At 45.2% G+C, this 69626-nt stretch overlaps 6 protein-coding genes and 1 long non-coding RNA gene across 37 annotated transcripts in view; 3 read left to right on the forward strand and 4 right to left on the reverse strand.

Annotated features, from left to right (window-relative positions):
• Positions 1–511: 511 nt before the first annotated feature.
• lyl1 (LYL1 basic helix-loop-helix family member) lies at positions 512–9354 on the forward strand. 2 transcript variants are annotated; one of them, XM_071389349.1, is made up of 4 exons: positions 512–1309; positions 3184–4695; positions 7446–7495; positions 7895–9354. In XM_071389349.1, the coding sequence occupies exons 2-4, from the start codon at positions 3926–3928 to the stop codon at positions 8413–8415; spliced, it is 1341 nt and encodes a 446-aa protein (XP_071245450.1). In that variant the 5' UTR covers positions 512–1309; positions 3184–3925; the 3' UTR covers positions 8416–9354. The 2 variants fall into 2 exon arrangements, with proteins under 2 accessions (XP_071245450.1, XP_071245449.1); XM_071389348.1 differs by having other exon boundaries at positions 517–1309; positions 7401–7495.
• Positions 9355–15597: 6243 nt separating this feature from the next.
• Positions 15598–22289, reverse strand: LOC139567843 (zinc finger CCCH domain-containing protein 13). 2 transcript variants are annotated; one of them, XM_071389400.1, is made up of 7 exons: positions 22000–22289; positions 20418–20764; positions 19982–20215; positions 18156–19740; positions 17913–17978; positions 17564–17799; positions 15598–17193 (listed from the first exon to the last, which is right to left on the reverse strand). In XM_071389400.1, the coding sequence occupies exons 2-7, from the start codon at positions 20760–20762 to the stop codon at positions 16207–16209; spliced, it is 3453 nt and encodes a 1150-aa protein (XP_071245501.1). In that variant the 5' UTR covers positions 20763–20764; positions 22000–22289; the 3' UTR covers positions 15598–16206. The 2 variants fall into 2 exon arrangements, with proteins under 2 accessions (XP_071245501.1, XP_071245502.1); XM_071389401.1 differs by lacking the exon at positions 22000–22289 and having other exon boundaries at positions 20418–20904.
• A 2491-nt stretch (positions 22290–24780) lies between these two features.
• Positions 24781–27542, reverse strand: LOC139567846 (HMG domain-containing protein 4-like). 8 transcript variants are annotated; one of them, XM_071389409.1, is made up of 6 exons: positions 27378–27542; positions 26525–26714; positions 26198–26334; positions 25558–25782; positions 25239–25367; positions 24781–25102 (listed from the first exon to the last, which is right to left on the reverse strand). In XM_071389409.1, the coding sequence occupies exons 2-6, from the start codon at positions 26703–26705 to the stop codon at positions 25058–25060; spliced, it is 717 nt and encodes a 238-aa protein (XP_071245510.1). In that variant the 5' UTR covers positions 26706–26714; positions 27378–27542; the 3' UTR covers positions 24781–25057. The 8 variants fall into 8 exon arrangements, with proteins under 8 accessions (XP_071245510.1, XP_071245506.1, XP_071245505.1 ...); XM_071389405.1 differs by having other exon boundaries at positions 26513–26714; positions 27378–27503; XM_071389404.1 differs by having other exon boundaries at positions 26513–26714; positions 27301–27398.
• Positions 27543–29447: 1905 nt separating this feature from the next.
• Positions 29448–34391, forward strand: LOC139567844 (heme oxygenase-like). The gene is made up of 7 exons (XM_071389402.1): positions 29448–29642; positions 29903–29951; positions 31559–31670; positions 31985–32200; positions 32685–32957; positions 33362–33479; positions 33653–34391. Exons 2-7 carry the CDS (start codon positions 29905–29907, stop codon positions 33778–33780), a joined length of 894 nt encoding a protein of 297 aa, XP_071245503.1. The 5' UTR covers positions 29448–29642; positions 29903–29904; the 3' UTR covers positions 33781–34391.
• A 7636-nt stretch (positions 34392–42027) lies between these two features.
• Positions 42028–44714, reverse strand: rnf11a (ring finger protein 11a). Its single transcript, XM_071389433.1, has 3 exons — positions 44226–44714; positions 43683–43852; positions 42028–43425 (listed from the first exon to the last, which is right to left on the reverse strand). The coding sequence occupies exons 1-3, from the start codon at positions 44322–44324 to the stop codon at positions 43254–43256; spliced, it is 441 nt and encodes a 146-aa protein (XP_071245534.1). The 5' UTR covers positions 44325–44714; the 3' UTR covers positions 42028–43253.
• Positions 44715–46072: 1358 nt separating this feature from the next.
• On the forward strand, positions 46073–46829 carry LOC139567853 (uncharacterized). The gene is made up of 2 exons (XR_011673473.1): positions 46073–46229; positions 46339–46829. It is a non-coding gene; the product is annotated as an uncharacterized lncRNA (long non-coding RNA).
• Positions 46830–48469: 1640 nt separating this feature from the next.
• Positions 48470–69626, reverse strand: part of nfixa (nuclear factor I/Xa) — a 163759-nt gene continuing 142602 nt past the window's right edge. For 10 of the 22 annotated variants that reach the window (XM_071389422.1, XM_071389417.1, XM_071389418.1 and 7 more), the window contains 5 exons: positions 63396–63524; positions 57143–57312; positions 56463–56619; positions 53796–53884; positions 48470–51117 (listed from right to left, as the gene is read on the reverse strand). In XM_071389422.1, the coding sequence (XP_071245523.1) occupies positions 51103–51117; positions 53796–53884; positions 56463–56619; positions 57143–57312; positions 63396–63524 (560 nt within the window). In that variant the 3' untranslated portion in view covers positions 48470–51102. Of the gene's footprint in view, positions 51118–53795; positions 53885–56462; positions 56620–57135; positions 57313–63395; positions 63525–69626 lie in introns of all 22 variants that reach the window. The other 12 variants (XM_071389432.1, XM_071389427.1, XM_071389426.1 and 9 more) reach the window with 6 other exon arrangements.

A 69626-nucleotide genomic window follows, 5' to 3' on the forward strand; every position in this document is an offset into this window, starting at 1 on the left:
TATCCTTTTCTTTCTCTCTATCTGTCTACCTTTTCCCACCTCTATTGATCCTATGGTAAACACTTGTCAGAGCCATGAGGCTGCAAGTGCTGCAGACAGGGAAGTTGTTTAAATAGGAAATGGATCTATTAGGTTTTCCCAATAATATCTATTGTCTGTACGTGTCTGCATGTCTTCCTTTGGGGTGTTATTCTATTGTGATACAAACACATTCCCTCCATTATGGTTACCATCCAAGTCCCTTCATATTTTAGGATTGGCCACCCTGGAGGAACGACGCGTGCCTGTGTGTGTGTGAACACATGAGTGTATGTCTATACAGAGTGAGTTTGTATGCGCATGCGTACGTGTGCATGCGCATGTATGCGCAAGCATGTGTTGGTATTGGGGTTGGGGGGAGGGGGAGGGGGAGAGGAGAGGAGGGGGGTACATTTCCTTATCTGCGGGCCACAGGCGGCTTTGAGAGCGTTATCAGTAGCCACCACATTGTACTAGCACATCCTCTTGTCCAGTGGGGAGCGGAAAAACTCTCCTTGCAACGAAGTTCTCTCTCTCTGTCTCTCTCTCTTTCTCTCTTCTGTCTCTCAGTCTATCCCTTCGCTCTCGCTCTCGCTCTCTCTCTCTCTCTCTGTCTGTCTCTCTCTCTTTCTCTCTCTCTTTCTCTCTTTCTCTGTCTCTCTTCTGTCTCTGTCTATCCATTCGCTCTCTCTCTCTCTCTCTCTCTCTCCCTCTCTCTCCCTCTCTCACTCTCTCTTTCTCTCTCTCTCTCTTCCTCTCTTTCTCTCTCTCTCTTTCTCTCTCTCTCTTTCTCTGTCTCTCTTCTGTCTCTGTCTATCCCTTTGCTCTCTCTCACCTCTCCCTCTTTCTCTCTCTCTCTCTCTCGCTCTCTCTCTCACCTCTCTCTCTCGCCATCCAACTAGAGCTCTGTCTCTTCCTAGCATGGAGGGAGAGGAGGGAAGAAAGTAAAGAAAGAGAGATTGGGAACTAGAGAATGACATAAGAACACGAGTACGACATGGTCAGCATCACCTTGTCAGCTTGTGCGCCTTCGTTCAACAGAATCACCACAAAGGATTCAAAAGGGCATTTTGTTCATTTTGTTATTCCTTGACCAATTTCTGACTTCATCTCTTGGTCTTTTGGATGTTTGATATTACATCTTTTTTTAAACATTACTGGAGTTCCCAATTTATTTAAGGAGGACGGAAAGTAAAGTAGATGTGCCATGTGCTACCTTACCTATGGTACTGTAGGGTCCTGTGGGTAAACAACTGTACTGACAGAGCACGCTGGTTTTCATGCTGCGTAGGTGAGTAGGTCTACACTGGTCAATTTAAATATTACTGTATAGGGTCAATGCTATTGAGTTCAAAGCCATTTCTCAATTTATGTTAAGTTATTATTGTTCATTTATTGCATGAAGTTATAGTTCATTTTTCTTTGTGCAACATTTTTTTATGGAGGAAAACCTGTTATGTGTTTTTGCCTGTTCTTTGATCAAATAAATAATATAGAAAACATTGCAGACAATAAAATACATGTTCGTGTATTTACCACTGCTATAATAAACATAACATCATATACATAAAACATATAGATCTTTGCAGCCATACAGATATAAGACCACCAAATTATATTCCTAATTCATGACTTGAAATGAACAACAAATGAGTGCATTGAGTTTACACAAAAATACAATATGATTTTTGTCTCATGTCAAAGGAAACAAGGAATAACAAAACAAATTCTGAAACGTTAAGAACATTAATTAAAATGTATTCAAGTTCAAATTGAATTGTAGGCACAAATGCAGCTGAACATCGAAGCTAGCGTACTCTTCATGACACAAATAGTGAATCAATTAAGCAACATTATCATTTGATTGCAAATAATAGAATATTACAAAAAAACGTGTAACATAAAGAAAGACTTCAACACGTCTTTGGGAGTGTATTTGTTCCATTGTCATTTTTGGGATTAAACTTTTCTATGAATCAAATGTTTATATTGAAAGCTCACCTTGCCTGTTCTCTCTCTCAAAAATGTGTAGATTTATATGTCATTTCTTATCAATGATCTACACAAAATACTCTGGAATGTTAGTGGAAGAAAAAAGCATTTCTTTTTTAGATGAATGAAAAATGAAACACTAATATTTCTTGATTAGATAAGTATTCACCGCCCTGAGTCACTACATGCTAGTAACACCTTTAGCAGCGATTACAGCTGTGAGACTTCTTGGGTATGTTTCTAAGAGCTTTACACACCTGTATTGTGCAATATTCGCCCATTATTATAAAAAACATTCTTCAAGCTCTGTCAAGGTGTTGGGGATCGAGGCCAGACAGCAATTGTCATGCAGATTTAAGTCAAAACTGTAGCTTCACCACTCAGGAACATTCACCGTCTTCCTGACAAGCAACTCCAGTGTAGATTTGGCCTTGTGTTTTAGATTACTGTCCTAATGAAAGGTGAATTTGTCTCCTAGTGTCTGTTGGAAAGGAGACTGAACCAGGTTTTCGTCTAGGATTTTGCCTCTCCTTAGCTCAATTCCGTTTCTTTTTATCCTGAAAAACTCCCCCAGTCTTTGTTGATGCCAAGCATACCGTTGCCATGATGCAGCCACCACCATGCTTGAAAATACAGAGGGAGGTACTCAGTGATGTGTTGGATTTGCCCCAAACATAAGGCTATGCATAAGGAGAAGAGACAGTTGCAAAATCCAGCCATGAATAATGAATCATCCAAGTCTTGCAGAAGCAGAACGTATGACAACTGTGAACTTCCTTGAAATTAGGAAAACACACACGCAGTATGATACCAAACAATGGACACCCATGACAACCATGTTGAGCCTGTCATCAGCTCGTGAGAATGCCAGGGATACTAGATTTTGCTTTGATGTAGATTGTATATGGAAAAATGTATCATTTTAATTTCCTAATTAATTCCAAATTCTAAATCTAGCTTTATTTTTTATTCACCACTTCCAGAAGAAGAATTATCACTGAATTACCAAAGTGAATTATTGTAATGTTTGTTTATGTGTCAATTAATCCATTAAGGGATGGGTTGCCAACTGGTGATTTGACACGAAAATTAAATGTAATTCATTCATTCATTCCAGTATTTGACCCACTAAATCATGTAAAGCAAATGTGTCTTATCTCTTTTGTTCGACAGGTTTGAAAACCGTCCAATCTTTATGCACCTGGGACAATGTGGATTGTATGGACAGTTTGATTCATATCCGAAAAGACAGACAGACAGACTGGGGGACTAATCAACAGTGTCGGCCGATGGTGACTCATTCAAAGACAACGTACTTGGCTATTCTTCAGGATGTACTATGGGAAAAAGACGTCTAGACTACTAAACTTAAAGCCAGACCAACCAGTCTGCTGTGGAGCTCCAAGAAGACCCAGAGACACCTCAGTCACACCACTAGTAAACACTGGCACATGATTATTGATGTGAGCATCGTCTGCCCAGCCACTGTAGATTGGACACAGTCTCTTGAGTGGGGCCATGAATGCAAGATCACACTCACACCCTCTCTCCTTTTGTCCTTCTCTCTCTCTCACACACACACAAACTCACACACACACTCGCTCTCACACACGCAACAGCCCTCAGAATGAGAGGTGACAATAAGACTGGACTGAGCCAGACCCGAGGGCATCAGCCTTAGCTTCAACACCACCCCCTGACTCCTGACCCCTGAAGACCCAGGACCCAGACAGCCCATCACAGACATCCCTGGACTGATTAATAACAGCAATAGACAACCCGTCGTTCAGGAGGACCAGGGGACTAACAGCATAATAAGGGGATATTATCTGGAGTAGCAGCTGAGGCCCAGGGCTGAGAGAGGTCTGTGGAGGTCTATAGGGGTCTAGCAGCAGCAGCTAGTGGCCTAGACACCATGCTGGGTGAGAGAGACAGAACAGCGGAAGGGGTGAGGGGTGCAGTGGTGGGGTGCCTTCCCACAGGTACCATGATGGAGAAACTGAACCCCCCCTCTGCCTCCCCTCCCTCTGACCCCCTATCGGAGTCTGAACGACTGGGCCCTCAGCAGGCCCCCTCACCGGCTTCACTTGACGCTAGCAGCCCACCGCCGGTTAATGAACCAGGGAGTTTGGAAGACAGGTTTGTCCCACCTAGCCCCCCTGCCTCCCCTCCTCCACCTCCAGAGTCCCCTACCAAGTTGCTTGACCAACCTGCCGCCACCAACATCGCACCTGAACCACCGGTTGCCATGGAAACAAACAACACCAAGGGAGGAGGTTTCATTCGCTCCTCTCCGAAAGCCCCCTCCTCCTCTCCGCCTCCCCTCCTCCCAGCCCCAGTGTCTACATCCACTACCCCTGCCGTCCTCCCCCAATCCTCCTCCTCCTCTTCTTCCTCCTTTTCCTCTATTGCCCCCCTCCCTCCCCACATCCCTGTTATTAGTCTGGGACACAGTAAACCCCCCCACCCCCTCTCCCTCCCCAGTAACACCCCTCTAACTACCCTGCACCCCATCCCCAACCACCCCCACCACCATGACCCTTACCACCACACCCACCACCACGGGGGCATCCGCCTCACCCAGCTCACCTCCCTGTCAGGGACCAGACCAGGGGCCCCACCGATCTCCTCACAGGGCCCCCTGCTGCCCCACCAGTACCTGCCATCACACCACTTCTTCAACAGGTGATAGGGAAATGTTTCATATTCACGTTATATTCCATTATCCAGTGGAGGCTGCTGAGGGGAGGACAGCTCATAATAACGGCTGGAATGAAGTCAATGGAATGGAATCACAGACATCAAACATGTGGTTTCCATGTGGTTGATGTCATTTCAATGACTCCATTCCAGCCATTATTATGAGCCGTCTTTCCCTCAGCAGCCTCCACTTGCATGATCATATTTCATGTTATGACTGGCTTTCTGATACTGTATGGCAAACTGTTTCACTATAACTGACAGTTTCACTACTACAACTGACAGTTTATATCGTAGATTTCTCTTTCTGCTTTTCCTAACCCTTAATCCTAACCAATTACTAAACTAGAACTGCTACTTCCCCATAGAGCCCCATTTCTTGGAATCACTATGATGAAATATCCTTCTTCTTCTTCATTCTCAGCAGGAACATTGTTCTATTTTAGCAGCATGTCTCTGCCAGTGTCAGCCCTAATGAGAGACAGCCTGTTGACAGCATGCACACTCCATCAACATCCCAAACATAATCACCATACAGATAGCTTTGCTCGCTTTCTCTCCCTCAGTCAATTTGAAATGTTTTTGCCATTTCAAATCCATTTAACAATTTGAAAACCATTTAAAACATGATTACTCCCCTGAATAGCATCATTTGTACTTTTACAGTTGTATTCTATCATTGTTTGGATACTTTTATTTGTTATCTTTTGTTTCCAATGAAAACTCTCTCACGTTCCTCCCTCTTTGGACGTCACTTTAATATTGTTTAATAATGTTTACATACTGTTTTACCCACTTTCATATGGTTATACTGTAGTCTAGTCAAGGTCATTATATTTAACTATTGCTGTACATATACAAGTCTATTCTAGGTATTCTTCAGATATACTACATATTCTTTCCACATACTGTCCATAATGTCTATACATCCCACCACATACTGTATATACACAGTTGGAAGTCGGAAGTTTACATACACCTTAGGCAAATACATTTAAAATCAGTTTTCCCCGTCTTAGGTCAGTTAGGATCACCACTTTATTTTAAGAATGTGAAATGTCAGAATAATAGTAGAGAGAATGATTTATTTCAGCTTTTATTTCTTTCATCACATTCCCAGTGGGTCAGAAGTATAGTATTTGGTAGCATTGCCTTTAAATTGTTTAACTTGGGTCAAATGCCTTCCACAAGCTTCCCACAATAAGTTGGTGAATTTTGGCCCATTCCTCCTGACAGAGCTGGTGTAACCGAGTCAGGTTTGTAGGCCTCCTTGCTCGCACGCGCGTTTTCAGTTCTGCCCACAAATTTTCTATGGAATTGAGGTCAGGGCTTTGTGATGGCCACTCCAATACCTTGACTTTGTTGTCCTTAAGCCATTTTGCCACAACTTTGGAAGTATGCTTGGGGTCATTGTCCATTTGGAAGACCCATTTGCGACCAAGCTTTAACTTCCTGACTGATGTCTTGAGATGTTGCTTCAATATATCCACATAATTTCCCTTCCTCATGATGACATCTATTTTGTGAAGTGCACCAGTCCATCTTGCAGCAAAGCACCCCACAACATGATGCTGCCACCCCCGTGCTTCATGGTTGGGATGGTGTTCTTCGTCTTGCAAGCATACCCCTTTTTCCTCCAAACATAACGATGGTCATTATGGCCAAACAGTTCCATTTTTGTTTCATCAGACCAGAGGACATTTCTCCAAAAAGTACGATCTTTGTCCCAATGTGCAGTTGCAAACCGTAGTCTGTTTTTTTATGGCAGTTTTGGAGCAGTGGCTTCTTCCTTGCTGAGCGGCCTTTCAGGTTATGTCGATACAGGACTCGTTTTACTGTGGATATAGATACTTTTGTACCTGTTTCTTCCAGCATTTTCACAAGGTCCTTTGCTGTTGTTCAGGGATTGATTTGCAGTTTTCGCACCAAAGTACGTTCATCTCTAGGAGACAGAACGCGTCTCTTTCCTGAGCGGTATGACGGCTGTGTGGTCCCATGGTGTTTATACTTGCGTACTATTGTTTGTACAGAACGTGGTACCTTCAGGCGTTTGGAAATTGCTCCCAAAGATGAACCAGACTTGTCGAGGTCTACACATTTTTTTCTGAGGTCTTGGCTGATTTCTTTTGATTTTCCCATGATGTCAAGCAAAGAGGCACTGAGTTTGAAGGTAGGCCTTGAAATACATCCACAGGTACACCTCCAATTGACTCAAATGATGTCATTGAGCCTATCAGAAGCTTCTAAAGCCATGACATCATTTTCTGGAATTTTCCAATCTGTTTAGAGGCACAGTCAACTTAGTGTATGTAAACTTCTGACCCACTGGAATTGTGTCATGCACAAAGTAGATGTCCTAACCGACTTGCTAAACTATAGTTTGTTAACAAGACATTTGTGGAATGGTTGAAAAACTAGTTTTAATAACTCCAACCTAAGTGTATGTAAACTTCCGACATCAACTGTATATATACATTTGTACTCCGGACTCCAACATTGCTTGTCCTAATGTTTCTATATTTCTTAATTCCAAGATTCATGTGTATTGTTGTGTATGTTAGATATTACTGCACTGTTGGAGCTAGGAACACAAGCATTTCGCTACACCTGCAATAACATCTGTTAAATATTTGTAAATGACCGTTAAAATGAGATTTGATTTGATTTGATTCTCTCCTTCTCTCTCTCAGTTCTCATCTCTGTCCCTCTGGTAACTATGGAATCTTTTCCAGTAGAAGCATCAAGAGACGGCCCTCCTCACACTATGAGTTGGATCTCAGTGATGGTAAATAGAAGATAAACTGATGTGACTGTCCATGGACTACTGACCAATACCAGCATATGATAAATCAATGAGATACAGTTTATGTAGTGTATGTATGTACACATACACCACAGGAGGCTGCTGAGGGGAGGACAGCTCATGATAATGGTCGGAACGGAGTGAATGGAATGGCATCCTGGAAACTATGTATGTGATGGATTTGATACCTGTCCTCTGATTCCGCTCCAGTCATTACCACGAGCCCGTCCTCCCCAATTAAGGTGCCACCAACCTCCTGTGATATACACTGAATATACCAAATATTAGGAACACCTTCCTGATATTCAGTTGCGTGTATGTACATGTGCATACTAGTACGCATGTGTATTTAATGCACTGTGCCTGTGTATCCTCATCCAGTGGGCCCTCCTCAGAAGCTGGCGAGGCGTGTGTTCACCAACAGCCGGGAGCGCTGGCGCCAGCAGAACGTCAACGGGGCCTTCTCAGACCTCCGCAGGCTCATCCCCACCCACCCTCCGGACAAGAAGCTCTCCAAGAATGAGATCCTCCGCCTGGCCATGAAGTACATCGACTTCCTTGTCACCCTGCTCAACGACCAGTCTCAAGACAAAGCCAGGGGCTCGCCTGAGGAGGAGACCCATGATGAGAGGGCCCAAGCGGGGCTGAACAACAAGGATATGCACCCACTTTTCCAGGGTGACACTCCCTCTTCAACTATGGTCCACCACGACAGAGGAGACTCCACAGACTCATCGATCGCCTTGGCAACCTCCCCGACCTCCAGTTGCTATAGCAACACAGACAGCGAGGAGAACCTGGGGGGCGGGGCTAAGAGCTCGATGGTGGTGCCCCGGGGCATTCCGGGAAAGGTCAAAGGTCAGATTCGGACTGTGGTGACACTTGCCAGTGACCAGCGGTGACATGACATGTGACGTCACAAAGAGGACAAAATTGAATACCTGGTAGTAAATAATATCCGACAAACTGACGGAAAGGACAAAAATGTACAGTATACTTACTACTCTACCAGCAATCTTTGAAACTTGTGGAATCGATGTAGTTTTTTCAATGACATGGTATATCTACAAAGTCAGCTCTGAGATCTTGTAGTAGTTTGTGGTAGTGTTTGACTGTCCCTCTGTCTGGATTTTGTGTCCTGCAGTGTGGGACTGAGGCTTTCTGGGTAACGTAAGCTGTTTCATCAGAACTGAGGCTTCTATAGGGCTACCTGGGAAATGTAGGCTTGACAGTTTGTACATCCAGTCAGCACAGTGTCAGTTGCCCTAAAACCTCTGAAGGAGCCATGTTGACCTCATGGCTTTGCTTCCTGCAGTTTGAGACATCAAAAAACATCAATGACGGTAACCTTCAGCCAGTAGTTTATGTGGCCGTTTTTGAAGTTTCCTATTTTCTTTCTTTAGTCAGATGAAGAAGATGGTCCCACCCTCCCTCCCTTAGAGGTCAAAATTGTGACACAGTTGTCCCAAATGGCACCCTATTTCCTTTTAAGTGCACTACTGGTCAAAAGTAGTGCACTGTGTAGGGAATAGGGTGCCATTTGGGACATTGACCGTGCTAGCTGACTGAAATAAAGAGTGTTTTAGTTCTCTCTTCCTTATTCAACATCCTCTTATTGCACTCCAGAATACATGCAGCCCTGTTATCAGCACAATTTCTCAACCCATACAATTGTTTTGCTGCTGTGTCCAGTTTGAGAAACAGACAGTGTAGTCGCTGGCAAAAGTATTGTTGTGTGAAGGGCTGAAGATGTGCTTTTGTGTTCAGAAAATCAACCTGGCTTATTGTATGGCTGTAAGTTGGTTTGTGATCCTATAAAAAGTGTGTTATGAGAAAGTGCACATAAGAACATTTTGTATTTTTATTTATCTAATACGAATTAATTAATATGAACCCTAGCTTCATGTCCACATCCCAGTTCAACTCTAACCCTAACTTCCTGTCCACATCCCAGCTCAACCCTTAATCCTAACTTCATGTCCACATCCCAGCTCAACCCTTACCCTAACTTCATGTCCACATCCCAGTTCAACCCTAACCCTAACTTCCTGTCCACATCCCAGCTCAACCCTAACTTCCTGTCCACATCCCAGTTCAACCCTAACCCTAACTTCCTGTCCACATCCCAGTTCAACCCTAACCCTAACTTCCTGTCCACATCCCAGCTCAACCCTAACTTCCTGTCCACATCCCAGTTCAACCCTAACCCTAACTTCCTGTCCACATCCCAGTTCAACCCTAACCCTAACTTCCTGTCCACATCCCAGCTCAACCCTAACCCTAACTTCATGTCCACATCCCAGCTCAACCCTAACCCTAACTTCATGTCCACATCCCAGCTCAACCCTAACTTCCTGTCCACATCCCAGCTCAACCCTAACCTCAACTTCCTGTCCACGTCCCAGCTCAACCTTAACCCTAACTTCCTGTCCACATCCCAGCTCAACCCTAACCCTAACTTCATGTCTACATCCCAGCTAAACCCTAACTTCCTGTCCACATCCCAACTCAACCCTAACCTCAACTGTCTGTCCACGTCCCAGCTCAACCCTAACCCTAACTTCCTGTCCACATCCCAGCTCAACCCTAACCCTAACTTCATGTACACATCCCGCTCAACCCTTAACCCTAACTTCCTGTCCGCATCCCAGCTCAACCCTAACCCTAACTTCATGTCCACATCCCAGTTCAAACCTAACCCTAACATCCTGTCCACATCCCATTTCAACTCTAACCCTAACTTCCTTTCCACATCCCAGCTCAACCCTAACCCTAACTTCCTTTCCACATCCCAACTCAAACCTAACCCTAACTTCCTGTACACATCCCAGCTCAACCCTAACCCAAACTTCATGTCCACATCCCAGCTCAACCCTAACCCTAACTTCCTGTCCACATCCCAGCTCAACCCTAACCCTAACTTCATGTCCACATCCCAGCTCAACCCTAACCCTAACTTCATGTCCACATCCCAGCTCAACCCTAACTTCCTGTCCACATCCCAGCTCAACCCTAACCTCAACTTCCTGTCCACGTCCCAGCTCAACCTTAACCCTAACTTCCTGTCCACATCCCAGCTCAACCCTAACCCTAACTTCATGTCCACATCCCAGCTCAACCCTAACTTCCTGTCCACATCCCAACTCAACCCTAACCTCAACTGTCTGTCCACGTCCCAGCTCAACCCTAACCCTAACTTCCTGTCCACATCCCAGCTCAACCCTAACCCTAACTTCATGTACACAACCCGCTCAACCCTTAACCCTAACTTCATGTCCACATCCCAGTTCAAACCTAACCCTAACGTCCTGTCCACATCCCATTTCAACTCTAACCCTAACTTCCTTTCCACATCCCAGCTCAACCCTAACCCTAACTTCCTTTCCACATCCCAACTCAAACCTAACCCTAACTTCCTGTACACATCCCAGCTCAACCCTAACCCAAACTTCATGTCCACATCCCAGCTCAACCCTAACCCTAACTTCCTGTCCACATCCCAGCTCAACCCTAAACCTAACTTCCTGTCCACATCCCATTTCAACTCTAACCCTAACTTCCTTTCCACATCCCAGCTCAAACATAACCCTAACTTCCTGTCCACATCCCATTTCAACCCTAACCCTAACTTCCTGTCCACATCCCAGCTCAACCCTAACCCTAACTTCCTTTCCACATCCCAGCTCAACCCTAACCCTAACTTCCTTTCCACATCCCAGCTCAACCCTAACCCTAACTTCCTGTCCACATCCCAGCTCAACCCTAACCCTAACTTCCTGTCCACATCCCAGCTCAACCCTAACCCTAACTTCATGTCCACATCCCAGCTCAACCCTAACCCTAACTTCATGTCCACATCCCAGCTCAACCCTAACTTCCTGTCCACATCCCAGCTCAACCCTAACCTCAACTTCCTGTCCACGTCCCAGCTCAACCTTAACCCTAACTTCCTGTCCACATCCCAGCTCAACCCTAACCCTAACTTCATGTCCACATCCCAGCTCAACCCTAACTTCCTGTCCACATCCCAACTCAACCCTAACCTCAACTGTCTGTCCACGTCCCAGCTCAACCCTAACCCTAACTTCATGTACATAACCCGCTCAACCCTTAACCCTAACTTTCTGTCCGCATCCCAGCTCAACCCTAACCCTAACTTCATGTCCACATCCCAGTTCAACCCTAACCCTAACGTCCTGTCCACATCCCATTTCAACTCTAACCCTAACTTCCTTTCCACATCCCAGCTCAACCCTAACCCTAACTTCCTGTCCACATCCCAGCTCAACCCTAACCCTACCTTCCTGTCCACATCCCAGCTCAACCCTAACCCTAACTTCCTGTCCACATCCCAGCTCAACCCTAACCCTACCTTCCTGTCCACATCCCAGCTCAACCCTAACCCTACCTTCCTGTCCACATCCCAGCTCAACCCTAACCCTACTCCCTGTCCACATCCCAGCTCAACCCTAACCCAAGCCATAGCCCATAACCCTAACCCTACCCACTGTGCACAGATTCAAAGTCTATTCCATGTTGGTTCAACATGATTTCATTGTAATGACGTGGAACCAACGCTGATTCAACCAGTGTGTGCCAGTTGGTAGCTTCATGTCCACATCCAAGCTCAACCCTAACCCTAACTTCCTGTCCACATCCCAGCTCAACCCTAACCCTAACTTCCTGTCCACATCCCAGCTCAACCCTAACCCTAACTTTATGTCCACATCCCAGCTCAACCCTAACCCTAACTTCATGTCCACATCCCAGCTCAACCCTAACACTACCCCTAGCCCTATAATACTACTCTGAGAGAATGCCTTGTCTGCACTTAATCAGTCATCCATTACATTTAGGAAATGAGCTTCGTTCAATACATGGTTTCAAACCTTCTGTTTATGGTTGTTTGTTTGCGTTGGTTAGTTACATGACAGATTTATAACCACAGGAGAGAGAGAGAGTACCGGTTCGAAAAAAGAAAGGTGGAAAAATGCTCCCTGCTGATGTCCCCAAGCCGGACATAGCTGACCCATGACAGTACCGTGAGAATCCCGGACGTGGAAAAAACGGGTGGCGGTAGTGTTGCTTTAACCTCCAGTCCACGTTGGACAACGTGTCCGTTCTTTCCCTTCAGTACAGCTGCAAACAGGTGTGGAAATGGAGGCGTGGGTGGAGGGTAAGGGGTTGTGGTGGGGGGGGGGGGGGGGGGGGTTGGTGGTGGGGGTGTTGGTGTTGGTGGTGAGGGGGGGGTAAGGGGTGGTGGTGGTGGTGGTGTTGGTGGTGGTGGTGGTGGTAGGGGGGCAGAGGGTAAGGGGTGGTAAAATCATGACAGCTGTGAAACAGGACGTTTAGGTACAATTTTGTAAATGCTGACATAATTTGTAAGTTCGAAATGGTGGGATCTATTTGTGTCAGTAAAATTCATTATGCGTGAAATGGCGGTGGAAATGCCTTGCGCAAAATATTGATATAATAACCATCATATCGAAGTAAACTTGGAGTCATACGATGAAATGATGTGTGGTCCTCCCCGCTAGGACTCGGGAAACCATGCAGTTTCTTAGTCTTCAGATGAAATAAGTTATGATGAACTTCACAGGGTGGTGAAAGTGCACGTTGTCGAACTTCACAGGGTGGTGAAAGTGCACGTTGTCGAACTTCACAGGGTGGTGAAAGTGCACGTTGATGAACTTCACAGGGTGGTGAAAGTGCACGTTGATGAACTTCACAGGGTGGTGAAAGTGCACGTTGATGAACTTGATGCTCCTTTCCAAAAAAACGTTGTCTTATTCTGGTGACATGATGATTGATGCTTGACTGCTGTTTGACAAAATATTCTCTCTCTTAGCCATAATAATCTCATCATGTAGACTAGCCTACCTGCTCAGCCTACATTACCTGCACTGTATAGCTGTTGTTGGCTAGAGTGCAAGAACCAGAGGAGCACATTTGCTATTTAATGCAACAGTTTTTGTGTTACAACTATCGGTAGAGTTGAAAATGCGATGGAAACAGATTGAACTTTCAATTTTTATTCAGTACATGAAACCTTAAGCGAAAAATACATGTTTTTTTTTCACTGCGTCATCACGCACTGATTTCTATCCTCAACAAGTCAGTTTGGTGGAAACACACCACTGGTGGGAAAATGTGCATATTGGATGGAAACCTAGTTAGAATAGTTATTCTTTTTTTTTCTTTTTTTACCCCTTTTCTCCCCAAATTTCGTGGTATCCAATCGCTAGTAATTACTATCTTGTCTCATCGCTACAACTCCCGTACGGGCTCGGGAGAGACGAAGGTCGAAAGTCATGCGTCCTCCGAAGCACAACCCAACCAAGCCGCACTGCTTCTTAACACAGCGCGCCTCCAACCCGGAAGCCAGCCGCACCAATGTGTCGGAGGAAACACCGTGCACCCGCCCCCCTCGGTTAGCGCGCACTGCGCCCGGCCCGCCACAGGAGTCGCTGGAGCGCGATGAGACAAGGATATCCCTACCGGCCAAACCCTCCCTAACCCGGACGACGCTAAGCCAATTGTGCGTCGCCCCACGGACCTCCCGGTCGCGGCCGGCTGCGACAGAGCCTGGGCGCGAACCCAGACTCTGGTGGCGCAGCATAGCACTGCGATGCGGTGCTCTAGACCACTGCGCCACCCGGAATAGTTATTCTGATAAAGAAAACATTTATTTTCACAACATAGAGTCATACAAAGACAAAACAAAGGTGGTACAGTGAGGAGAGATGATAACACGAGTGAAGAAAATGCAGAAATGGATGAAAATGCTGAAAATAATGTTAAGATTAAGTTTGATTGAACAGTATAAAGCAATCAGAAGAGAAATCCCCATTGAAACCACCTAGAATGTATTTGTTGCCACCCTACCTGCGGTCCTGCACTACTCATGAAGCATATTTAGAACTTTAATTATTAAAAAAACATAAAATACTTTCAAATACCATAATACCGTCAAAAATGTTAACGATATCGCCCAGCCCTAGTTGGTGTCCCCTTCAACCCTTTCCCCCAGGTTGGCTGCGTCTCCAGCTATCAGGTGGCCAGGAAATGGCTCTACAGTTAGTGCTGTCTCATCTACAGCCATTAAGTTGCCTGATGGGGATACTGTGGTGCAATCAACCGCTACATGCATGGAAGAGGGGAGAGAGGGAAGGGCAAAAAAAGAGCCGGAAATAAGAGAAAATCAGCCACAAGGGCCCTCGTTCCCTCTCCCTTTCTCTCTCTCAGACCCCCCACCACACCCGGTGGTTCTGACACAACAGGAAGGACTGGTTACATAACCCTATTGCCTCTGCCTCTAGCCTCCATCTCTGACGTGCCAACCTGGCCCTGGCTCCCTCCGTGCAGGCCAACAGTGGTGCGCTCCACGGCTCCAGGGCCGGCTCCCTCCCTGCCGCCCAACAGCTGTTACCATCAAGTAGGTTTGGGCTTTTCTAGGGCATTGTAGATGGGGATGGGCGTAAGCATCTGCCTGTGGTTCCAAAGGGCCAAAGGTTGCATGTTCGAATCCAGTGATATAATAGTTGGTTTTTATATTTTGTTTTAAGCCTATGCCAAACCTTAATCGTTGCATTAACCATTCAGACTTAATGCCTAACCTTAAGAATTTGGAGTTAACGCCTAAACTCAGCCTCAAACACTTTGAAATTTGACGTTTGAGAAACATGGATGAACGTCTAATTCTGACGTGAGACTGTGAGAACTTGTAGGGTGAACTACGAAGGCCCCTGAGGATCAGATCACACAGAGGAGTGGTGGTTGGTGTGGTAGGGGTTGGTGTCCTAGACCAGTCCTACTGATACAAGAGGCCTGGAGGGTGAGGCAAAGCAGTCTGGGACATGCAGATAATACCCCCTTGCCTCTGCCTCCCCTCTGGGGTTTATTACATATTGCAGGACCAACTTTACATATTGTAACCATGAAGCCATGTTCCATCTGATAGGAGCAAATGAGGCCTTCAAACCCAACTGAATGATATTATCATGCAATGTGTGTTATTAGCATTAATAAAAGCATTAACTCTATGCACAATAGTAGTAGTAGTAGTTAAAGTTAAAGAAACCCTGTTGAATGTCATTTGTCATTTGTATAATAATGACGAGTTATTTAACAAGTCATAATTGTAACAGCTGGAAATGAAATACAACAAAACATTAAAGTAGTCAATGAGAACCGGTATTTGCCACAAAACAACTTATACACATCAGTATATGTTGTACAATGTTACCAACATTATGTTCACAGATATACAATATACAATGTTACCAACATTATGTTTAAGCAATAAGGCCCGAGGTGGTGTGGTATATGGCAAATATACCACGGCTAAGGGCTGTCCTTAGGCGTGACGCAACGTGGTATATAGCCGTGGTATATTGGCCATATATCACAAACCCCCGAGGTGCCTTATTGCTATTATAAACTGGTTACCAATGTAATTAGTACAGTAAAAATAAATGTTTGTCATACCCGTGGTATACTGTCTGATATACCGCGGCTGTCAGCCAATCAGCATTCAGGGCTCGACCCACCCAGCTTATAATCACAGATATATACAATGTCTGCACAGTCACAGGCAATCACCTGTGGATATATCGTTGGTAGAAACCTATCACATAATCTCTCATAAAATGCTGTACTGTACATCCATATCAACTTGTGTGGATCTGACTCTCTCACTCAGTTTTCAACACTTTGTCCAAGATTTCTCCCTCTACTCTCCCTGTGGCGTCTGTCTCTTCTGCTGCGTTCTTTGTCTTGCTAAACCTCCTTCTCCCCACCTCAGTGACCACAGATCCAGCAGTGGCCCCTATAGCGCCCCCTATGGGCCCTCCAAAGAACACGCCCACCACCCCACCCAGCAGCGCACCTCCAGCCGTCAGCTTGGGGACCTTACTCGCTACCTTACTCGCTCCCGCCCCCACCTTCTCCCACACCGAGCGAAGGAGCGACGAAGACCATGCAGAGGAGGACGAGAGCGAGGGAAGATTTTCCAATTCCAGGGCGCTCACGCTCTTCTCCGCCTCCTCTCTCGTTCTCTCTATCTCCTCCTCATCCACCTCTTCCTCTGTCTCTCTCAAGGGCTGCATGGAGTAGGAATGAAGCGCTTGTCTCTTCACCTCCTCTCCTCTTCCTCTCCTCTCCCTCACTATCTCCTTCTGTCTCTGTCTCACCCTATCCTCCGCCTCCTGGAAGAGCGGACAGGAGAAACACTCTCCTCCTCCCTCTCTCACCGTCTGCTCCACCTTCTCCAATAACTCCCCCACACTCCTCCTCTTCCTCTCCTCCTCCTCTTCTCCTCCGCTCCCTCTCTCCATCACATGATACCGATCCCCACATCGTTTAACCAACTCCAACAAATCTCTCCTCTGGCTGGAAATATACTTCTCCACTCCTTCCACTCCCACTTTCCCGCTCTCCTTCAACCGATCGGAGTGAGTGAAGAGGACCAGGGTGTGGGTCTGGACCGCTCCGGGACCAAAGACTTTCTCTAGGGCCCCTAGAGCCTGTAGCTCTGCCTGGGCTGGTTGGTCCACGGGGACACAGAGGATGAAGGCGTGGGGGCCAGGGGCCGAGAGGGCCACACAGGACGATAGCTGGGAACGGACCACGTCTGGAGGGTGCTCGGAGCGGAACCAGTCTGGAGTGTCCACCACTGCCACCTGGAGGGGGAGGGAGGATAAAGAAGAGGAGAAGAGGATTTGTTGAGGTCTGAAATTACTGGCATGTAGCTGGTCATTTGAGGTCACTACTATATTGATTTTACTGACGCAAAAGTTCAACTTGACCCCCCCCCCCATTTACTGTGAAAGTGTTTACAGTCATTAACACTATAACATTCTTAGACACAATACTTGATGGTTTTCAGTTTGAAACAAGTCAAACTGCAGACCTCAATAGAACTCAATAGACCTCAATAGAACTCAATAGAACTCAATAGAACTCAATAGAACTTAATAGAACTCATATTATTCAATGATTAAGAAAATAGAAACCCAATAAAGCTGTAATAACGATTAATCAATCACTAACCCGTCTCCCGAGGACGAGGGCCCTGCTCTTCTGACAGTCCTGAGTGACGGCTGTGGTAATGTCTGGTCGAGACACAAACTCCTCCCGACCCAGTATGGTATTACCTGCTGCACTCTTCCCTGACCCTGACCTACCCAGCAGAACCACACGCAACTCTGACTGGGAGGAGGAGGAGGAGGAGGAGGGTAAAGAGGAGGAGGTTGTCTTCTCTCCAATGCTGTTGATTCTGTGGCAGACTGAAAAGGACAGACAGTATGTTTAGATCACTCTCACATTTAGATGAAATGGGGAAAGTTAAATAACACCACAATTGATATTGTTGTGTTACACTGAGAAGTATGTGACTTACAGGTATTAACAACTTTCTGGGCTGGTTTTGCTTCGAGTTCGGACAGCTGTGAGAGTATAGCGCCCTCTAGAGACAGAAATATAGAATTACAACAGAGGAACACAGTCTAGTGAACAACCCTTCATTACCACACATTACTTTCAGTGTCATAGTAGTTTGTTTGAGCTTGGTTTGAGTAATGGACATATATATCCATACCGAAGTGTGACTAGCGGACAGTTTCCATACAAAATGGGTCTTTACCTTCAGTCAGATGGAAACTAGGGATCCTCGTGAACAGTGCTGGACCACCATTCTGGGGCTCTGTTGGCTGCTGCTGTGGTGTTGGTGTTGGTGTTGATTGAAGACAGTTAACCAAGGGTTTCACAGTCACTTTCTCTTCCATATCTTCCCCCTCTTCCCTTCTTTTCCTCTCCATCTCTTCCCTTCTCCTCTTGATCTCTTCCCTCTCTTCCTCTCTTCTTCTCTCTATAGCAGAGTTAGGTGTAACCTCTCTTTTCCTGTTTCCCCAATATCTGCGTGTCTCTGTGTTGGTGACATGTCTAGATTCCAGTTCCCTCTCTCTCTCCCTCGCTTGTTCTTCCACCTTCTCCTTCAGTTCCCTCTCTCTCCCCCTCGCTTGTTCTTCCACCTTCTCCTTCAGTTCCCTCTCTCTCTCCCTCGCTTGTTCTTCCACCTTCTCCTTCAGTTCCCTCTCTCTCCCCCTCGCTTGTTCTTCCACCTTCTCCTTCAGTTCCCTCTCTCTCTCCCTCGCTTGTTCTTCCACCTTCTCCTTCAGTTCCCTCTCTCTCCCCCTCGCTTGTTCGTCCACCTTCTCCTTCAGTTCCCTCTCTCTCTCCCTCGCTTGTTCTTCCACCTTCTCCTTCAGTTCCCTCTCTCTCCCCCTTCTCTTCCTTCTCTTCTCCAGCTCATCTTTTCTTCTCTTCTCCCACTCTTCCTCTATTTTTCTCTCCATCTCTTCCTTCTCTTTCCTGCTCTTCATTATCTCATCCCTCTCTCTCTTTATCTTCTCCAGCTCTTCCTTCCAGTTTTCCATCTCCTCACTCTCTTCCCCTCTCTTGATCTCTTCCCCCTCTTCCTCTCTTCTCTTCTCTATAGCAGAGTTAGATGTAACCTCTCTTTTCTGGCTTCCACAATATCTGCGTGCCTCTGTGTTTGTGACGTGTCTAGATTCCAGCACAGTCTCTTTCTCCTCCTTCACTTTGTACCTCTTCAGTTCTCTCTCTCTCTCCCTCGCTTGTTCTTCCACCTTCTCCTTCAGTTCCCTCTCTCTCCCCCTCGCTTGTTCTTCCACCTTCTCCTTCAGTTCCCTCTCTCTCCCCCTCGCTTGTTCGTCCACCTTCTCCTTCCGTTCCCTCTCTCTCTCCTTCGCTTGTTCGTCCACCTTCTCCTTCAGTTCCCTCTCTCGTTCTTCCACCTTCTCCTTCAGTACCCTCTCTCTCCCCCTCGCTTGTTCTTCCACCTTCTCCTTCAGTTCCCTCTCTCTCCCCCTCGCTTGTTCGTCCACCTTCTCCTTCCGTTCCCTCTCTCTCTCCTTCGCTTGTTCGTCCACCTTCTCCTTCAGTTCCCTCTCTCGTTCTTCCACCTTCTCCTTCAGTACCCTCTCTCTCCCCCTCGCTTGTTCTTCCACCTTCTCCTTCAGTTCCCTCTCTCTCCCCCTCGCTTGTTCTTCCACCTTCTCCTTCAGTTCCCTCTCTCTCCCCCTCGCTTGTTCTTCCACCTTCTCCTTCAGTTCCCTCTCTCTCCCCATCGCTTGTTCTTCCATCTCTCTCTGCAGGGTGTTTTGTCGTATGTAGCATCCTCTGTTCTTTTGTACCATGTTCTCCACCTGCAATAAAGCACAGTGCCTCAAATATAAAATACCAACAGGGTAGTTAAACGTATTTGCAACATTCCGTGGACATAGCAATAAAGTATTTGAAAGTGATGTGTCAATAAAGTGATGTGTCAATAAAGTGGGTGGGTCCTACAAATTGACAGTAGAAGCACATAGAGCACATACAGGCACTACATCAATTGGATCCATTGTTATCACTATCATTATAAGATGGGATGGTTGTCATGGTTACCTTCTCCAGCAGCTCCCTGACCTGCTCCCTGTCCTGCGGTCGGCGGTTGTTGATGACATGGTATTGGCCCCCACACCTGTCAATCACCTCCCTGAGCCCAGGGTCCTCTCCCTCCAGGTACTGTCCCGCCCCCCGGCCCATCAGGTAGTCACCACAGGTGAACAGCACCAGGGTGTGTTTCAACACCCCCTCCCCAAACACCTCCTCCATCTCAGCGGGCACTCTGCGCTCCACCTGGATCAATTAGGACGATGCAAATAGATGGTATTCATAAGCACAATGTGCATCATTAAGTCAAACAAAAGGAAATAACGCAGAACATAGAGACTGTTCAAGACTCACAACACCATAGTAAAACTACATGACAAAACACCAGAGACACAATTACAAAGAAACATAGAACTTCTCTGAACGATTAGAGAACTATTAGACCCACCTCAGTGAACTGGCCGACAGGAACCAGCAGCAGGAAGGCGTGTGGCCCCTGGGCAGCCAGCTCAAGTGCCCTCTCTGTCTCCTTCCTCACCCCAGCCTCCATGTGGCCCCCGCTCCAGTACCAGCGAGGGGCCTCTACCACAGTCAACCTCCGGCCCTCAGAGACCCCACGCCTCAGCTGGCAAAGCCTGGGGGAAGAACCAGAGGAGGAGGGAGAGCCGGAGGAGGACTGGCCCAGGAGGGTGTCTCCTGTCAGGGTCTTGCCACAGCCGATGGTCCCTAGGAGGACCAGGCGGAGCTCTGGCTCTGGAGTTCCGGCATGGCTGCCGGGGAGGACGTCAGTCATAGCTGAAAGAGAGAGAGATTGGTTACAGATACTGAAGAGGTATTGCTTACAGTATGCCTGATGGTCAAGTTGATGTTCATTTGCGTGAATAAATGACTTTGTTCTCCATACCACTAGTTATCAGCATGGGAATAACATGTAAGGGTGTGTGTCTTTGTGTGTAGCCGCTGGCTTTTCTCTCACACCCAGTCTGTCTAACTGCCATGATTAACACACCTGAAAGTTAAACTGGAAATGTGGGCTGGGTTGCCTCCTGTCTTATCATCTAACCTAGGTCAGTCATCCTATGACAATTATCATTCAGAAGATAATCCAGAAGAGATGTTACAAATAAATGCTTACTGTCATTGAACACCTTTGAAGTTGTGTGTCTGGTGTGTGCGTATCTATCTTTCAATTGTAATGTGTGTATCAGAAATGCAAAGGTTCAAGTTACAGGTGAGGTATTTTCTGTGTTCACTGATCTACCTATGTAGTGTCAAACGTTCCCTCCTCCTCTATTCTCTCCCCATCTCTCTTTCCTTGTGTGTGTATGCATCATGTGTATGGGTGACCAATTTCCAGCCACACCCCCACACGCCTGTCCAACTACATACCCCTGCCAGGCCTGTCCAACTACATTCTGTTTAGAACAACGTGTGGAGTAATACTCAAACACACAATGTACACTGCATGCTCATAGTAACAGAACATAAAAACCGTACAAACAGTAACATATACAGCATGTAGGCCTACTTCCGTTAGATACGCCCTGACAACCTGTTGTTTATATCCCGTGTTTCTAACCACAGATGACCATATCCTGTCAACTCTTAACACTCCTATTCTCCTTGCAGCGAAACTGGAACAGACCCGATCCTGTGCATTATGAGCAGTTTAAACAACCATATCCTGTCAACTCTTAACACTCCTATTCTCCTAGCAGAGAAACTGGAACAGACCCGATCCTGTGCGTTATGAGCAATTTAAACAACCATATCGTTTACTGCCTACACATGGCAGGGTGGCATTGCATCAGGTGTTGAGGTCAAATGAAGACCTCCGTGAGGTGTAGGAGAAACAGTACTGTAGCAACAGCTTCACTTTCACAGGCGTCTTGATTTAGATTAGATCATGTTAAATATGAAGAAGTTCAAGGCTTTTAAATACCTTAGAGTCTATGATATGTTCAGTTTTAAGAACCCTCCTGACTGACATACACATCAACCAACTACATCTACTGAGGTTTCACCCTTACCCAGATAGGAGTTTGTTGGAATGGGTTGCTGGGTTTTCTGTCTGTATCCCTGTACGTCTTCTCCTTCCTTCTCTCAGATGAACCCAATCGCTCTGAACCGACTTGTCTCTCCGATATAATCCTTCTCACCTCTATCAGTCTGTTATGGCAACATCTATCCTTCCTCATCTACCTCGAAATACGGCCAAACTACATGGATTAAGGAGTGTCAGTATCACTGAGTCACCGGTCTACCTAGTACACACTCCCTTTCTCTGTCACACGCACGCTGAAACACACCAACATTCTCTGGCTCTATTGTTCAGAGGCTACCAGGTATTCCGTGGAGAGGCGGAGTGGTTAACAGTGACACTCATGCCAAACGTTCACCACAGCCAATGAGGGGTACATGGGTGGCGATGGCCTACGATGGAGAGAGTGGGTACCAATCTACAGTACCAGTCAAAAGTTTGGATACCTTCTCATTCAAGAGTTTTTCTTTATTTTTACTATTTTCTACAATGTAGAATAATAGTGGACATCAAAACCACCAAATAACACATACAGAATCATGTAGTAACCCCAATTTTTTTTTAACAAATCAAAACATATAGCCACCCTTTGCCTTGATGACAGCTTTGCACTCTTGGCATTCTCTCAACAGGCTTCATGAAGAATGCTTTTCCAACACTCTTGAAGGAGTTCCCACATATGCTGAGCTTTTGTTGGCTGCCTTTTCTTCACTCTGCGTTCCAACGCATCCCAATCCATCTCAGTTGGGTTGAGGTTGGGTGTTTGTGGAGGCCAGGTCATATGATGCAGCACTCCATAACTCTCCTTCTTGGTCAAATAGCCCTTACACAGCCTGGAGGTGTGTTTGGGGTCATTGTCCTGTTGCTTCTCTGTGGGAACCACACATGAGGAGATCATCCGTTCACCTGCTCTGCGTCTCACAAAAACATGGCGGTTGGAACCAAAAATCTCAAATTTGGACTCATCAGACCGAAGGAAAGATTTCCACTGGTCTAATGTCCATTGCTCGTGTTTCTTGGCCCAAGCAAGTCTCTTCTCCTTATTGGTGTCCTTTACTAGTGTTTTTTGCAGAAATTCGACCATGAAGCCCTGATACACTCAGTCTCCTCTGAACAGTTGATGTTGAGATGCGTCTGTTACTTGAACTCTGTGAAGCATTTATTTGGGCTGCAATTTCTGAGGCTGGTAACTCTAATGAACTTATCCTCTGCAGCAGAAGTAACTCTGGGTCTTCCATTGCTGTGGCGGTCCTCGTGAGAGCCAGTTTTATCATAGCACTTGATGGTTTTTGCGACTGCAATTGAAGAAACTTTCAAAGTTGTTGAAAATTTCCAAATTGACTGACCTTCTTGTCTTAAAGTAGTGACGGACTGTCATTTCTCTTTGCTTATATAGGGCTGTTCTTGCCATAATATGGACTTGGGCTATGTTCTGTATACCATCCCTACCTTGTTACAACACAACTGATTGGCTCAAATGCATTAAGGAAAGAAATTCCAAAAATGAACTTTTAACAAGGCAGGTAAGGTTACGGCTAGATGTTCTTTACCAGTCGGCCATCAGATTTTCCACCAATGCTCCTTATAGGAAACATCACTGCACTCTATACTCCTCTGTAAACTGGTCATCTCTGTATACCCGTCGCAAGACCCACTGGTTGCTGCTTATTTATAAAACCCTCTTAGGCCTCACTCCTCCCTATCTGAGATATCTACTGCAGCCCTCATTCTCCACATACAACACCCGTTCTGCCAGTCACATTCTGTTCATCAAGGCAAAGGGTGGATACCTTGAAGAATCTCAAATAGAAAATATAATTTGACTTAACTTTTTGGGTTACTACATGATTCCATGTGTTATTTCAGTTTAGTCTTCACTATTATTCCACAGTCTAGAAAATAGTAAAACTAAAGAAAAAGCCAGGAATGAGTCCAAACTTTTGACTGGTACTGTATATGTGATGGTACATTATGAGCTAGATTAGTTCTACAGGTATGGCTGAATATCTGGGGCGTGTACAGCAGGACGCAACATTTTGGAATGTTCAGAGAAATATGCTATGTAGAACAAACATGCCTCTTTGATATGTGGAAAAAGGAATCACATTGGCTCTATTCATGGCATTTCTAGTCGATCTGCAACGTTCAACAACTTCTGGCAAATGAACATGGCCCTGAAATGATACCCAAGTAGCAAGATACCCAGTACAGTGCCTTACAGTTAGGGTTAAACCAGAAGAAGATACCCAGTACAGTGCCTTACAGTTAGGGTTAAACCAGAAGAAGATACCCAGTACAGTGCCTTACAGTTAGGGTTAAACCAGAAGAAGATACCCAGTACAGTGCCTTACAGTTAGGGTTAAACCAGAAGAAGATACCCAGTACAGTGCCTTACAGTTAGGGTTAGGGTTAAACCAGAAGAAGATACCCAGTACAGTGCCTTACAGTTAGGGTTAAACCAGAAGAAGATACCCAGTACAGTGCCTTACAGTTAGGGTTAAACCAGAAGAAGATACCCAGTACAGTGCCTTACAGTTAGGGTTAAACCAGAAGAAGCACTCTAGCGTCTCCGGCATTGTCTGACATCCAGTCAGTCTAAAAGTATGTGGCTGTTGTGAGAACAGACACTGACAGTCTTACGTGATGAGTCAGAGCTCAAGAAGTGGAAATGATTCTCTTGAATAATCAAAGTATTTCATCTGGAACAATAATGAATGAACCATTGATTAGAAGCACTTGCCATGCCAAGTTAGAAAAATATCAAAACGAGTGCATGAACAAAACACGTTTTAATTGAACACATAAAACAATGAAACTAAACAAATGGTTTATCTTTCAAATTCAATATGAACCCAGATAACTTCGGATAGAGGTAAAGTAGAGCTCTCCGTGCAGATTGGGACGTCACTTAAGCCCCTCTTAAAACAAATGGCTTATTTTCCCCCATCCCTTCAAAAGGCCCCAAACAGACAGGAAGGAACATCTTTTCAAAGTATGACAACGTCCTGCTTGCCCTGGTTAAGGCTCTTGTCCTCATCAGACAGACTTCACAAACCAGGCATCACATAGGCAATGTTGTCCAGAGTCTTTGCCTAGAAGAAAGATAGTGATAATAGAAGTTGGTGGTGAGGGTCCTAATCATTTGACAGCTACTGAATGTGTGTGTGTGTGTGTGTGTGTAAGCTTCACCAGTGTGTGTGTGTGTGTGTGTGTGTGTGTAAGCCTCACCAGTGTGTGTGAGTGTGAAGGGCAGCTGCGTAGCTCGGGGACCAGAGAGGTGAGACAGGCCAGGGGAGCCAGGGCACACAGTAGAGAGTCCAGTAACACAGACAGACTACCTGACACTGCCATCATCTCCTAGAGAGAGAGACAGAAAGAGAGACAGGCAGGGAAAGAGACACAGAAATAAAGGGAGGGTCAGGGCGAAAGAGAGCGAGATTCATCAAACTATCAGCAACTTCAATCAAACGATGCTTGCATTACATGTCCGTATTCAGTAGCCTTTCAGTGTGAGGACAATGAAGCCAACCGTGTTCAACCAGCCCACCTTAGTTCCCTGAAGCCGGTGGCCAATGTGAGACAGCGATTCCCCCAGCAGCTGTAGGTGGGCCGCCGCGTTCACTGGGTCTACCTCAGGCCCTGTCAACATGGGTGAGTCTGTGGTATCAGGGGTCATGAAACTGCAACTAGCTGTAGAGGCCTCCGCTCTTATCTCGTTCTGCTGGTCGTCCATGTACATCCAGAACGATGGCATGGTAGACTCATCCCTACTCTGGGAGAGGAGCGGGGGAAAAATGAGGGATGAGTAAGAAGCAGAAAAGAAGATCAGTGGAAGGAAACTTACCAAGCACTGCCCTCTGCTGTCCATTTGACACAATAACACCTAGAAGCTGCTCTTTTAGACACAGATCTAGGATCAGTACACCCTCCCTATATCCTTAACATTAATCACTAGTGGGGAAATGCTAGATATACTTTAGGTCAGTGTCTAGAGGGCAACTTGGTCTTCCTCTTACTAACCATCTACAGAAAGAGGCCTTAGTCCCCAGGTGAATCTCAATTGTATTTTTGTTGATTCCTTGTATCCTCTCTCCTTGACTCCTTCTTAAACCTCATCAGAGGAGAACATCTGAGGCTGCAAGGAATCAAGGACATAAAATGGAGACTCACCCCACCTATTCACTCACTTCCTCAATTCTCTCCCCCTCTGTCAACCATTCGTCTGGTGATTCACAGGTCTGGTGGTCGTACTGGTGATGGGAGAGAACATACAACTCCGGTCCTGCACTGCCATTGGTCCAACTGTGGGGGTGGGTGTGGTCACCTGTAGAGAGTACGGAAAGGATGCAGCACCTATGAGATTGAGCCAAAATTACAGGGAGATGTGTGTCCCAAATGGCACCCTATTCCTTACATAGTGCACTAGTTTTGACCATGGTCAAAAGTAGTGCACTATGTAGGGAACAGGGTGCCATTGCTCCAAATGTCATAGTCACGCTCACCGCGTTCCAAACCTGAATGTCTCCTCTCCTTCTTGTATGACTTCTTGCATTTGCGTTCTTTGACAACAAGTTGTTCCGCGTCCGCCACTAGGTCATCATCCTCATCCTCCTCCTCCTCTCTCAGGAAATCTTTGTAGGATCTTTTCTTCTCCCTCTGACTGCGGCTGGTCACAAGGCCCACCTCTCCCTCCATCTTCTACACCTGGGAAAGAGAGGCAGTAATATAGACATTAAAATCGATGGACATTACATGATACAATGTATAGGTTCAAATCTACTGAATAGGCTACTATTGCAAAGACGCTGCTTGGGCACACTGGCAAGAATATGCATTTGAACCTCCTAACAGATGCATTCTACCACTAAACAAACACTCTGCCTACCTGCTCCGCACAAATGTAAACGCAGTACGGAGGTGGCTATGTTGCTCAACAGCTCGCGGTAATTTCGATTCTGAAATAGCTATGTGTTTCTCAACAACGAATTGGTAGCAGATCAAGAGAGCTCCGTTTCGGCTTTCCGATGTGTCGACAAATAACTGATGGACCATCTCCAAACTTCACCCACCGCTTGTCGCCATCTTTGAAGAGTTCAAAGTTTGATGTGCTCACACGCGCTGGATAACGCACACCGTGGTGGAGGCGCGTGGTTTACGTAAAATGAGACTTTGGCCTATACTTTTCATAGGGTAACAAAATCAGTATTATTGGTTGAAAGTATTAGTTACAAAACATTGCAATGTATGTTACAATTTTGCCGTGTGATAAAAATCATATGTTTTTACTCACAGACTGTCAGGCTAGCTTACTCTACTCAATTAATGGGTGATAAATCGTTGCTCCATAATTTCCTGAATTTGAGTCACCTTCGCTGGCGGGATGATTTCAACACCATTGGAATGCGAGACCCTGCTGGTACAAATTCCGCGGACTCATGTTTAGGAAATGGTTGAATCGTTCTCACCCCATTTCTCCCCCTTCCCTCACGTCCGCATAGTCGCTGAATCACGGTAAGCGTTCAAAGCAATATCCTTATCGCTGACTGCTTCGGCATGAAAATCACGTCCTAAACCTTTATGACAAATTATTATTGCAATTATTTTATTGCTACAATTTGGCACACCAGTTATACGCAATCTATATATTTGGCTGCATTGTTGCAGACTTGCAACAAAGTTACAGTTATGGATTATTCTCCATTAAATAAATGAATCTTTAAAACAAATCTTATGGCATCAAAATCGAATAATTATACCCTTATAATGCATAACCATATTAACAATATCACTCATATATGAATCACCAACTGATATTAGACCTAAGAGGGAATTAAATAGGAATAGTTGTTTACTTCTCAGTGTGATACATCATTGCCAAATTGCCACTGCCATTTCCAGGCATGATTGAGTGCTTTGTTGTGACAGAGAGAGGGAGGTTGAACTTGGCAGTCAGAGATGAGTCAAACAGCATTGCAGCACACTGTGTGTACAGAAACAGTGGAGACTATTTAGGTTACACTGTTAACAATTAAACCAACAGGTGTCTATTCATCTGTCTTTACCCATGTTGATTGAATGTACTGGACAGTACATCCACAGAGACTTAGTCTAGTGGAAGGAGGCTGAGGAGTTCAACAAAAGAATACACAACTACAAAGTGCAGTACAAGGTGCTAGAACCTTAAAGGGTTCTTCAGCTGTCCCCATAGGAGAACACTTTGATTAACCTTTTTTTGGTTGCAGGTAGAATCTTTTTGGTTCCAAGTAGGCTAGAATCCTTTTGGGTTCCATGTAGATCCCTTTCCATAGAGGGTTCTACATGGAACCCAAAGGTGTTCTACCTGGAACCAAAAAGGGTTCTACCTGCAACCAAAAAAGGTTATCCAATGGGGACAGCCGAAGAACCCTTTTGGAACCCTTTGTTCTAAGTGTGTATTTGGACAGTGGACTTCAAGTTCACTGTGTCTGTGACCCTGTCATATTTTAGCTAGACATTGCACTTGAACATCAGGAGAGTGCAATGTCAGCGAGTTCATTATGAAATGTTGCTATGTATCAGAAAGTAATGACACATAAACCACGATGTGACCTGTACGTTGGGTAATTGTTCTTACCTCTTCTGCATTTACTGTTGGGGAATTTACAGTATTTCACGAGTTTATGAAAAATGTATTCAATCACATTTATTTCATTACCTTTTTAAAATATTTATATATATATGTATATATATAATGGGACAGTAAACCGTACATAATTGACCCACAAAGAGCCAACTAGCGAACTTCAAGTAGCAAACTTGAATCATCAAACATTAGATTACTACCACTTCTTGACAAAACACAACATAGTCATGTGATTGTGCTGTGTAGTTTACACAGAGTCCGGATTTCAACACTCCTCCCTCTGCTCCCCAGAGTGCTGAAGTTGCACTGTCATGTTTAGTTAGTGCTGACTTCTGATCCCTCCTCCTAGCCTACATTCCTGTCACCATTCCATGTTGTTCCTAAAGTTGCTCTGTCATGATTAGTCCTAGTCCCTCCATACTCCCCAGTTGTCCATTGCTATTCCCTCACTCCTCCCTCTTCTTTCCAGGGTGTTTAAAAAGTTAGTCATGTTTACTCTTGGTCCCCCCTCCCTCCAGTTTTTGATTTATGTTCCTAAAGTTGCCCTGTCATGTTAAGCATTGGGCCCTCCTCCCTCCAGTTTGCCATTTATATTCCTAAAGTTGCATTGTCATGTTAAGCGCGGGTCCCTCCTCCCCCAGTTTTCCATTACTAGTATTCCTAAAGTTGCCATGTCATGTTTAGTCCTAGTCCCTCCTCCCTGCAGTTTTCCATTACTAGTATTCCTAAAGTTGCCCTGTCATGTTTACAATGTTCCCATAGCTGTTCCTAGCAGAGCTGTTGTTGAGTCAGGTTTACTGCTTCCTGTTTCTCTCAGCTCAGCTAACCCGTGAAAGAGAAAAAGGGAGGGAGGAGGGGAGGACAGTATAAAGAGAGGTAGAGACCGGAGAGGAGGCACACAAAGTAAGGATTGTACACTTAAGGACAAAGAGAGAGAAGGAGAAGACAGTCTCTCATTGGGGGAATATAACAACAAAGAAAGGACCAACTATTGTATAACTTGTGAACTGGTGAGTGAAAAAACTGATTTACAATTTGACTTTTGTGCCATTTCTGGGTCATAACTTTCAGTCATAACTTTCTATAGCAACGGACATTGCAATTCCTGTTTGGGTCATATAGCAACATGCAAGTATCTGATGTGTGATCATTTTAAAGGCTTATTATCAACATACATATCATGTTTATATGGTATACTCTGTTATAGATCATACTGTATGACACCGTATTATCTCAGTCATATTGATGCTTTTCTCTGTTGTAAACACAGATATGGAGACAGAGAAGAAGATGCAGACACAAGTGGAGCTCACAGACAGGTAAGGCTGTGAACTGTTGTTACAGCCAGCAGTATACATGCTACTGATTTCTGTGTTTTGATTTAACTTAGCAGACAGTGAATATACACTGTCTCTGTGCTTGCCTCTACCAAGCATATGAAGATCTCAGACAAACTAAACTGTGTCTTGTGTTAGTAAGTGTCTTATAAACATGCTGCTTTTGCAAGAGACAGTGTTTCATGGGGTGTTCTTCTGAGTAGGTGTCTATTGCTCTGATCTACTTGCCGTCTCCTGCAGTATCTTATCTTTGTTAGCAGTCAGCCTCCATTGATAGACCCGTCTCCTGCAGTATCTTATCTTCGTTAGCAGTCAGCCTCCATTGATAGACCCGTCTCCTGCAGTATCTTATCTTCGTTAGCAGTCAGCCTCCATTGATAGACCCGTCTCCTGCAGTATCTTATCTTCGTTAGCAGTTAGCCTCCATTGATAGACCCGTCTCCTGCAGTATCTTATCTTCGTTAGCAATTAGCCTCCATTGATAGACCCGTCTCCTGCAGTATCTTATCTTCGTTAGCAGTTAGCCTCCATTGATAGACCCGTCTCCTGCAGTATCTTATCTTCGTTAGCAGTCAGCCTCCATTGATAGACCCGTCTCCTGCAGTATCTTATCTTCGTTAGCAGTCAGCCTCCATTGATAGACCCGTCTCCTGCAGTATCTTATCTTCGTTAGCAGTTAGCCTCCATTGATAGACCCGTCTCCTGCAGTATCTTATCTTCGTTAGCAGTCAGCCTCCATTGATAGACCCGTCTCCTGCAGTATCTTATCTTCGTTAGCAGTTAGCCTCCATTGATAGACCCGTCTCCTGCAGTATCTTATCTTCGTTAGCAGTTAGCCTCCATTGATAGACCCGTCTCCTGCAGTATCTTATCTTCGTTAGCAGTCAGCCTCCATTGATAGACCCGTCTCCTGCAGTATCTTATCTTCGTTAGCAGTCAGCCTCCATTGATAGACCCGTCTCCTGCAGTATCTTATCTTCGTTAGCAGTCAGCCTCCATTGATAGACCCGTCTCCTGCAGTATCTTATCTTCGTTAGCAGTTAGCCTCCATTGATAGACCCGTCTCCTGCAGTATCTTATCTTCGTTAGCAGTTAGCCTCCATTGATAGACCCGTCTCCTGCAGTATCTAATCTTCGTTAGCAGTCAGCCTCCATTGATAGACCCGTCTCCTGCAGTATCTTATCTTCGTTAGCAATTAGCCTCCATTGATAGGCCTGTGTTGGTTTTCCACCTTTAAGTGACATGTCACTCAGCTGTTCTATATGTCAGTGGGCATTCCCCCCCTCATCCTTCTGTCAATCATCACTTGGTGTGTGAACTGGGTCATGTACGCTCAGTGCGTAAGACAGTCTTTATCACAGGTTGAAAACAGAAGTTAACATGACCCCCCCCATATCTCTCTCTCTCTCTCTCTCTCTCTCTCTCTCTCTCTCTCTCTCTCTCTCTCTCTCTCTCTCTCTCTCTCTCTCTCTCTCTCTCTCTCTCTCTCTCTCTCTCTCTCTCTCTCTCTCTCAACAGTACAGTAATGGTGTAACTTTACAGGTTGAATACAGGGGTTAATGTGTTTTCCTCTCTCTCTCTCCCACAGTGATCTGTCTGAGCAGATTAAAGCTGTAACCAAGGACAGCCATGTCAGAGCAGAGAACACTGAGCTGATGCTGGCCTACCAGAGAGGAAACGTCAGTCTGACACAGTACAAGGTAATCAATCATTAACATATCATTGATAAAGACAAAGATGAGTATTCATCTATTCATCTCTCTGTTTAAACCTCTGCTGCATGTTAGTAAATGGAGATACTAGCAAGTACAACGCAATTAGTCTTGTGATTCCTTATCTACACTGTAATTCCCATCAGTTGATCCGAATCTTCAGTGTGGACATGCAACATTTTACAAGCTGGAGCGCTGTGCATCATCATGCTCCATCATTCTATCATGTACTGCTAGAAACTGTTGTGGGTCAAGGTACTGTATTTTGTATTTTATATCCTTTCCTTATCTCCTTTCCTCAGCTTCTCCTGTGCTCCCTCTATGAGATCTATCAAGCACTAGAGGAAGCTCTGGACAACAACTCCAACCACCCGAGTGTCGCGCCTATATACTTCCCCCTGGAACTAGCACGGCTGGAGTCAGTGGAGAGAGACCTGGAGCATTTCTATGGGCAGGACTGGAGAGAGAAGATTGTTGTACCGGCTGCCACTAAAATATATGCCCATAGACTCAGACAGGTGTGTATTAAACTGGACTGGTCTGGAGTCTAACCTACCAGCTACTGTGGAAGTTGAATCGTACCATAATGCTTTATAACAGGGTTTTCCAAACTCGGTCCTGGGGCCTCCTCTGGGTGCACATTTTAGTTTTTTCCCTAGCACCACACAGCTGATTCAAATAACTACCTCATCATCAACCTTTAATTATTGGAATCAGCTGTGTACCTTTGATTATTTGAATCATCTGTGTAGTGTTAGGACAAAAAACTAAACGTGCACCCAAAATGGGCCCCAGGACCAAGTTTAGGAAACCCTGCCTTATGTAACCATGAAGGGGGCAAATGAGGGTTTCAAAAATCCAATGTAAATTCAGGCAAACGTTAGAAGTTGAGACACTTTTTAAAATAATTTGGTTACTTGGAATGGGTTTATAGTGCATTCACACCAATGACTGTACTGACTTTCTCTCTTTCTTTCTCTCTTTCTCTCCTTCCCTCCACAGATTGGCAAAGACAACCCTGAGTACCTAGTGGCCCACGCATACACCCGCTACCTCGGCGACCTATCTGGCGGACAAGTCCTTGGCCGCATTACCCAGAAGTCTCTGGGGCTGAAGGGTGGCGAGGGTCTGTCGTTCTTTTCCTTCCCGGGCGTGAGCAGCCCCAACCTGTTCAAACAGCTGTACAGGAGTAGAATGAACAGCATAGAGCTGGAGGAGGAGGAGAGGAAAGGAATGCTGGAGGAGGCTGTCAGAGCCTTCGAGTTGAACATCCAGGTAAGGAGGAGGAGAGGAGTGGAGGAGGAGGAGAGGAGTGGAGGAGGAGGAGAGGAGTGGAGGAGGAGGAGAGGAGTGGAGGAGGAGGAGAGGAGTGGAGGAGGAGGAGTGGAGGAGGAGTGGAGGAGGAGGAGAGGAGTGGAGGAGGAGGAGAGTGGAGGAGGAGAGGAGTGGAGGAGGAGAGGAGTGGAGGATGGGGTGGGTTGGGGAGATAGGGGGGATGATGAGGAATAGGGAAACGGAACAGCCATGGTTTAGGGGTGATATAAGGTTAGATATTAGGGTTGGTGTTCAACTATAAGCTAAGTGAGTGCCGTTTAGTTTTTTTAATGAGCTTCTTGGCTCTTTGTACATAAGATGGCTGACTTTTGACTGATGTTGTCTCGCCTCTGTCTGTGATGCAGGTCTTTGACGATCTTCAGAAGATGGTGTCTGTGACAGAGAGGGAAAGTGAGCTCATGCATACGACAACCAGAAATAGATGCACAAGACACACGTCGACACACTCCAAACTGGCTGATGGTAAGTTACACACACTCACACATACAGACACAGGCATAGACACACACACATGCATGTGCGAATGCACGCACACACACACACACACCGGTTGAATATGATGACGGTGATATTTAGTACATATGCAGTTAGTGTGTTAGATAATACTAATAATTCCTCCTTTCCTCTTTTCTCAGGAGAGAAACTGACGGCTAGATCCCTTCAGATCCAGACCAGTCTGGTCGACGCATCACCCCTCTTCAGAATGGTGCTGGGGATCTGTGTAGCCCTGGCAACGGTTGGCATGGGAATCTATGCTTTCTAAAGTTGTAAAGAAGTGTTTTCAGCAAAGTAGTATCCGTCCATAACAGAAGATTACCCTAGACCTAGATGATGTTGGGAGTATTTTTGTACTTTAAAGACCTTAAAGATGATGAAGGACCCCATAGTTTATAATGTTGTTGATCCTAAATAGTTTTAAAATGTGTTAAAAAACGAAATATTGTACATAAGTAAGTAATAACTTAGTAATATAAATTCTTATAGTTCCTGTGTTGTATGTAGCCACATTAAACTATGAGTTAGGATGTGTATGATATTGATACATGTCCATGTGTCTGACTGGCAGTACTGACTCAATGTACCAGTATAAAATCACTAGTACACTACTAATAGACTAGTACTCCTGAACATTTTGTGAAATGTCTGTATCTTTTATCAATGTCACTGTGAAAATGAGAGCAACATGAAATCTATCCTTTTTCATTTACAATCTCAAGATTTAGCAGTTACTACTGTAATATTTCTATGTGTCGAAAATCCATTTTTGTAAAGTCAGTTATACTGTTTGTGAAATTTGTTAAACAAAAATATTTGTATATATTTGTACATTTTTTTATAAAAAGAGTATACCATATGGGGTATAAAATGCACAGATCATTTCTTCATCGTCTACATGATTTAAAATCCTTTCTTCTGTCAACATCCAACCACAGAGTAACAATATAGATTGAACATGTCGTTTTATCTCAATCAGTGTGCATAAAAAAAGTTACATTAATATACTTTAAAATGAAGAAAACAACAATAAAATAGGAACAAAAAATACAAATATCAGGCTGTTACAGTTCCGTTCTAGTAGGAGTCTTGTGGGGTTTCTAATCAGAAATGCCAAGGCCCAAATGGCCCCTATTTCCCAAATAATAACAGACAAATGAAATAACAATGTCAGGCTGTTAGAATTCTCTTCTAATATACGAGTCTTGTGGTGGTAATAGGCTTTAGGAGGCTTTAGAAGCCCCTTCATTACATTTCCTTCTGAAGATGTTGCGAATCCTCCTCATCTTCTTTGGTTTGTCATGCTCCACTTCCTGTCCAACGCAGTCCTCAGAGACTGAGAAGACTGGTCATCTTCTTTGGTTTGTCATGCTCCACTTCCTGTCCAGCGCAGTCCTCGAAGACTGAGAAGGCTGGTCATCTTCTTTGGTTTGTCATGCCCCACTTCCTGTCCAGCGCAGTCCTTGAAGACTGAGAAGGCTGGTCATCTTCTTTGATGGTCTGGAATGTGGTGCTGGTGGCATCAGAAAGAGGTGCTTCTCTAGCCTCAGCCTCATATACCAGCTGTAGATAGTTCTGTTGTAGGATGGGCTCCAGAACTTAGAGCATGCTTCTCCATCATACTCTGGGTAATAAGTCCCTCCTTGTTAGCAGCAAACCGATCAGGTACACTCTTAGCTATCCACAGAGCTACAAGGCAAACCTCATAGAGGTTGAAGATCTTTGATCCCAGTCCAAGTGCTCTCGCCAGCACCGTTCTGGGGCCTAGTATCTCCTCCAGGTTCTCCATGATGTCCGTGGCCACTGTTGGTCAATTTCTTCAACAAATGATCAGGTCTATATAATTATCAAACATACATTAGTAATGGAAAGGAAACACAGACTCTGTTTAAAATACTCCTGTAGTAATACAATTTGTAGGCAGAAGTTGGTACGGAGTACAATATAACAGTATATGATAGTTTCCCCCCAAGTTCTGCAAAATGTCTAAGACATCCTGTAACTCATATATCCTCTCCCAGTCCTCCTTGCGTGAGTTTCCCTGGCAGCAACATTTTAATAAATCTAACCTCCCCTGACAGCAGTAACCATCTTGTGGGTTGGACCGAAACTTGACCTTTAATCACAAGTATAGAGTCATAACAAGGTGAACGAGTGTAAGCATCTTCTAACAGGGGGCTGGTTTCATCAGGTCTGTGGCAGCCTTGTGTTCTCAGAAAACCAGATAACCATGGTGGGATCCAGACAAGAGGAGTCTGAACGTAGACACCTTCTGATAGTGTCTGAAGGTCACAACACTCAAAGCAGGTGTTAACAACACAGAGAGGTCTCCTGAGGAGACCTTACCGTTTATCATAACATCATTTATTGAAAGGTATAAGGCCTTGGTTTAACCCTCTTCACCACCTCCAAGTGATCTGTGGACTGCTGAAGAGTGTTGACCAGCTGCCCCCCGTGACCTGGACCCATAACAAGGACCATAGGAGAGCTTCTGCATCCTTCAAAAGAGGGGTGACCTTCAGAGAAAGTCAGTTCCGAAAGGGTTTGTAATTCACTTGAAAAATTACCTGGGAGATAATGTCCTGATGGTTTAACTGAGCACCACGACCTGCTTCGGGAAGGTCTTGGAGGCAGCTCGTCACCTTAGTCCCGATTTCAGTGAGGGCTCTTTGGACGATGTCCCTTGTGCTGTCTCTTTATGCCACCATGTCCACCAGGCTCTCCACGACCTCCCTGACTTCCTGTGGAATCTCCACCTGGAGCATCTCCTCTGACCTGATCTCAGGTTTGGCATGTTTCTCTGCGTTGTCAATGAAGAGCTGCTGCTGCTCCACAATTAACATGTATTTCTCTCTTTTCCATGTGATCTCTAAATGCTCCTCTTATGAGGTTAAAACAGCAGTCTATAATAAGATATTTATATATTACATTTTCAATCACTTTGCAAAAATGTCTACAATCCTGTTTTGACTTCGTCATTATGGAGTATTGTGTGTAGATTATTGTGTGTAAAAAAACAACAATTTAATCCATTTAGAATTTCGGGCTTTAACACAACACAATGTGGAATAAGTCAAGGGGTATGAATACTTTCTGAATGCATAGCATGTATTCCTTATGAAACACACAGCATGCCTCTATTACTACAGTATTACACTGAAAATAGTCACAAACAGGGATAAGAGAAGCCGGTTCCATTCCAGTAGACCGGAGAGACGGGCATCGCTCCACATTGAGCTCTCTCCAAATGTCCTGCTTAATGTTAATGAGCCTGTGCCGACTCCTCACCTTCAATGTCTGTCTGTGAGTTTGAATGTAGTGGAATACTGAGTTGCATATTAGCAGTGGCAAATGTTAATACGAATGAAAGCATTTATAACTCATTTTGAACACCTGACACACTTGACAACGTCATTTTGATCAGGCTATTATGGATCTTTCACATCTCGCTAGTTATAAAGTGAAGTATATTTCTTACCAGCTCAATGAGGTAGGGGTTTCTCCCCTCTCTCTTCCTGAAATCTACAAATGAAACACAGAATGCATATCAGTCACTTTGTGTCATATATTCAGCAAAGAGACTTATCGTGTTTTGGCCATGTATTTAGCTTCATTATTAGCTAAACAGGAAAGTGTTGGACAGGTTGACTGCCTGTGGACCTTGAGGTCTCTCTCCCTTTTTCAGGAAGGCTTTCTCAACATTGAAGAGGATCCATCCCCTCGTGTGATTGACAGTGATGTAGGTTGACAGTGCAGCCTGCCCCTGAAGAGTCAGGAACTCTCTGATGAGCTTTCTCTATAAGACAGGCCACCATTAGCTCTGGAACCAGTGAGCAGAGAGCTAACTGGCCATTCATTTGAACTCATACAAACTTATAAGGGATATGACGGGCCACGTTTTACCTATTATTTATCACTTCCTATGTAGGTCTACATAATTAAAAGTTTTTTTTTTAATCTAGGAAATGTTCTTACCTGCTCATCAAGGCATGACAGAAGCCAGTATGTGTGGATGCACTGGAAATGCATGTTCACTACAACCTATTCTAAAGTGAAGAGAACCTAGAAATGTATCACGGAAATAATAATAAAAAAAACAGAGAGATGTGTATGCCACAACGCCAGATATAGGTTATGAAGCGATTTGTCTTCATAAATGAATATTAAGGTGTTTTACACAGTGACGTCACTTGATGGCGCTCAATGTCAAGCAACGTTTTAGTCATCATACAATTGAATGTGCCATGTGGGCCGCAGTAAACCCATAGAGAGCCTATTACATTGCTAGAGGGGCATTGTCAAATGTTAAGCGCAGCAGCACAGGAGAACCCAAGAGCAGACTCAGACCAGGAAACAGGGATGAATGAACCAATATATTTATTGTATCACAGGGAGAGATGAGGTGCAGATCCAGGGAAGCTTGGATGAGTTGTAGGAAACCCGATGTGGAGGCTGAGGTTGGAGTGAGCTGGGTTGGGACAGGGCAAACAGGTCCGGAGGGGAATCCAAGGGAGTGATGATGAGTTGAATCCAGAACAGGGTAGTGAAATGTGGAACAGGAGACAGGAACCAGAGTCAAAGCGGCAAAATTTATGGAGATTACGATCTGGCAGAGTGGAAGTGGCAGGATTGAGTATTTGTAGAGGTTATATTGCTTTCTTATTCTTGACACTTCTCCCAGTCATATTTAAGGTTAGAACTACCTTTCTAAGTGTCCTGATACTTCTAGCTTGGAGTTGTATGTTTATGATAACATAGCTACAGTATTTCACCTTTTAATGTGTATAGTATTGCTTACTAGGTGTGTCCAATCAATTTTGTAACCACTCCCTCTTCCAATTAGGGCTAATTGGAAAAGCTGTTAAAAAGAGGACATGGTATTCCTTTTTTAATTTTTTTTGTACTCCCTGACGAAGGCCATGCAGCGGAAACGCGTCGGTTTAAAAAAAACTTTGTTTCTATTGAACATGCCATACTAATAAAGGCATTTTAATTAATTATATGAAGAGTGCCTTGGTCCTCCTTTCTTTTTGATGACAAAATATAAGACATTCACGTATTTAATGAGTCTGAAAATATCTAGAATTATGAAGAAAAAAAATAATCGAGGACATTCACATATTTAATGATTCTAATATGTGTGTATCTAGAATTATGAGCCTTTAGGAATAAAGTAGCCTGCTGTTAAGCAGAGAATACATGTAATGAAATAGGCAGTATCAACCTATTAGGCAACTGAAATTATAAAATAGGCAGTATCAACCTATTAGGCAACTGAAATAATAAAATAGGCAGTATCAAACTATTAGACAACTGAAATAATAAAATAGGCAGCATCAATCTATTAGGCAACTGAAATAATAAAATAGGCAGTGTCAACCTATTAGGCAACTGAAATTATAAAATAGGCAGTATCAACCTATTAGGCAACTGAAATAATAAAATAGGCAGTGTCAACCTATTAGGCAACTGAAATAATAAAATAGGCAGTGTCAACCTATTAGGCAACTGAAATAATAAAATAGTTTACAAAAAAAAAACAGCTTACAAATGGTAGGCAATTAAGGTCACAGTTATGAAACCTTAGGACAGTAAAGAGGCCTTTCTACTGACTCTGAAAAACACCAAAAGAAAGATGCCCAGGGTCCCTGCTCATCTGCGTGAACGTGCCTTAGGCATGCTGCAAGGAGGCATGAAAACTGCAGATGTGGCCAGGGCAATAAATTGCAATGTCCGTACTGTGAGACGCTTAAGACAACGCTACAGGGAGGCAGGACGGACAGCTGATAGTCCTCGCAGTGGCAGACCACGTGTAACAACACCTACACAGAATCGGTACACGCTGTGCGTTACAGGGAAGACATCCTCCTCCCTCATGTGGTACCCTTCCTGCAGGCTCCTCCTGACATGACCCTCCAGCATGACAATGCCACCAGCCATACTGCTCGTTCTGTGCGTGATTTCCTGCAAGACAGGAATGTCAGTGTTCTGCCATGGCCAGCGAAGAGCCCGGATCTCAATCCCATTGAGCATGTCTGGGACCTGTTGGATCGGAGGGTGAGGGCTAGGGCCATTCCCCACAGAAATGTCCGGGAACTTGCAGATGCCTTGGTGGGAGAGTGGGGTAACTTCTCACAACAAGAACTGGCAAATCTGGTGCAATCCATGAGGAGATGCACTGCAGTACTTAATGCAGCTGGTGGCCACACCAGATAGTGACTGTTACTTTTGACCCCCCTTTGTTCAGGGACACATTATTCCATTTCTGTTAGTCACATGTCTGTGGAACTTGTTCAGTTTATTTCTCAGTTGTTGAATCTTGTTATGTTCATACAAATATTTACACATGTTAAGTTTGCTTAACATGTCTACAGGGGACCGAAGACCTCTGTGTTATCATTGAGGTGTTCCTTGTCTACAGCGGACAGAAGACCTCTGTGTTATCATTGAGGTGGTCCTTGTCTACAGGGGACGGAAGACCTCCGTGTCATCATTGAGGTGGTCCTTGTCTACAGCGGACAGAAGACCTCTGTGTCATCATTGAGGTGTTCCTTGTCTACAGGGGACAGAAGACCTCTGTGTTATCATTGAGGTGGTCCTTGTCTACAGGGGACAGAAGACCTCTGTGTCATCATTGAGGTGGTCCTTGTCTACAGGGGACAGAAGACCTCTGTGTCATCATTGAGGTCATCTCTCTTCCATTCTTAGCAGGCAAAAAAACATGTAAATAGGGTCTTCTTTCTTCATGACCTCACTGTAGCTGATGATAGATGGGTGGACTATGATAGTGAAAGCATCCTGTGGGTGGGATATACACTGGAATCATAAGACACCTCAATCTAGCTAACCTGTTATGCCAAAGATGGTGCACTTGCAATTCATTATTACAAATTGTAAAAACAATGTAACAACTATGACGAAACAGAGACAAAATTAGAAAATGGTAATAAGAAGCCATATATGAAGAAGTTTAGATTTGGAATCCACTTTTTATTGTAGTTTTTCCTAAAAGCTGAGCCCTCATTGCACACACATTACAAACCCCAGAAACAGCAGCCAGGAACATTCTGACTAATCATATTCTTCTTTTAGTAGACACACTCTCCATCTCCGGCTTCAAGGAGCACTAAAACAATGACACGAGTATCAGAAATGATTGTACTTCACAGGAGTTGGCTCACGTTCACCTAAAAGGGCATAGGTCTAGGAATAAATTGAATAGCAGTCATATTTTCCCCACTTTCACCTTAAGAGAGTTGGTGATGAGGGTACATTTCAAATACGGTCCTGGTTTTGACTTCACCACAGTAATGTCCACGATCAGATAGTTACATTCGGAATGGGTTCAATTGATTATCCATTCTATTCTCCTCAGTTTGAGTCTGTACCCTCTCTCACTCGTCCTTACTTTGTTAGTATCAAACCACAGTCAATCAATAATAGTTTCCTATTCATTTTAGTCCAATAATCAATCGACAAAACAGTTAAAAAAGTCTCTGGAATTCAATCATGTAGAATAGATCATCACTACAATACAAAAAACAGATCTATATTCACAAACACATTTTCTGACAACATTGGAAAACCCTCTAGATACAACCTTCACACACAGTATCCAAAACAGTGTCAATTATATTTTTGACACGTATTCATTCTCTTTTTCTCTCGTCAAACACTTCTACCATAAAGTTATTCAAAGAGACAATAGAGTAGTAGGAGAAATAGAAAGAGGAAGAGGGAAAAGGAGAACAAACAAGATATTTCCTCCTGTCCTGATTCAAGGCCTGTAGTCACAAAGACTAGGAGTCCATATAACTATGATCCAAAAGGCAAAACGGTCTCCTACTCTAAGACTCTTTGTGAATACAGTCCCAGACCTACACGGTACCAGAGGAGATCCCAAGGTGCATAGAGTTCGGGGGGATAGATAATGGCACAGCATTTTTGGCAGCGTCCAAAATGGCACCCTAATCCCTACATAGTGCACTACTCTTGACCAGTTCCTGCATCGTGCTTTGCTCAAAAGTAGTGCATTATATAGGGATTAGGGTGCCATTTTGGACACAAAAGTCACTCACTAACAGTAAACATAAGAATGAACAACAACAACAAACCATGATCTCATAAGAGTTAGAGAGCACACAGTCAAGGCAAAGCTTTGTAAGGAAAAAGATCCAAGGTGAAAAAGCAGTTTAAGGTACTAAGAGCTAGCCTAGTAAGGCTTGCCACCTTGGCAAGACAGCACAAATAGATCTGGAACCAGACTAACAACCCACCCTATAAAACAACATACATACAAATCCAACATCTCCAATGAAGGTATGAGGCCAGTAGTAACATCTCCAATGAAGGTATGAGGCCAGTAGTAACATCTCCAATGAAGGTATGAGGCCAGTAGTAACATCTCCAATAAAGGTATGAGGCCAGTAGTAACATCTCCAATAAAGGTATGAGGCCAGTAGTAAGTCATGAGGCAACCTACTAGACCGGCATGGGATGGAGACCTCAAAGTTTATTCTCATATCTCATTACTTTGTGAACTTTTTTATTTCTCTAAGAGTGCCCTTTAATTAGAAAAAAAAATGCATTCTAGTCAAGAGCCCTGTGCTTTTTTGAGAGACATTCAAGGCCATACCCGTCTTAAAGCTAATTGGCCGAGACAGCAGTGTTAAGGTCGGGGGTCACCTTCTTTTGACCAATCAGAACGGAGCAATTCTAGCACTTCCTCACATCATATTGCACATTTTAGTCTGGGGAGGGTGATGATTGAAAAAGGGAATTAAAATAAACCAACCACATAAACAAAGATATAGATCTGTTTGTGCCGTCTTGCCAGTTCCTGTGCTGTCTTATCAGTTGTTGTCAAGAAGACAGCACTAACAGATCCAAGACCAGCCTACATAAACTAAACTAATGGGCCAATCTCTAGTCTACCACCCTTAGATCATCCACAGGTTAAATCAGTTGTCAATAATATCTCTCATCATGACTTCTAAAGTTCTCCATCTATATCCTTCACTTCACTTAAGATGTATTTGGCAACAAGTCTGAAAAGGCGAAAGAGACAGACGTTCCTAATTCCAAAAGCCCCAATACAGAGTAGAACACCCCACTTTCAACACACTCAGTGTGGCACGCCCTACATATGGAGCTTCCAAGTGGCGCCGTGATCTAAGACACTGCATCTCAGTGCTAGAGGCGCCACTACAGACAACCTGGTTCGAATCCAGACTGTATCACAACCAGCCGTGATTGGGAGTCCCATAGGGCGGCACACAATTGGCCCAGCGTCGTCCGAGTTTGGCCGTCATTGTAAATAAGAATTTGTTCGTAACTGACTTACCTAGTTAAATAAAGGTTACATTTAAAAAATATATATATTTTGACAACCCATCTCTCCTCCCAGGGCTGTGTGACTAGAACAGAACATCCGGGTTAAAGAAGTGATGTGTCATAAGGGCGTTTGGCACCTCTAACAGAGGGGAAGTTTCTAGGATTGTGTGCACCCTATTCCCTATTTAATGCACTACTTTGGATCAGGGTCTATAAGGCTCTGGTGAAAAGTAGTACATTAAATAGTGAATAGTTTTGCAATTGAATTGTTTTTAACAAGCATTACTTATTAGACAAGTCCAGGTCAAGTCCCTCCCTGTTTTAATCAGTTTTCTTCTGTTTGGCCTAATGAACAGGACCCAGCCAGAGACTGCTCAGATGAGTGAACTGGTCTCCTATGAGACCAGTTCAGTTGGTCTCATAGGAGGAGAGCAGTGCGGCATCCACAGGCTCCATACAGGAAGGACAGGTGAAGGACCTCATCAGCCAGGTGTCGATGCAGTCCACGTGGTAGATGTGTAGGCAGGGAAGGAACCGGATGGGGTCGCCGTACTCAAAGTCATTCATGCAGATCGCACACCTGGAGAGAGTGAGGCGCACGACATGATAGATAGCATTTAGTCAAAATTTGGTACAGGTTTCAAATAATGAGAGGCCTACAGCTAACTTACATACATTTGGTAATGGATGAGGGGAGGACCCACTAATATCCTTCTGGGCCATGGCTCAAGATAATATGGCTAGAAATAGGAAATTGCTAGTAAATTAGTGTCTAAATTGGTTGTGCTAGAAGAAAAATGATATGGTTGGTCACAGGGCAGTAAAAGACATACTCACTCTTTGACTTTCTTGTCAGAGGGCTCAGAGCCGGGGTCAAAGATGCCTCTGGGGAGGTGGTGGATGAGGCCAATCCGCTGGGCGATACGGACCTGCTCCTCCTCTGTCAGCTGGCTGGCCAGGCACGTCTGACTGGGGGTGGGGTGGTACACTGGCGCCTGGACACGCTCCTGTATGGCATGTGGGGAGAGGGGTACAGGGTAACCCATGATACAGTCATCAGGGAGTCTCTGGACCCCCCCAAAATTACATGTGGATCCTCTACGATCTCAGACAGTCAGATTTTATACCATTGACTTGGTGGGGAAATGGACAGAAAGCCTTTATAGAAGCGTTAGTAAGCTAAACCATGCCAGACATTCTCACATGACAGTTATAGCTTACTAGTGAACCCTACACTTCTGACAGAATACGAAATGAGCAACAAGATACAAAACACAGACCATGCAACACACTACTAGGTTAACTTAACGTGAACAGTTAGTTTACATTGTTATCAATGAATCCCCGGTATAGATGTGATCCATCTCCCCCTGAATTTACCTGGTAAGGCGGTGGAGGCTCCCCTGGAACACTGGCTTCCTGGGACTCGTTGAGGAGAGACAAATCGTCGGCGCCTTGAGAAGACAAACAGTTCCCCATTGAACTGGACCAGCACACACAACCCCCACTACGAACAGGACAGCTAGCTAACAGCACAGCAAGATAAGCAACAAAAACAAATATTTGTACGTGTCTTGCTAAATAAGTTGTATTTTTAGCTAGCCTGCTGGGTAGCTAGCGAATAGGAATGAACAGCAGCCCTCCGACGTCGATGCAGAAAAACAATTCTAATCGCTGTGTAACTTGGAAATAAAAGTCAATATCGCTCGAAACAACATGTAAATGCTGTATCTAATTATACCAATACCTAAGTCAGCGAACTGTAAATGACACCGATTACAATTTGTGCTATTTGGTTATTCGAACTGACTATATTTTTAGATTAAACCTTTTGATGAATCCATCTTTGTTTTGGCTTTGTTTACAAACTGTATACACAGAAGTGACGTAGCTAGTTAATGGGAAGTTGGTAGATCCGGAAGTTGCCCTTCGAAAGAATGGCGGGTAGGTGGACGAGAAAATGTGCCTAATAAGCAGTAGTGTAAAGTAATTAAGTAAAAATACTTTAAAGTACTACTTAAGTCGTTTTTTGGGTTTATCAGTACTCTACTATGTATATTTTTGACAAATTTTACTCCGCTACATTCCTAAAGAAAATAATGCAATTTTTTACTCCATACATTTTCCCTGACACCCAAAAGTACTCTTTACATTTCGAATGCTTAGCAGGACAGGAAAATGGTCCAATTCAAGTACTTATCAAGAGAACATCCCTGGTCATCCCTACTGCCTCTGATCTGGCTGACTCACTAAACACACATGCTTTGTTTGTAAACAATGTCAGTGTGTTTGGAGTGTGCCTCTGGTTATCCATAAAACAAAAGAAAATCATGCTGTCTGGTTTGCTTAATATAAAGAATGTGAAAAGATTTAAACTTTTACTTTTGATACTTAAATAAAATTTTGCAATAACATTTATACTGAACAAAACATTTGAAAGATTTTTACTGAGTTACAGTTCATAGAAGGAACTCACTCAATTGAAATAAATTCATTAGGCCCTAATCTATGGATTTCACATGACTGGAGAATAGCATCAGGTCTGGTAGATATTCCTGCAGTCAACATGCCAATTGCACACTCCCTCAAAACTGCACATTTTTAGATTGGCCTTTTAATGTCCCCAGCACAAGGTGCACCTGTGTAATGATCATGCTGTTTAATCAGCTTCTTGAAATGCCACAGCTGTCAGGTGGATAGATTATGTTGGGAAAGGATACATGCTCACTAACAGCAATGTAAACAAATGTGTGCACATAATTTGAGAGAAAAGCTTTTTGTGCATATGGAACATTTTTGGGATATTTTATTTCAGTTCATGAAACATGGGACTAACACTTGTTGCGTTTATATTTTTGTTCAGTATACTTTTGGTACTTAAGTATATTTAAAACCAAATACTTATAGACTTTTACTCAAGTAGTACTTTACTGTGTGGCTTTTGAGTCATTTTCTATTAAGGTATCTTTACTTTTACTCAAGTATGAAATTGGGTACTTTTCCCCCCACTGCTAATAAGACTAACAATAGTTATATCCCTTCATCATATTAATTTCCAGTCATCATAATGAAGACAACACAGATCCAACAGTCAAGAACATCCTTCACTGTATGGCTACCTTTCCACATCAAACTACCTGAACTTGTAATGTAGGTATGAGGTTCCACTATCATCATTTCCATTCTCAGTCATGATCATAAGTAAAGACACAACACAGTCAAGATGCTACAGTCAAGAACATCCTTTTATTCAATCAAGGTGCTGCTCTGCTCAAACTGTGTTTTTCTTCTTATGGAAAAGAAACTGTAATTAACACATGCATTTCACCTATAGAGCTCTGGGGGTGTTTCTTATACACAAAGACATGGGATGCATTTAAAATGGCACCCTATTCCCTACACAGTGCACTACTTTTGAACAGGGCCCTATGGGAATAGTGAAAAAGTAGTGCACTATGTAGGGAATAGGGTGCCATTTCAGACAGAGCTACAGGCATGAGTGGGGCTCTTCTGTTCTGAGGGCGTAGGGTCGGGGGTCAAAGGGCGTACTGTCTAGACACCACTAAACAAAAACAAATCTCAAAACGGAACAGAGTTTTTAGAGCCTGGCATTCAAACTACGTTTCACTTGAGAGTATGCCTCAAGCCTGGATCATGCTGGCTCTATATGGTGGGTTGTGGTGTGTGTTTTGCCAATGGCTAATACTGCTGCTGGCTTCACTAGATAAAACCTCACAATAATAATACAAGAGTTTAGAGTATTTGATACATGACTAGGTGTGTGTGTGTGCTGGTAGTATTGCAAACCCCCTTTTCTCAGCCAGTAGTTATAAGGTGCTTGTAGCATTTCATTTACAGTCCAAGACTCTCTTATAGAGTTTCAATGATGGCATACCCTGATAGATAGGAACTATGAAAGCAAAAATCCAAATTAAGTCAAAAATAAAAATAAAGGCATAAAATAAAACAAAATAAATTAAAAAATTAAAAACTCTTAACTTGTCACAGCAGAACAGCAGCCCCCCCCCCCCAACAAGGTACCCCTATAATTTCTCCTTTACCCCAACATTATTGACCCCCTAAGACCCCCATAACCGCTAACACCCAGTCCTACCCTACACTGGGCAGGCACACCCCCAAAAGCCCATTGGTGTAATTTGTTCACTTACATTAGCTGTTTGAATGGAGAAGCTGAAGAGGATGGGTAATGGTATACAATGTGAAGAAGAGGCAATACAGACAAGAATAACGTGAGCTAACTGCATTCTGCTCAAGACAAAAAGTTTCGGCCATTTTTTTTCCAACAAACCCTTCCATCAACGGAAGGGAGGGAGGGGAAAGGAGGGAGAGAGAGGACACAGTTACAGACTACTCCAGTGTCTACGAGAGAACAGATAGACAGAGGAGAGGAGAGCAGGAGACGGAGGGAAGAAGAAAAAAGCCAGAGAGCAAGGGGGAACGAGAACAAGTTTTTTTTGCCTTTTCAGTATTTTTTTTCATCATTTATCAATAAAAAGTAAAGAACTAATTCACACCAGTTTCCTTTTGTACTATATATATACGGATTTTGAAAAGGGAAAGGATTTATGGGAAGGTTGATACAATGGAGGGGGATCATTTTTCAGAGGTGGAGGTAGGATGAAGTTACTTACTAAGCACTGATCTAAGGTCAGTTTTGCATATCCCCTCCTAATGGTTCAGGTCAGGATATGGGGTACAGTAAACTGATCCTAGATCTGCACTTAGGGGCACTTCCACCTCTACCGTGAATTATTTAGAATGAAAGGGGAGCGATCTGGATTACAAAATGGAGTCTGTGAACAAAAGGCACTTTTAAGGGACAACCTTTAACTGCTGGGAAACTACACTACAGCACAAGCACTAGTCAAGGTGAATTTACAGGGGAATGAGGGAGAGGGTGGAGAAGGAAGGGGTGGAGGGAAGCTCACTTTGCATAGGCCTACTGTATTTCTATCGTTACGTCATGGTTCTGACAGACTGGCTGGCTCCTCAAATGAAACAAATTCTAAGCTGTCATTTTCCTTTTTTTCCTTGCTCAGACTCGGAGAGAGGAGTATAATAATCTGGGATAAATCAGAAGAAGTAGTTGTGGGCATTGTTAAGCCTACAGTACAGCTCTCGTCCTATCTAAAGGTTGAACCAAAATGCCTTTTGCTTCACAACCTACTAGAGGAATACAGGAAGGAACAGGAACCCCTCCCTCCACTCAATATTACAAACAGGAGAAGGAATAGAAATAGAGAAGAGGAATAATAAATGCGGTTTCCTAAAGGTAGTCATTATTTTGTTCATTATCATTCATTTTGTAATAGTTTGAATGTACTTTATAGTGTGTAAAAGTGCCGGTTTTTCATTTCACCGGTTTTTCATTTCATGTTCAAATTTTTTTTTAACGTTTTGTAAGAAATGTATCTTCCTTCAGCCCCTCCAAACATTTTTTATAAACAAATGATTACACGTTAAACATTAAAAAAGAGACAATAAAGTAAAATAAAAACAAATACCCCCAACTTACAAAGACTAGGATATGGCTCTGTTAGTTTAGAGTCCAGGAGCACATCGGACTTGAAACAAATAGATTTTTTTTCTCTTTTCTTCTTAGCTTTCTTAAAAATCTCTAACAGACAAAACACAATGAATCTACCCAATGCATTGCACGTGGCTCAATCGACACATCTTTTTCAATAATAATACTTTCCATCAAAAAACAAACACTTTTTTTCTTCAATTTTTCTATTGTCGATTTTGACATGTTTAATCTATTTTGCATCATGGACATTTTTGTTTCGTTTTTGAATGCTGCACTGTAGATGTGGAGGTTGGGTGGGTGCTCATTGAATTGTCATGGTAACAGTGAGGTGCTGTCCATCATGGAATTCTGCTAGCTCAAGAGTTCAGAAAATAACTAAACTGCCAACAAGCTCATTTTAGTCAAGTTTAAAAAGGAGCATATACCATAAATATATATGTATAAGATCTCTCTCTCTCTTTATAACATTTTGCGGTCTTCTACAAAGATTCTGTCCTATAGCCAATGGTTTCCATATAGGAAGAAACATCACCATTCTTTGTAGCTTTAGCATATATGTGAACAAAAACATCAACCTGAATTTGAACTAATTGCATGATAGGGGAGTACAGAGGCACTTCCATAGATTGTTATAGTTGTGATATATGATTTGAGTACATAGAGCTAATTTGACTATAAACTGTCAGACAATTCTATCCCTGCACATGGAAGAAACCAACAGCTAGGCAGTCCAGTTATTTTGTGAGGTTTGGCTTTTTTTGTTTGAATTATTGTGTCATGATAAAAAAAATATACAATAACAATTTAATAATCACATTTACGATAGAAAAAAACAAGGTATCTCAAATTAAAAATGACAAATGTCAAAATGAATGAAAAACCATTATCAAAGGCAGTTTGGAGAAACTCATATATAAAGGCTCACCTTTGTGTTTCGAATCGGGGTGACGGTGTTAGTAGTGTGCATTTTGATACGGTGGTGTGTCAGCGTGTGTTCCTCTGGGCGCTACTGTGAATGGACTGTGGTTACAGGGTGAAGAAAGGCAGGGGTTGTCGCATGTTCCTGTACTGGTGTTTGTGAGAGATTTCAGAGATGTCTGTTATTGCAAACAAAGATGATATTTTTTCTGCAAAATAAAAAGCGGATGAAAGAAGAAAATCTTAGGGAAGAAGGTCAAACATAAGCAAAAAAATCCAAGTGAGACAAAACCAAAACCAATCCAGCAAACAAAATGAAATGCAAGAAAACGGCTACAAACAAAAAGAAAGCTAGTTATTACATGATGATGTTGATCCTATGCATGTATTATGTTACTGTGAAGGACACACAGACAAAATGTTATTGTCAGTGAATAGTTGTGTCTGCCAGACGTGTGGGTTCTGGATACAATGATCTGTGTGTGTGTGTGTGTGTGTGTGTACGTACTTTGAGTCTGCGTGAGTGCGTGTATGTGTGAGTGCCAGGATGCCAGAGCCACAGCCCATTGCCCCCCCACACACACTGCCTTCAGCGACCTGCTGTATCGCTCTGTTTCCTCCCTTATTTGTTTCAGTAGTGCATAGGTGAGGGGACGAAAGAGCGCATAGTGTTGTATGACTGTCTGTCTGTCTGTCTGTCTGTCTGACTGTCTGACTGTCTGTCTGTCTGTCTGTCTGTCTGTCTGTCTGTCTGTCTGTCTGTCTGTCTGTTATGTCTGTCTGACTGACTCACTGTCTGTCTGTCTGACTGTCTGTCTCTTATGTCTGTCTGTCCATCTGGTACGTCTGTCTGACTGACTGACTGTATGTCTGTTATGTCTGACTGACTGTCTGTCTGACTGTTATGTCTGACTGATTGACTGTCTGTTATGTCTGTCTGTCTGTCTGTTTTGTGTTCGCTCTCGGCTCATGCTATTGGCTATCGCTCTTCACAAGAGGGTAAGCTAAAACCAGCCATCTAGTGCAGATGGTATCACACCATTGGATGGTGTCCTAGTGTTTGGCCAATCAGAAGAAGGGAGGAGGGAGGGGATTCAGGGCTGAGCAAATCAAGCGGCAGTGAGGCCAGTCGGATGTGGTTGTGTGAGGCTGTGGGTGTTGCCGGGGCAACCCTGGACAGCTGGTTGACAGATGAGAGAGGGAGCAGGGACATAAAGCACCGTCAGGAGGAGAGACTGAAGGATTACAGAATGGGTTATTTTGGGTGGTGACAATGTTTATAGCTATAGCTCAAATTACCAAATTCTGCCAACTATGTTTTTTGTGGTCTTTGTTTTACACTGTTGTGTGTGGGTGGATCTCCCAGCCATTGCATGGAGTTTCATTGTGAAAATAAAATATAAAAACAACAATAAAACGAAATTGGTCAGTTGTCAGGTTGCATATTTTTGTTTGCTTTCTGACATGTTTTGTGTGTGACATTTCCTCATCTTTCTTCCTCCTCTTCTTCCTCGTTCTGTCGTTCGTTCTGAGTCTGTCCACTTCAACCGATCTCTTTTCAGCCTTCTGTATAGGGAGATGGTTGTTCCGGTTCAAATGTTCAAATGGTGGAAATGGGTATTCTTCTAGGGGGTTATTTTCTGTTTTTGTGTTGTTGGTTGGTGAGCAAAAATACTTTAGTGTCAGCAGTTTGTTTGTAGTCAGTGTTGGTTTGTTTTGTGTGTTGTGTTGTTTTTCCATTCCCAATTTTCTCATGACACAATTCTAGCGGTTGATTCGGAGGCCTTGTCAGAGGAACCAAGACTGTAGAAGAGAAATAAAATACAGGAAACATCAGGTTCATCTTTGTCATTTGGTAACATCACTAAGTTCAACAGTTACACATTTATAAGTAAATAAATGGTTCAGGAAAATAATTGATTAAAAGTTTTTTGTCATGCAAAATATTAACTAGCCACTAGAGGGCCATCCTTCATAGCAACTTTTCCCTTTACTGAGCTGAGCCTCGATCAAACCCCAATGCCTAGGAACCTTAAGCTGATCATTCCTCACACAGTATGTAAGTAAGTCATTTCAAGACGACAGTTCGTAAAAGTACTACTTTCACGTTGTAGTATTTCAACCGTCAAAGTCTCCAATAAGTACAAAGTTTAGATGTAACATGATTCACAAGACATTCTTTACTGTTTCAAATGACACCATGAAGTCAGCTACTGTAGACCCTGCAGCTACTCCCAGAATCAGGTTTCACAGTTTGATAAGACTCACAGAGGGTCAGAGTTATAGGGCTGGCATTTGACTCTGGGAGCTGGGTTCCAATACTTTGGGGAAATTGTTTCTAGGCTGGATTGAGCTTGCCTGGCACAATTGAAAATATTTCAAATAGTATTTGAACCCAGGTCTGGTGAAGTGGCAGCTCTGCTCAGGCTCCAGACAACATTCCACAGGCCAGGCCAGAGTAGACCCAGGGAAAGGCAGCTAATCGCTGACGGCCCTATAGCTACGCTCTGCTCTCTATTCTGTTACATTCCTATAGGACCCCGGAGAGAAAGTTTCTCTTCCCCCTTTTCCCCTCTCTTTCCTTCCTCCTTTTCCCTTTCCCAGGATCCTTTTGGGCTTCTAACTCCTCCTCTTTTCTCTCCCAACTTCCTCTTTCTTCTCTCTCTCCCCCAATGTAATCCCTGGCAGGACTGACCACTCCCCCTTCTCCTTAACCCCCTTCAAGGCTAAGTTAAACTGCCTATGACATCATGTCTGGTTGCCACGGGAAACCAGACAGTCAGGACGTGACTTCGCCTGTGGAGCACAGAGCTTGAACTAACTCTCTTTCTCTTAACCCCCTCTCTTTCTCTCCCTGCATGACTTGTGTTTAGCCACCAGAGAGCTCCTCAGACCAGTTATACACCGAGTGTAAAAAACATTAGGAACACCTACCCTAATACAGAGTTGCACCCTCCCAGTTCATGACACAAACCGTTGTGCCAGGCACCCAGTACCATACCCCGTTCAAAGACACTTCAATCTCTTGTCTTGCCCATTCACCCGCTGAATGGCACACATACACAATCCATGTGTCAAATGTTTCAAGGCTTGAACATCCTTCTTTAACCTGTCTCCTCCCCTTCATCTACACTGATTGAAGTGGTTTTAACAGGTGACATCAATAAGGGATCATAGCTTTCCCCTGGGTTCACCTGGTCAGTCTATGCCATGGAGAGAGCAGGTGTTCTTTATGTTTTGTATACTCGGTGTATGTCTCTGCTCTCAAACTACACTAGTAAGTCAGTTGAAGGTGTGTGAGTGTGTGTGTGTGTGTGTGTGTGTGTGTGTGTGTGTGTGTGTGTGTGTGTGTGTGTGTGTGTATGGCGACTCCCTCTGTGCCAGGGTTACATCTGTGGATGAGGGAGTGTGTGGGGGAAGAAGGGAGGGTTGAAAGAGATAAGCGAGAGAGGGGAGGTAGAGGAAAGGAAGGGAGAAAGAAGAAGACCCAGAGAGAAGACAGAGAGAGCGAGAAGACCCAGAGAGAGAGAGCGAGAAGACCCAGAGAGAGAGAAAAGACACACAGAGAGAAAAGACAGAGAGAGAGAAGACACAGAGAGAGAGAGAGGACAGGGAGAGAGAGAGAAGACCCAGAGAGAAGACAGAGAGAGCGAGAAGACCCAGAGAGAGAGAAAAGACACACAGAGAGAAAAGACAGAGAAGACACAGAGAGAAGACCCAGAGAGAGAGAGAGGACAGAGAGAGAGAGAGAAGACCCAGAGAGAAGACAGAGAGAGAGAGAAGACACAGAGAGAAGACCCATAGAGAGAGAGAGGACAGAGAGAGAAGACACAGAGAGAAAAGACACAGAGAGAAAGAAGACACAAAGAGAGAGAGAGAAGACACAGAGAGAAAAGACACAGAGAGAAGACCCAGAGAGAGAGAGAGGGCAGAGAGAGAGAGAGAAGACACAGAGAGAAAAGACACAGAGAGAAAGAAGACACAAAGAGAGAGAGAGAAGACACAGAGAGAGAGAGAGAAGACACAGAGAGCGAGAGAACAGAATAGGAGGAATGCAGATTGTTTCCATGTGTGTCTGTGGGAGGGATAGCTGAGTGGTCTGCAGGCAGGTGCGGTTAGACCCTAATGAGAAAAGTAGTGTAGGTAATGGAGGACAACCCAACACACTGCAGCCCAGTGGCACAACACAGACAGCCAGGGAGACACCACAAGTGGACTGTACTCTGAGGATGGAGTCTGATACGCCAAAACCTCAGCCATCTACAGTATACATGTACACCCCTGAAGTTAATGTTGATGATGTGCAGATTTCTGTGTGTCCTCCGGGTAAGACCACAAGTTTACTGTCGCAAAGACTGCAAACCAATACTGAAAACTAGTCATTTAAAAAAACATGTCTGATTGTTGTGTTTTGTCGTGTTTACAATTGTTTGGCAGAAAATGTGAGATAGTGTGTGGAAGCGGAGAGAGGTGGTAGCTACCTGAGACTGCTGGGGGATGTTCAGAAAGTTGTCCCGTGCTCCGATGCTGACAAACCTGTTGGGAGCTGTGGAGCCTGGCGTGGAGTATGCTACAGAGAGAGAGAGATACACACACCGTCACACACACACATGCACAGTCAAACACATAGTCACACACACATGCATGCGCACACACACATTCACACACACATATTCACACACACACATATTCAAACCCACACATATTCAAACCCACACACACACACAGACAGACATAGCCACACGCATACGCGCGCACTCACACACACACGCACACGCACACACACACAATTGTACAATATGTGCATGTTACTGTGTTATTACTGGATTCTGGGAAATGATGTTTAGAATAAGCTAGAATTAATAAGACTATATTGATAATTGATCAGTCTTGATCATTGATAATACTGCATATAAACTGTAGTCCCAAAGTCTCCTAGATAGACTGGGAAAAATGGAAGCCCTTTATGAGGGTCAGACAGGGATAGATGGGAGCTCTTTACGAGGGTTAGTTACTGTGGGGAAGTGAAGTAAACTGGGCTGAGCCTCCTCCTGTTAGTCCCAGATACACCTTGCAGCCCAGGGCCCTGTGTCTGGATCTGGATCTATAGGGGGAACCAATAGGAAATAAGCTCTATAGGGGGGAACCAATAGGAAATAAGCTCTATAGGGGGGAACCAATAGGAAATAAGCTCTATAGGGGGGAACTAATAGGAAATAAGCTCTATAGGGGGGAACCAATAGGAAATAAGCTCTATAGGGGGGAACTAATAGGAAATAAGCTCTATGGGGGGGAACCAATAGGGAATAAGCTCTATGGGTGGAACCAATAGGAAATAAGCTCTATAGGGGGGAACTAATAGGAAATAAGCTCTATAGGGGGGAACTAATAGGAAATAAGCTCTATAGGGGGGAACCAATAGGAAATAAGCTCTATAGGGGGGAACTAATAGGAAATAAGCTCTATAGGGGGGAACCAATAGGAAATAAGCTCTATAGGGGGGAACTAATAGGAAATAAGCTCTATGGGGGGGAACCAATAGGGAATAAGCTCTATGGGTGGAACCAATAGGAAATAATCATAATTTTTGTGCTGGCCAATGCTCCATTCTGTTGATAAGGAGCTCCTGTTACTCTGGTGAAGGTACTCAAGACCAGAGAAGGGGACCAAATTTAGGGCAGTTGTTGTGCTTACTGGACTCCAATGATAGGCAGCTGAATGACACTGCCATTCTGACCGAGTGAGGGGGGAGGTTGGAGGAGTTTGTAGGAATTCATGTGTGTGTGTGTGTGTGTGTGTGTGTGTGTGGTGAAAACTGGGAACAAAATGAATAAGATAAATAAAGACAAGGAGGTGGAGGAGGGAGAGAAGAGGTGTAGATTTATTTATATAAAAGTATATTATATAAATAAAGTGATACAGATAGGCGATAAACGATAAAAGTGGGGTGGGAAAGTAGGAAGGACAGGACGACGAAAGAGACAAAGAAAAATAACAGGAAGTGACCAAAGCAGCTCCGTCCAGTGCCCCCTCTCTCTCGGTGTGCCTCTCCCTCGGCCCGACTCTCTCAACGCACCTCGCCCTGCCTGCCTAGAGGAACCAAGCCAGCCAACGGAGGTAAAGCACGCACACCCCCACGAGCGACACTCCTTTCTCCCCCCCATTTCCCTAATTAGGCCTAGCGGTATATGTTTAATAATGATTGATATTTATTGTTTATGTATGTGATTTTCAAGTTGTTTTTTATTTTGTTCTCAATTTTGTTTTATTGTTGTGAGATTTAATGTGGAAGGAAGCAAGGGAATTGTGGGTAAAGTGGGGCATCATGGGTAAAGTGGGGCATCGTGATGTTTTATGGAGTCCACGCCAACTGCCCTAATTTTGTTCCCTTAACAAAGAAAAACAAGAATGAAAGGAAAAAAAGAAAGGAAATAAATGAGTATATCAAATTAAGCAAAGAAAAACAAGAAATGAGAGAGGGGTCAATTTAGTCTTCTGTTGTCATAGACAGACCATGCATAGTCTGGGTTGATTAAAAGATAGCAGGTAGCCAGACACTAGGACCTACTCTATAGGACAGAATACAGGGCACTGGTCCCCCCCTACTACTACAAACACTTCAACAAGAAGAAGGGAGAAAACCTAGCTACACTGCCTCCTGTGGTGCTAGCAGGAAACACAGCGAGAGAGGGAGAGAGAGAGGAAAAGAGAGAAAGAAATAGGAAAGTTAGGTGGAAATAGAGAGAGAGAGAGAGAGGGAGATTGATAGGGATCTCTGGCATAGGCGTGGCAGTCTGCTCTACAGGAGTGGATAGAGTACTGCTCCAGGGAGGGGACAGTGAGGACTGCAGGGCGCTCAAATCAGAGGAGGCTGGTTGGAGGAAGGATGGAATCAACAGTGTTTTGGCTCTGTTCCATTAATCCATTCCTTTAACTCCTCCCACCAGCCTCCTCTGGTCAGGAGTGAGGAGGTGGTGACTGGGTTTGGGACTCTAACCAACTACCCTTGGTTGGGGAGTGGGGTTTCTCTACCTAGAGTTAACCTACATGTACTCATTTTAATTTAGGATTTGATATCTCTAGATATTTCAGGGGATCTGAGGGGCGAAGTGGTTGGAGGTGGGGGCGAGAGCGGGGGGGTCACTTACACGGAGATGCGGGCGAGCTGAGTCCGCCGCCGTCGGGGGGTGTGTTGATTGGTTTAGAATCGGGCATGGGGAGGGGCACGGGGCGCGCCACTGGGGGCGGCGGGGGCAGCAGGAAGGAGCCTGGCATTTTGCTCTGGCTGTGACCACCTCCGTTAGGCTGCAGAGACGGCAGACACCACACAGGACAGGGTGAGCACTCAGCACACACACCACACAGGACAGGGTGAGCGCTCAGCACACACACCACCCAGGACAGGGACACACACACATATGGCTGATGGAAGCACCAGCTAGACACCAGTCAGTCTCACACAAACACACAGAAACCATGACGACAATGGAAATAAATACTGGAGGACACTAAAGCAGGAAGACAGACAGAATGTGGGAGTTAGACTGGGACATACAGAACTTAAAAAGGGAGGGAAAAATATAGATCTGGGATCTGAGATTGTGGACAATAAGAAGGGTTTGTGTCCTGGTCTAGTGGTAGAATCCCAGCAGAGCAGCAAATAAAATGGCTGAATATTCCACCGTTTTTCTATAGGGGCGCAATCCAGTACAACGGATTGTGTGGAAGTGCAAGGGTCTTAGTCCGTTTGTGTGAAGTGAAACCCTAACAGTCTGTGTGTGTCCCATGTCCCCTCCACCCCGTCCTCCAACCCTCCCTGACCTCTCACCTGTCCCCCGGACTGCCCCGAGCCGTCGGCGCAGACGAACTGGACAAACTCCTTGAGCGGGTCCTGGTGGTGGTGGTAGCGGATGGTGGGGTGAGTGAAGTAGGGACTGGACTGCTGGATGATGGAGGAGGAGGGGAAGTGGAGAGCTGACGCTGAGGCACGGGGACTCCCTGAGAGAGAGGGGGAGGAGAGGGGGAAGAGTGAGAGCGTGAGAAGGGACAGAGGGAGAGGTAGGCAGAGGGAGGAGAGTTAGTTGGGTCCATGTAATCCCACTCCAGACACAATTCATATAACACATTTAGAAAAGACAAGAAACACAAAAGTGACACAAACTAGACAGAATAGAGTAACTGATGTAATCCAACACATTAGACTGAATAGAGTAACTGATGTAATCCAACACATTAGACTGAATAGAGTAACTGATGTAATCCAACACACTAGACTGAATAGAGTAACTGATGTAATCCAACACATTAGACTGAATAGAGTAACTGATGTAATCCAACACATTAGACTGAATAGAGTAACTGATGTAATCCAACACATTAGACTGAATAGAGTAACTGATGTAATCCAACACATTAGACTGAATAGAGTAACTGATGTAATCCAACACATTAGACTGAATAGAGTAACTGATGTAATCCAACACATTAGACTGAATAGAGTAACTGATGTAATCCAACACACTAGACTGAATCCCTATTTACTGGTTTGAATAAATCTGTTAATTCATCTGATGCCAGATTGGTTTCAGTGTGGTCATTACAGAGTGTTAGAGAGTGGACGTCACATTATTTTCTCTAGGGGTTTACTATAGATGTAAATGCATGTGATTTATTAGTGTGTTTATCAGTGTGGTGATTAGAGAGAGTTAGAGAGTGGACGTCACATGATTTCCCCCTGTGGTTTGTACTACAGGGAGTCTAATGCTACTTGTGTATCTAAATGAACAGAATCATCCAAGGCTGCAACATCTGGTCCTGTTCATACAAAACATCTCTTCTGTATTTTCTGTCTATCTACAGTAAGCACAGCTTGAACACACACACACAAATGCAGACATGTATTACACACACACACATGCATATGCACACACACACTGAAGCGTGACAGTCAGACACACACACACACACACACACACACACACACACACACACACACACACACACACACACACACACACACACACACACACACACACACACACACACACACACACACACACACACACACTTTCCTGTTGGTAATGCTTGTTGGGAATGTGTAATCAATCATAGCCTATCATTGCTGTGTGGTTCGGCCCAGTAGTATGAAGCCTGGGAGAGTTAAATCCCACCGCTAAATCCCTTATAGACATTAGTCATTGTGTGTGTGTGTGTGTGACGGTGTCTTCTGAGATTCTGTGGCCTTGGCGATTTGGCACTGGAAACAGGCAAGCTGGTTGGTAGACTGCAAGGGGACTTGCATCTGTGAATGTGTCTGTCTGTCACCCTCTATCTCTCCAGTGTATGGAGGTGTGTGTGTGTGTGTAGGTGTGTGTGTGTGTGTGTGTGTGTGTGTGTGTGTGTGTGTGTGTGTGTGTGTGTGTGTGTGTGTGTGTGTGTGTGTGTGTGTGTGTGTGTGTGTGTGTGTGTGTGTGTGTGTGTGTGTGTGTGAGAAAGTGGGCTCACTAGACCAGACTGACTACCAGAATAAACAGACAACAGTCACACCTGGCATCCACACCCTGCCAACAGGAAATAAACTAACCCAGACAACGTCTATGCCTATAGCTCCATCCCAGCTACTGATGTCAAGCCTCTCCCTCACCCCTTCTCCAGTCTCTCTCTATCCCTCTCTCGCCCTCACTCCCTCACTCCTTTCCCTCAGTCTATCCCTCTCCCCCTTTCTCCCTCACCCCTTCTCCAGTCTCTCTCTATCCCTCTCTCGCCCTATCTCTCGCCCTCTCTCTTTATCCCTCTCTCCCTCTCTTTCATTGGTCTCTTTATAGCAGCGTGGCCTCTGAGGGACTTTCTATTTGGACGGCGGCCATCTTAGCAACCCCCCTCCTTTTCCCCTCCTCCTATGGAGCCTAAACACGGTCTCAGTCTCACACTACAACTCTATTACAGACTAACCTCTTAGCAGTTTGTAGACACATTCTAACTGGGAGAAGGGGTCATCTATGAATCAGATATACCTGAAGCTGGTCTGACACATCTTCACGTAACAGGAAGTCAATAGAATAATAGAATGTACAGCTCTTCTAGCACTTGGACAAGCTCTATATACTTAAAACAATCCATCCCTGTTGTTATACTAGGAAATGAAAATGAATAGTATAACATAATCTATATCAAATGTATACCAATTTAAATGTACAATTCTTAAGCTATTCTAGTGAAATGTGAAGGGGAGAGCTGTAAGAGTCCAAATGACCTTTACATGATAGGGCTGCTTTGGCTGCGGACCAGGCCAATCCTCAGAGAAGAGAGAGAGAAGAGAGAGAGAAGAGAGCGGGATGGCGGAAAAGAGAGAGACAGAAAGAGGGAGTGGGGGATGTATTTATTCCTTTGGAAAGTGAAACTCAACAGGGACTACAGTAGCTGGCAGGCTCGTATCTCAGAGGGAGAAGAGGAATTCTCAGACCGGAGGCCTGGAGACCATTTTGTTATCCTCACAACGTTCTTCTATAAGGCGAGGGGGCGGGCCGTTTGAAACAACTAGTGTGTGTGTGTGCGTGTGTGTGCGTGTGTACGCTCTTTACACTTGTGTGTGTTTGCCCTGTTTGAAACAGAACTGGCTCGATCACATGGGCATGGAATGACTGTGGCATGAAGACACACAAAATAAATAAAGCAAGAGAGAGAGTGAGACAGAGTGTGGAAAACAGTGATGAGAGAGAGAGAGATAGAGCTGAACTGTTGCAGGCCATGATAATAAATGTCAAGAGCTCTCTGGATCTTATCACTAGTTCTCAGATCAAAGTGGGTTCAATTCTACTACTGCTGCTAGGTTGTCTTGCTGAAAGTGGTCTCTGCAATTGGGGTCAATAAGATTCTCTCCCATCTCTCTCTCTTTCTTTCTCAGTGACTATAGTATTAGGGGTGGGGTCTAGAGATCTGTATATCTATAAGGGGGTGGGGTCTGGAGATCTGTATATCTATAAGGGGGTGGGGTCTGGAGAGCTGTATATCTATAATGGGGTGGGTTCTGGAGATCTGTGTATCTATAAGGGGGTGGGGTCTAGAGATCTGTATATCTATAAGGGGGTGGGGTCTAGAGATCTGTATATCTATAAGGGGGTGGGGTCTAAATATCTGTATATCTATAAGGGGGTGGGGTCTAGAGATCTGTATATCTATAAGGGGGTGGGGTCTAGAGATCTGTATATCTATAAGGGGGTGGGGTCTAGAGATCTGTATATCTATAAGGGGGTGGGGTCTAGAGATCTGTATATCTATAAGGGGGTGGGGTCTAGAGATCTGTATATCTATAAGGGGGTGGGGTCTGGAGAGCTGTATATCTATAAGGGGGTGGGGTCTGGAGATCTGTGTATCTATAAGGGGGTGGGGTCTAGAGATCTGTATATCTATAAGGGGGTGGGGTCTAGAGATCTGTATATCTATAAGGGGGTGGGGTCTGGAGAGCTGTATATCTATAAGGGGGTGGGGTCTGGAGATCTGTGTATCTATAAGGGGGTGGGGTCTAGAGATCTGTATATCTATAAGGGGGTGGGGTCTAGAGATCTGTATATCTATAAGGGGGTGGGGTCTAGAGATCTGTATATCTATAAGGGGGTGGGGTCTAAATATCTGTATATCTATAAGGGGGTGGGGTCTAGAGATCTGTATATCTATAAGGGGGTGGGGTCTAGAGATCTGTATATCTATAAGGGGGTGGGGTCTAGAGATCTGTATATCTATACGGGGGTGGGGTCTAGAGATCTGTATATCTATAAGGGGGTGGGGTCTAGAAATCTGTATATCTATAAGGGGGTGGGGTCTAGAGATCTGTATATCTATAAGGGGGTGGGGTCTAGAGATCTGTATATCTATAAGGGGGTGGGGTCTAGAGATCTGTATATCTATAAGGGGGTGGGGTCTGGAGATCTGTGTATCTATAAGGGGGTGGGGTCTAGAGATCTGTATATCTATAAGGGGGTGGGGTCTAGAGATCTGTATATCTATAAGGGGGTGGGGTCTAGAGATCTGTATATCTATAAGGGGGTGGGGTCTAGAGATCTGTATATCTATAAGGGGGTGGGGTCTAAATATCTGTATATCTATAAGGGGGTGGGGTCTAGAGATCTGTATATCTATAAGGGGGTGGGGTCTAGAGATCTGTATATCTATAAGGGGGTGGGGTCTAGAGATCTGTATATCTATAAGGGGGTGGGGTCTAGAGATCTGTATATCTATAAGGGGGTGGGGTCTAGAGATCTGTATATCTATAAGGGGGTGGGGTCTAGAGATCTGTATATCTATAAGGGGGTGGGGTCTAGAGATCTGTATATCTATAAGGGGGTGGGGTCTAGAGATCTGTATATCTATAAGGGGGTGGGGTCTAAATATCTGTATATCTATAAGGGGGTGGGGTCTAGAGATCTGTATATCTATAAGGGGGTGGGGTCTAGAGATCTGTATATCTATAAGGGGGTGGGGTCTAGAGATCTGTATATCTATAAGGGGGTGGGGTCTAGAGATCTGTATATCTATAAGGGGGTGGGGTCTAGAGATCTGTATATCTATAAGGGGGTGGGGTCTAGAGATCTGTATATCTATAAGGGGGTGGGGTCTAGAGATCTGTATATCTATAAGGGGGTGGGGTCTAGAGATCTGTATATCTATAAGGGGGTGGGGTCTGGAGAGCTGTATATCTATAAGGGGGTGGGGTCTGGAGATCTGTATATATATAAGGGGGTGGGGTCTAAATATCTGTATATCTATAAGGGGGTGGGGTCTAGAGATCTGTATATCTATAAGGGGGTGGGGTCTAGAGATCTGTATATCTATAAGGGGGTGGGGTCTAGAGATCTGTATATCTATAAGGGGGTGGGGTCTAGAGATCTGTATATCTATAAGGGGGTGGGGTCTGGAGATCTGTATATCTATAAGGGGGTGGGGTCTAGAGATCTGTATATCTATAAGGGGGTGGGGTCTAGAGATCTGTATATCTATAAGGGGGTGGGGTCTAGAGATCTGTATATCTATAAGGGGGTGGGGTCTAGAGATCTGTATATCTATAAGGGGGTGGGGTCTAGAGATCTGTATATCTATAAGGGGGTGGGGTCTAGAGATCTGTATATCTATAAGGGGGTGGGGTCTAGAGATCTGTATATCTATAAGGGGGTGGGGTCTGGAGATCTGTATATCTATAAGGGGGTGGGGTCTAGAGATCTGTATATCTATAAGGGGGTGGGGTCTAGAGATCTGTATATCTATAAGGGGGTGGGGTCTGGAGATCTGTATATCTATAAGGGGTGGGGTCTGGAGAGCTGTATATCTATAAGGGGGTGGGGTCTAGAGATCTGTATATCTATAAGGGGGTGGGGTCTAGAGATCTGTATATCTATAAGGGGGTGGGGTCTAGAGATCTGTATATCTATAAGGGGGTGGGATCTGGAGATCTGCATATCTATAAGGGGGGGGGGGTCTAGAGATCTGTATATCTATAAGGGGGTGGGGTCTGGAGATCTGTATATCTATAAGGGGGTGGGGTCTAAATATATGTATATCTATAAGGGGGTGGGGTCTAAATATCTGTATATCTATAAGAGGGTGGGGTCTAGAGATCTGTATATCTATAAGGGGGTGGGGTCTAAATATCTGTATATCTATAGGGGGGTGGGGTCTAGAGATCTGTATATCTATAAGGGGGTGGGGTCTAGAGATCTGTATATCTATAAGTGGGTGGGGTCTAAATATCTGTATATCTATAAGGGGGTGGGGTCTAGAGATCTGTATATCTATAAGGGGGTGGGATCTAAATATCTGTATATCTATAAGGGGGTGTGGTCTAAATATCTGTATATCTATAAGGGGGTGGGGTCTAAATATCTGTATATCTATAAGGGGGTGGGGTCTAGAGATCTGTATATCTATAAGGGGGTTGAGTCTGGGGGCAGGGCTTGGTCTCACCTGGACTCACCCCTGCCATCGTGTTGTGTGTGAACGCCATCTATCAACCGTCTCTCTCTCTCTCTCTCCCTCCCTCTCTTTCTCTATAAGGGTGGTGAGGGACTTTAGGGGTTGGGTCTGGGGCTCACCTGGTCTCACTCCTGCCAGCACGGGCAGCGGGTGGTGTGTGAACGTCATGCGGGGGGACCTCGTCTGGGGCGACAGGGCGTTGAAATCAAACTTCCCCGGCTTCTTAAGAGAACCAGGCGAGGACAGTCCTGGCAACAACAAATAAATGGGATCAATATAAAAAATAATATGAAAATGTGGGAGAAGAGGAGTTGGGTTTAATGTACAATGTTTTGGACTGGCTGCTACACTTAAATCAAAACATGTAAAAGGGAATTCATGATTAGAAAATTGTTATTCTTTGATTGATTGGTTTTAAAGCACTTTGATTGGCTGATGACAGTGCATTGTTTTGAGTCCTGTTGGATATTGGCCGTTCTCCTAACCAATCCCAGGCTGGCAGGCTCAGGACTTGCAGAATTCTCAGTATAAACAGTGCCCTCAAAAAATATAATGGGAGGGTTGAAGTTGTGGCTTCGGGGTGGTCAGGGTGGGGGAAGGTTTGATGTAGGGTTGAATCAAGGCAGTAATTACAAGCATTTTTAAATCTACATCCATTGTCTTCCAAGATTGGCTGAATATTCTCCTCTTTCCAAAGCTCCACAGCCTACCATGAGCTATATGAAGCTCCATTCAAAATAGAAACACTGTATATAAACTACAGTATAGAGCCTGCAGCTGCTCAGTGAGAAAGACAAGCAGACGGAATGGAGAGAGGGAGGGATGAAGGGAGAGAGGCGAGAAAAGCGTGGGAGAATGTGAGTGAAGGAAGGAGAGAGTGAGTGATGTCAGAGTGGAACCTGTGAAAATGTAGCAGTATTTTTCGTTTTGTTTCTTTTCCTTTCTAGGAATGTCTGAGATGGACATGTCATAAGATGGTTAAACATGGTTCATTATCTTCATCTCACACTCACTCACATACACACACGACAACCCTCACACACTCACCGATTACTACACACACACGACAACCCTCACACACTCACCGATTACCACAAATACTCACATACACACACACGACAACCCTCACACACTCACTCACATACACACACACGACAACCCTCACACACTCACCGATTACCACAAATACTCACATACACACACACGACAACCCTCACACACTCACCGATTACCACAAATACTCACATACACACACACGACAACCCTCACACACTCACCGATTACCACAAATACTCACATACACACACACGACAACCCTCACACACTCACCGATTACCACAAATACTCACATACACATACACGACAACCCTCACACACTCACCGATTACCACAAACACTCACACACTCACCGATTACCACACACACACGACAACCCTCACACACTCACCGATTACCACAAATACTCACACACGACAACCCTCACACACTCACCGATTACCACAAACACTCACACACACACACGACAACCCTCACACACTCACCGATTACCACAAATACTCACACACTCACCGATTACTACACACTCACCGATTACCACAAACACTCACACACTTACCGATTACCAAACATTCACCGATTACCACAGATACTCACACACTCACCGATTACTACACACTCACCGATTACCACAAACACTCACACACTTACCGATTACCACAAACACTCACACACTCACCGATCACCACAAACACTCACACACTCACCGATTACCACAAATACTCACACACTCACCGATTACTACACACTCACCGATTACCACAAACACTCACACACTTACCGATTACCACAAACACTCACACACTCACCGATCACCACAAACACTCACACACTCACCGATTACCAAACACTCACCGATTACCACAAACACTCACACACTCACCGCTCACCACAAACACTCACACACTCACTGATTACCACACACACTCACCGATTACCACAAACACTCACACACTCACCGATTACCACAAACACTCACACACTCACCGATCACCACAAACACTCACACTCACCGATTACCAAACACTCACACACTCACCGATTACCACAAACACTCACACACTCACCGATCACCACAAACACTCACACACTCACCGATTACCAAACACTCACACACTCACCGATTACCACAAACACTCACACACTCACCGATTAGCACAAACACTCACACACTCACCGATTACCACAAACACTCACACACTCACCGATCACCACAAACACTCACACACTCACCGATTACCACAAACACTCACACACTCACCGATCACCACAAACACTCACACACTCACCGATCACCAAACACTCACCGATTACAACAAACACTCACACACTCACCGCTCACCACAAACACTCACACACTCACTGATTACCACACACACTCACCGATCACCACAAACACTCACACACTCACCGATTACCACAAACACTCACCGATTAGCAGACACACTCACACACTCACCGATGACCACAAACACTCACACACTCACCGATTACCACAAACACTCACACACTCACCGATTACCACACACACTCACTGATTACCACAAACACTCACACACTCACCGATTACCACAAACACTCACTGATTACCACACACACTCACCGATTACCACAAACACTCACTGATTACCACAAACACTCACACACTCACCGATTACCACACGCACGCAAACACTCACCGATTACCACAAACACTCACACCATCACCGATTACCACAAACACTCACCGATTACCACAAACACTCACACCATCACCGATTACCACAAACACTCACTGATTACCACAAACACTCTCTGATTACCACAAACACTCACAGATTACCACAAACACTCACTGATTACCACACACACTCACTGATTACCACAAACACTCACCGATTACCACAAACTCACATTCACTTTAACATTCAGACCCAGGACCTTTACATACTATTTTTAGTCATTTTCATATTAATCCTAACAGACAATATTTGTTTCCAAACTTTGTGGTCTATTTCTGTGGTCCTGACATTAAAATCCCATTCAACCACAATTCTTCCGGTTCCAGCTGGGTATGTGTGAAAGTCTATGGAGATAGATTGCAGTGTGGGGGTGTGTAAACAAAACAGTGTGAAAGAGTTAAGTCTGCAGCAGGTGGGAGGGAGGGAGTGACTAATATGTGTGAATTTATGTCTTTAACAGACATATTTCATTTTTAGTTAACCAGGGCTAGGATCTAGTGGGTATAGTGTGTGTGTGAGTTTCATTTATAACCAAGGCTAGGAGGCTAGGGGGCTAGGAGGCTTGGGGGATAGGAGGCTAGGGGGCTAGGAGGCTAGGGGGCTAGGAGGCTTGGGGGATAGGAGGCTTGGGGGATAGGAGGCTAGGGGGATAGGATGTTTGGGGGATAGGAGGCTAGGGGACAGGAGGTTTGGGGGATAGGAGGCTTGGGGGCTAGGAGGCTAGGGGGATAGGAGGCTTGGGGGATAGGAGGCTAGGGGACAGGAGGTTTGGGGGATAGGAGGCTTGGGGGCTAGGAGGCTAGGGGGACAGGAGGCTTGGGGGATAGGAGGCTAGGGGGATAGGAGGCTAGGGGGACAGGAGGCTAGGGGGATAGGAGGCTTGGGGGCTAGGAGGCTTGGGGGATAGGAGGCTTGGGGGATAGGAGGCTAGGGGGACAGGAGGCTTGGGGGATAGGAGGCTAGGGGGATAGGAGGCTAGGGGGACAGGAGGCTAGGGGGACAGGAGGCTAGGGGGATAGGAGGCTAGGGGGATAGGAGGCTAGGGGGACAGGAGGCTAGGGGGATAGGAGGCTAGGGGGACAGGAGGCTTGGGGGATAGGAGGCTAGGGGGATAGGAGGCTTGGGGGATAGGAGGCTAGGGGGCTAGGAGGCTTGGGGGATAGGAGGCTAGGGGGACAGGAGGCTTGGGGGATAGGAGGCTAGGGGGATAGGAGGCTAGGGGAATAGGAGGCTTGGGGGCTAGGAGGCTAGGGGGATAGGAGGCTTGGGGGCTAGGAGGCTAGGGGGATAGGAGGCTAGGGGGCTAGGAGGCTAGGGGGCTAGGAGGCTTGGGGGATAGGAGGCTTGGGGGCTAGGAGGCTAGGGGGCTAGGAGGCTTGGGGGATAGGATGCTTGGGGGATAGGAGGCTAGGGGGCTAGGAGGCTAGGGGGCTAGGAGGCTTGGGGGCTAGGAGGCTAGGGGGCTAGGAGGCTTGGGGGATAGGATGCTTGGGGGATAGGAGGCTAGGGGGCTAGGAGGCTAGGGGGCTAGGAGGCTTGGGGGATAGGAGGCTTGGGGGATAGGAGGCTAGGGGGATAGGAGGCTTGGGGGATAGGAGGCTTGGGGGATAGGAGGCTAGGGGGATAGGAGGCTTGGGGGATAGGAGGCTAGGGGGATAGGAGGCTTGGGGGCCAGGAGGCTTGGGGGCTAGGAGGCTAGGGGGACAGGAGGCTTGGGGGATAGGAGGCTAGGGGGATAGGAGGCTTGGGGGATAGGAGGCTAGGGGGCTAGGAGGCTAGGGGGCTAGGAGGCTTGGGGGATAGGAGGCTTGGGGGCTAGGAGGCTAGGGGGATAGGAGGCTTGGGGGCCAGGAGGCTTGGGGGCTAGGAGGCTAGGGGGACAGGAGGCTAGGGGAACAGGAGGCTAGGGGGATAGGAGGCTAGGGGGATAGGAGGCTTGGGGGATAGGAGGCTAGGGGGCTAGGAGGCTAGGGGGCTAGGAGGCTTGGGGGATAGGAGGCTTGGGGGCTAGGAGGCTAGGGGGCTAGGAGGCTTGGGGGATAGGATGCTTGGGGGATAGGAGGCTAGGGGGCTAGGAGGCTAGGGGGCTAGGAGGCTTGGGGGATAGGAGGCTTGGGGGCTAGGAGGCTAGGGGGCTAGGAGGCTTGGGGGATAGGATGCTTGGGGGATAGGAGGCTAGGGGGCTAGGAGGCTAGGGGGCTAGGAGGCTTGGGGGATAGGAGGCTTGGGGGATAGGAGGCTAGGGGGATAGGAGGCTTGGGGGCTAGGAGGCTAGGGGGCTAGGAGGCTAGGGGGACAGGAGGCTAGGGGGACAGGAGGCTAGGGGAATAGGAGGCTTGGGGGCTAGGAGGCTAGGGGGCTAGGAGGCTAGGGGGCTAGGAGGCTAGGGGGATAGGAGGCTTGGGGGACAGGAGGCTAGGGGGACAGGAGGCTAGGGGGACAGGAGGCTTGGGGGACAGGAGGCTTGGGGGCTAGGAGGCTAGGGGGATAGGAGGCTTGGGGGCTAGGAGGCTAGGGGGATAGGAGGCTTGGGGGCCAGGAGGCTAGGGGGATAGGAGGCTTGGGGGCCAGGAGGCTTGGGGGCTAGGAGGCTTGGGGGACAGGAGGCTTGGGGGATAGGAGGCTTGGGGGCCAGGAGGCTTGGGGGCTAGGAGGCTAGGGGGACAGGAGGCTAGGGGGACAGGAGGCTAGGGGGCTAGGAGGCTAGGGGGATAGGAGGCTAGGGGGCTAGGAGGCTAGGGGGCTAGGAGGCTAGGGGGATAGGAGGCTTGGGGGACAGGAGGCTAGGGGGATAGGAGGCTAGGGGGCTAGGAGGCTAGGGGGATAGGAGGCTAGGGGGCTAGGAGGCTAGGGGGACAGGAGGCTAGGGGAATAGGAGGCTTGGGGGCTAGGAGGCTAGGGGGCTAGGAGGCTAGGGGGATAGGAGGCTAGGGGGACAGGAGGCTAGGGGGACAGGAGGCTTGGGGGATAGGATGCTTGGGGGATAGGATGCTTGGGGGCCAGGAGGTTATGTGGCTAGGAGGCAAGGGGGCTAGAGGGCTAGAGCGGGTGTATTGTAGCTGTCAGACTAATTGGAGCCATGGAAGAGAGGTGGAGAACCATGCCTGATCCCACCGCTGACACGGTTACTGTGATGTCTGACACCAACGGTTACTGTGACGTCTGACACCAGCGGTTACTAGTTGTAGTAGTTGCCAGGGGCGCCGGTTTGAGTGTGTCTAGAACTGAAACGCTGCTGGGTTTTTCACTCTCAACAGTTTAATGTGTGTATCAATGGTCCACCACCCACAGGACATCCAGCCAACTTGACTCAACTGAGGGAAGCATTGGAGTCAACATGGGCCAGCATCCTTGTGCAAAGGTTCCGGCCCCAGTGAATTGAGGCTGAGGGTAAAGGTGGTGGTGGGGGTGCAACTCAATATTAGGAAGGTGTTCTTAATGTTTTGTACACTCAGTGTATGCCCCACTATATACGAGCACAGAGGGACAAACTGACAGAGGATTTCATCCAGTGGCTTCCCCCACTATAACAGAGACGAGACCCATGTTATGTATCTACTCTGGCTGTGTGTG

The sequence above is a fragment of the Salvelinus alpinus genome, chromosome 2 (genome assembly GCF_045679555.1).
Source record: "Salvelinus alpinus chromosome 2, SLU_Salpinus.1, whole genome shotgun sequence".
NCBI classification, from domain to species: domain Eukaryota; kingdom Metazoa; phylum Chordata; class Actinopteri; order Salmoniformes; family Salmonidae; genus Salvelinus; species Salvelinus alpinus.

Excerpts from the sequence above, each read along its gene's own strand:
- lyl1 (XM_071389348.1), top strand. The coding sequence starts at position 3,926 with ATGCTGGGTGAGAGAGACAGAACAGCGGAAGGGGTGAGGGGTGCAGTG. Across the intron at positions 4,696-7,400 it reads TCACACCACTTCTTCAACAG|TTCTCATCTCTGTCCCTCTG; the intron begins GTGATAGGGAAA and ends TCTCTCTCTCAG. Across the intron at positions 7,496-7,894 it reads TGAGTTGGATCTCAGTGATG|TGGGCCCTCCTCAGAAGCTG; the intron begins GTAAATAGAAGA and ends ATCCTCATCCAG.
- LOC139567843 (XM_071389400.1), bottom strand. The coding sequence starts at position 20,762 with ATGACTGACGTCCTCCCCGGCAGCCATGCCGGAACTCCAGAGCCAGAG. Across the intron at positions 20,216-20,417 it reads CTGTCGGCCAGTTCACTGAG|GTGGAGCGCAGAGTGCCCGC; the intron begins GTGGGTCTAATA and ends TAATTGATCCAG. Across the intron at positions 17,800-17,912 it reads CCAGAAAGTTGTTAATACCT|TCTGCCACAGAATCAACAGC; the intron begins GTAAGTCACATA and ends TGTCCTTTTCAG.
- LOC139567846 (XM_071389405.1), bottom strand. The coding sequence starts at position 26,705 with ATGGAGGGAGAGGTGGGCCTTGTGACCAGCCGCAGTCAGAGGGAGAAG. Across the intron at positions 25,783-26,197 it reads AGGGGGAGAGAATTGAGGAA|AGTAGGGATGAGTCTACCAT; the intron begins GTGAGTGAATAG and ends CTCCTCTCCCAG. Across the intron at positions 25,103-25,238 it reads CTTCACACTCACACACACTG|GCAAAGACTCTGGACAACAT; the intron begins GTGAGGCTTACA and ends TCTTTCTTCTAG.
- LOC139567844 (XM_071389402.1), top strand. The coding sequence starts at position 29,905 with ATGGAGACAGAGAAGAAGATGCAGACACAAGTGGAGCTCACAGACAG. Across the intron at positions 32,958-33,361 it reads CCTTCGAGTTGAACATCCAG|GTCTTTGACGATCTTCAGAA; the intron begins GTAAGGAGGAGG and ends TCTGTGATGCAG. Across the intron at positions 33,480-33,652 it reads ACACTCCAAACTGGCTGATG|GAGAGAAACTGACGGCTAGA; the intron begins GTAAGTTACACA and ends CTCTTTTCTCAG.
- rnf11a (XM_071389433.1), bottom strand. The coding sequence starts at position 44,324 with ATGGGGAACTGTTTGTCTTCTCAAGGCGCCGACGATTTGTCTCTCCTC. Across the intron at positions 43,853-44,225 it reads AGCCTCCACCGCCTTACCAG|GAGCGTGTCCAGGCGCCAGT; the intron begins GTAAATTCAGGG and ends CATGCCATACAG. Across the intron at positions 43,426-43,682 it reads TCTGACAAGAAAGTCAAAGA|GTGTGCGATCTGCATGAATG; the intron begins GTGAGTATGTCT and ends CACTCTCTCCAG.